The following is a 72,089-nucleotide window of genomic DNA, read 5'->3' on the forward strand; positions in this document are numbered from 1 at the left end:
ACCTGTGAAACAGGAGATTCAAATACGAGACAGGCTTTCTCTGTGTAGCCCTGGCTGTCCTGGAACTCACTCTGTAGACCAGGCTGGCCTCGAACTCAGAAATACACCTGTCTCTGCCTCCCAAGTGCTAGGATTAAAGGCGTGTGCCACCACTGCCTGCATGATTCAAATATTTTAATCCTGAATCCCAACCCATACCCACCCAGCCAACCCAGAAAGTTTCATCCCAGGCATTCATAAGCCTCATGGTGAATTACCACTCTGATATTCGAGCTTAGGCATTTATATTCCATCTTTTGATAGCTACAGGTGCCCAACAGGTCCAAAACTCGGTAAAAATTTAGTATTCAGGATACATCAGAAATCATTGTTGTAACAGTGATGCTGAAGGCCAAGACCCTGGGTAAAACTGCCTAGAAAGTGTGTGCAGCAGGAAGAAACTATTCTTTGTCACTGTGACTATGACTTAAAAAGTGAGAATGGTAGCTCACAGTAGCTTCCTGTCAAATACAATGATCTACTTGCAAACATGTTCAATTTACTTTTTTTTTTTTACATTATCCTAGGTTGTTGGTCTATGAGAAAGCTCCCGTGTAGTGAAAATGGGATTCCCCCTCTCTCCCCTACTTTCAGCCCGTTAGGAAGCGCAGGACTTGACATTCTCAAGAGCGCATCCTTGGTCACTAAATGTAACTCCAATGGTTCCATTGGTTTCCAGTCAAATCAACTAAAACTCATCACCTAGCTTAAATTTAAAATCGTGTTGGTCATACAACATGGACAATACCTGCCATCTTGGGGTTCTCTGACCTAACTTGTGACACTCAAACTTGAATTGCCATGCTACTGCTGAGTACTTAGTAAGCATACAGCACTAGCATTAAAGGCAGGAAAGGAAGTTATGAGACCATAAAAAGGGAAAGGTGCCCCTTATTCGAAGTTGAAACTCCTCATCAGGTTAAAATAAATAATCCCAGTACAACTAACATTTGCTATAAACTCATCAGGTTAAAATAAATAATCCAGTACAACTAACATTTGCTGTGAAGACTGCCGACACAAAGGCAACAAACATTCCTTCCTATAAAGGTATCTTAGGTTAAACTAGCAGTGGATCTTTGCCTAAGGTTCAAGCCTGTGCCCTTCGTCCTTTCCTAGACATTAGACTATTAACTTTGTTTCTAATTAAGTTATCTTAACTCTAGTAACCCCGGAATATGGGGCTTTACCGTATCAATCCTAATCTTGTTGGGTAGTCTTCAGGAACCACCCTATGATCTCCCTTAAACTCAACAATCCTTCAGAGACATATTAGTCCCTCAAAGACAATGTCTTCAAAGATCGCCAAAATGCTGTACATAAACATTAAGGACAATGAAGCGTGACTCTCCTTCCAGCTCTGAGGCATACAGGCTCCTCTTAAAAATCCGTCGTCTTGGTGTGTCCTCGGATTCTCAAAACAAACCCTCGGGGCTGTTGTGGACGACAGCCTCAAGAACGTGACAAAGTGAAGCCATCTGAACTGCCTTAGGAAGTGTGTAAAACGCCACTGGTGTCTCACCACGATGCTAACGTCCATTAGTGAGCGCTCACGCATCACGGTGCTACCCCTGATGGCGCGCGCTAACCGCTGCTCCCGAACCCCCTCGCCAGCTCGGGGTTCCGCTTAAAAAAGTAACGGGCTCACGGCTGAAACCCGACATGAAGATGCGCCCAAAGAGCACAAGCCAAACCCTAGGCCGCCTGACCGCAGGCCGCCCAGGACAGAGCAGGGGAAGGCACGACGCGGCTCAAAAGAAACAGGCAGAAAGCGACGGAGTTCATCTTTCCCGCTGGATCCCGCAGGACCAACCGGACGGCCTTCGGGCTCGCTCAGCGCCAGTTCCGATAGCGCACATTTACTACGTCACGGCGCCCGGTCTCGCGGTATCCTCCTGCCGCCGAGGCCCTTTCGCAAAAGTCTCGCGAAGCCTGCTCCTCGGGCCCACGGCTCCGCGCTCGTCCTCCTCCACGCCGCCCCTACCCCGGCTTCTCCCTCTCTCGCTCCCCGGGTCGGGAAATTCCCCGCTCGGGTCCCTCAGGCGCGCCTCCTCCCTCCCAGTTCCGAGTTCAAACCGGAACTGGAAGTGTAGTGGGCGGGGCCCGGCGACGGAAAGCGCTGAGGAGCGGAAGCCGGGACTCGGCGGTGGCCCGGGTCGGTCCCGCGCCACGGAGCGCCGGGCGGCGGGGCTGCGGGGCTCCGGGCTGAAGGGCGCTGCGCGGGCCGGAGGGCGGGCGCGGCCCCCCGGGCGCCGCGGGGGATCATGTCGACAGCCTCCGCCGCCTCGTCCTCCTCCTCGTCTTCTGCCAGTGAGATGATCGAAGCGCCGTCGCAGGTCCTGAACTTCGAAGAGATCGACTACAAGGAGATCGAGGTGGAAGAGGTGAGCGAGGCCGAGCCCTGCTGCCCCGCGCCGCCTGGGATCCCGGGTGGGAGGCGGCTTCCCGATGGGCTTCGTGGGTTGAGTCTGGATCTGTGATTCTCTACCTGATTCATATGTGGTCGGCAGTTCAATTATCCGTAAATAAATTGAGCAAAGTTTGGTGGCTGCGGGAATTCAGCTCGCTGGTAGTGGTGTTAGAGTCCAGGATATTTTGTGTGTGTGACTGTCTGTGTGTGTGTGTGTGTGTGTGTCTGTCTGTGTCTGTCTGTCTGTGTGACTTCTAGCGCGGTGTGTGACACGAAAGGATGCTCGGGACAGGCTGGTAAAGAGAACGTCGAACGCCTCACGGTGCTTCTCCTGGTCCCGGATTCTTCTTTCTCTGATACCGTAGGTAGTTCTGCCTTCTATTGCGCTAATGTAGATGAATTTCAATCTCTAGTAACGTTAAGTCTGTTATGAAAACATGTTTCAAGTAGCATAGTCTGAAAAGGCAAGTAGTGATTGTGGTGACAGTCAGAATATTACGCTACACCAGAAATCGCTGTTAGAAAAACCGAATAAATTCAATGTTCAGGTGGAAGGGTGTCTTCTTCATCGCCTATTTTTAGATTCACAGTGGGGCCAGTGACTTCTAAGAGTCTTAATATTTACTAAAGAGAAAAAAATCTGTACATATATTCAAAATGCCGTTTAGAACTCGTTGAAGCTTTGGTTAGAAACGCGTTCACGCAGTTTCTATGAGTTTAACCGCTTTTTAAGAGCACTGCATTTTCTGTACCTTGATGTGTGGGTTTTTGATAGCTAGACTGAATTGTCTTTTCATTTTTAAAGCATTGTAGTAAGGAGTTAAAAGATGCAAGCAAATTAACACTCAATAAATACATCTTTACCTTAGAGGACTACTAAGTCATATCTTTGTATCACAAAAACTAACCAGAGATGGGTGTGTTCATTGAGAGCATGATTGTCTTAGAAAAAGTGTGCTGGATAGGGGAAGGTTTGAGACAGAGGAAGACGCTTCAGAGATAGACAGAGCACTGTGGGACTTGGTTTCTTACTGCTTTCTGTGTGTTCATTTCCTTAACTGTAAGATGGGAGTGATTGCTACTTTATCAGTGTGACAAATCCAGTTAAGCAGTGTGTGCAGAAAATCCAATATAGTGCCTGACATATTGTTAGGAAGCAAAGTTCCAGACAGGAAGGGTGACCTGCTTTAAGGTCATATGCTAAAAGAAGGCCTGTTTTTTAAGAGGAAAACATTTTATATGCCCCCCCACCCCCATTGAAGCTAAGATAAATTCCTTTTTTCAGAAGCGGGTAGTTGGTCCAGCTTTCATGGATAACATTCTTTTTTAAGACTAAAACTTCAGTGAGTCAGTATACAAGAATCGCAGCTTTTAAATAAGCATTTACGTGTACTCTCATGAATTGCTGTCCTTGTAGACTACTAATTGTTATATAATAATAACTTGTACTTCATGGTCTACCACATGTTTCCGTGAGCTTACTTTGTTTGGTTTTGCAGCCTTAGTTTTTTGCACACAACTTTTTAAAGTTTTCACATTCTTGCCTCATTGGGGCCTTCCAGTTGCTAAGGGAGACAATAATCAATTTGAAGCCCTCAATCCAAAGCTGGTACATTTTTGAAATTTGTTTCGTCTTAGAACCTAGTTTATTTTTATAGTCCCGATTTAATTCAGGCCTTTCTGATGTCAAAACCATTACATAATTTCCATTATAGTCTTCATGTGAGCATATTAAACAGATTGTACAGTCAGCGATGCATCATGGGCACTCAAGCTATTTCAACTTACATTCCATCTCTAGTTTAAATCATAAATAGGAAAACAGAAAGATGACCCAACATGAAAACTATCTTACATGCCTTCAGTGTTTTATATGGACAAGTATATCACCCTATAAATTAAGAAAAGAATGGCTTGGTGTATAACTCAGTATTGAAGTTCTTGCCCTTTGTGCTTGAGGCTCTGGCTTCAATCCTAGCACCACAGAAAGCAAAACAGTAAGTTGAGAAAACCACATTTTTTATTTCTCAGCCCATAATATAATGGACTCAGTGCTACACAAAGATAATTAGAAGCTGTGGCGGGAAGACATCTAGCTCCAGGCAGATGGGGAATCATTTCGTAGATACACATTTCTAAGACAGTAGGTGTTTCTGTCATTGCAGTATCAGGGTACTGTGGCTCTTCACTTTCATGTCAGATTATATCAGTTTTCTGCCTAAGAAATCTACATGGGTACTTAACTTTTTATAAGTCACTCAGTTTTTAACCTTCAGGATTGGATGGTTTGGTGGAAAATGTACTCAGATTTAGAAAATTAGATGCTGTATTGTGTCAGAATATATGGAGGCAGGTCATTCAATTTGGAGACCTGTGATTTCTCTCTTAAATTGATAGATTAGACAAAATTATTAGAAATCTATTCCTGTTGTAAAAATAAATACCTCGTTTCCAACATGAACTATCTTGTTCTCCACAGTAAGTTTGGGCATTCTTAGACCGTAGTCATAATCTCCCAGGAAATGTAGTTGGGTAGACAGACAAATGATATCCCCATTTTATAGATACTGACAACTGGTCACGGAGTTTGGTTTGCCAAAAGCCTCTTGTCTCAGTCAGTGGTAGAGCTGGAATTTGAACTTCCTCTCTCATGAGTCTGCGTCCTGTAGGTATATGTGCAGTGTCACTGCAGTAGTCTACAGTGGAACCTAATTCTAGGAAGGAAGGCTCAGAACACTCCTTTCCTTCCTAGAGGTTGGGCCTACACATTTCACATTTCTTCTCTGTACAGTACAGCTCAATGCAAGAATCCGAAGATTGGTTACTTTCTCAGAGTCACAATGTTAAACCTGTAAGTAAGTAGAGACAGGATTGCAGCTACATACCAAATAAATTTATCTCATTGGCTCAAAATATCACTAGTGAATAATTGCCTTGCACGTGTTCTTCTGCCTTTGTGCTCTTCCTCCAAAATATCACGTGACTAGTTCCTTCTCACCATTCAAGTCCCTCCACAAATGTCCCTTCCTAAGAGAAGCTTTTCCCAAGGAACTTGGGGCATAGTATTTCTATTGTCCTCATGGCTCCTAACTGAATTGTGTACCCATCTCAGCCAGATGTAAAGTAACTTATTTACATTTCTAATCAAAGTGCATAGCACCTAAAAGTTCTCTAAATATTTGTTAAACCAGTAAATAAAATGATCACAGCATAATTATGAGAATTGGATGCACGTCTGATTTTCTAATATTTGGTAAGCCAGGGTTATTTTACATAATTTGACTAAGCCAGAATTTACACTGGAAATGAGATCTGGTTCTTCCCAGTCTTGATCCCTTCTATTCCATTATATTTAATAAATATTTGTGTCTAGCAGGAGTCACTTAAGTACATAGACTGTATCTATAGGGATTACTTTGTAAAAGAGTCCCAGAATGCCGACCACAGCTAAGCATATTGGCATGTACAGCTACTCTTTGTACATGTCTGTTTATGTTTTATTGAAGAGGCATGGAAAAGATTTTGTTTTTAAAGCTAAAATATACTAGGATGGGACTAGGTAGAAAGAAATTTAACAGTGACTATAAACTATTAAGTAGCTTATACTAGAAGAGGGCCTGAAGTTATAGGGCCTGAATAAATGAGTCTATGGGATTGTTAGTTATGAATATCCAAAAGTAACCAGTGAGTTCTTCTATGTGAAATTGGTGGCCACTGATCTCAGTAGACATCTGGAATGGTTGCAGTAAAGAGATGGCTACAGAGATTATTTATGTGTCATGAGCATGTAGGGTGACACATAATCCGACGTACATTTAAAGGAAAGGCTAGTTAAGTGAGTCAGGTGAGGTATTAGTTGTCTTTACCAATGATAAAATATGACCAAAAACAACTGACGGAGGAGTTGATGGTGCCTTACAGTTCTAGAGAGTTAGATGTCGGTGGCAAAGATGTTTTGTGGGAGGCTTTAAAAGCCTGTAGTAAAGCGAAACCCGGAGCTTTGCTTGTGTGTTATCAAGTCTGTCTTGTCAGCACTTCTACTCTGACAGTTTATTAATAGATATTGAAGCTCTGAATAGTTGGAGACGCCACATCCTAGCTAATGACTTTAGGGTCTATGCTTTTCTGTTATGTTCCAGATTTCTATGATGGCAGCATAGCTGGGGGTCCATTTACACAGTGCCTAGAGCAGAGCTATACTAAGTCGACAGCCATAGCCACTGAACTAAATAAAGTGAGTTGGAGACAATTAACATGAATCATTTAATAGTAAATTAAGAACACGCTCGGTACAGCTGTTTCCATATGTTAGTTGCTGTTTGTTTGTTTGTTTGTTTTTAATTTTATTCACATGAAGGGAAGGAGTAATATTTAGTCCTTAAGGAATTAGGCTGCCTGTGTGCATGTTAACCTCTGTGTAAGTGCACCTGTACACCCGTTTGTGGAATCCAGAAGTCAGATAACCCACTGTGTTCTTCCTTGAGTGCCAGCAGCTCTCTTGCTGGCTTGAAACATACACGTGGGCTAGCTAGCTTAACTGACCAGGGATCTGCCCATCTCTGCCTCCCTAGTGCTGGAATTATAAATGTGTTCCACTTCACCAAATGTTTGAACTTGAGTCCTCTTGTTTGTGGAGCAAACATATTACCAGCTTAAACTAGAAATGAGGTAGCAAATAAAGTATAACTTATTTCATTATTTTGTAATTGTCTCTGCCAGTTCGTAAATTCTTACAGTTGTGGAAATTACCTCCATCAGGAAAGTGTTGTTTTACATTCTGAGCCTGAGAGACAGAGACAAGGTGGGCCTTTTGTTATTACTTTTATACCATTTTAGGAGTATGAGTGTTTTGCCTGCATATATGTCTGTGTACTGTGTCTGTTGAGGGCATCAGTTCCTGGGACAAGAGTTATTAGATGGTTGTGAGCCTCTCTAGAGGTGCAAGGAACAAAGCCTAAGCTCTTTGAAAAAGCAGCCAGTACTGATCACTGCTGAGCCGCCTCTCCGTCCCTAGAAATAGACTTTCTTAACCAATGAGTCCTATAATGGCAATAGTCTACGTTGTTTGGTCATCTCGTTGGAGTGAAGTACAGCTCGTTCTGGTGTGTGTATACTGTGGTGTGTGGCCCATTAGAGAGCATGTGAAGATACGGTGTGCTATACAGCGAAAGATACAGTAACACCTGAACTGAACTTCCAGCTCTTTACTAGCATCTGAGGATGGCTCAAGTTGTAATAAATTCTCTCCAAATAAAGTTTCTCCAGAATGTGAGGGTTGGATAAATTAGAAAAATAACACAATTTGCAAATCTTAATAAGGTCAAAGGAAATGTGATCCTCTGAAAGTAAGGGGAATGGAGTCGGTGTTTAAATATTTATTTATTTATTTGCCCACAAGTGCACACATTTTCACCACAAACACCTGACAACTTTCAGGAATCAGTTCTTGCCTTCCATTTTATTTGCGACTGTCTCTATTTCTATCTCTGTTGCTATGTTGCATACTTCCAGGCAGTTATCTTCTTTCTGTTTCCCATCTCACTGGATGGGAAGTGCTAGATAGACATGCCACTGCATGTATAGACATGCCACTGCATCTTGCTTTTTGTAGGGGTTCCGGGATTGAACTTGGGCTGGCCAGAGAGACGGCTTATTGGGTAAAGCACTAGCCATGCAAGCTTCAAATTGGTATTTAACATTTATTAGTTGGTGAAGAAGACCAAGATGGAATTATTCTTAATTTGTCTTCTAATGATTAACACTGGTTTCTAATTCGTAGTTACTATAGACACACACTTCTTTTCATACCTGTCTGTTTCTTTGAATTCATTCCAGAAGTCCATGTAGTGATAGGTTATTTCTTCACTGAGGAAATGAGCCAACTCAAGCCAGATTAGATTATATATAGGCAGGCTTATTGGGAAGCTGCTCTCAGACAAGTTCACTGGCCCCAAGGAACTAGGCCAGGGAAGTCACCATGGGAAGAGAGAAGGATAGAGGGAAGAGCTCAAGGAGGAGGGCAGAGTATGCCAGGCAGGGACTGAGAGTTGCTGGGAGAACCTGGAGGCCAGGTCTGCTTTGATATGTAAAATAGGCACCTCAGTCCCTTGCCCCTGGGTGGAAACCAAACAAGTGCCTTGATACATATTACCATCACATGGAACAGAGGCATCCAAGGTTGCTTCTTCATGCCTGACAGAATAGTGTCTCTGTCTGCTTGGTCATCAGTTATACTCAGCAAATGCCCAATCATCCTCCATGAGGCCTTTCCGTAGCAAGTGGGCCTTTATCTCATGATGTTGGGTTCTAAGAGGAAGAAAATAGAAATTGCTAAAGCTTCTTGAGCCCTGATTTTGAAGTTCCAGGAAGTTCACTATACTACTGATAAAAGCAATTCTTGACCAACTTGACTCAAGGGGGAAAGCCATGAACTCCTCAGTAGAGTAATGGTAAAGACAGACAAGGATGGAAAAGATTGAGGGCAGCTGTCTTTGGAGACTCCCCCTCACCCCCTTTATGTGCAAGCTTCTATCATCCCACTCACTCCTGTTTCTGAAAGGGTGAAAACCTTTTATAAATCCCTTCTCCAACAGTTAACCTGTTGAATATGATGCTTTGAGAAATAGATGGTTGTGAGCCATAGCTTATTTTCTATTTCTGAGGCTCCTCCACTTTGGTACTGTCAGTTTAGCTAAAGAACATTCAGTCCCTCAGAAACAGCAGCTGGATGTACTAGGTACTCAAATATTTCAGGGTTAAAGAAATGCAGTTTGCAGTTCAGTTGTATCACTGAAGAAAGACCTTCTTCATGCTTCCTGACTTGGCTTTCCCTTTGGCTGTCATCAATCCTCAGAAAGTCACTTTAAGCACTTTGCATTAAGGTCTGTGTTTGAGCAGCTATGAATCCATTTCAGGTCTCAACCCTCCCCACAGTAGCCTCCTCCCTGTGGTCAGACTTTAATTTCACTTACTCCTTTTGCAAGATTTTTTCTGAATCATTGTCATGTTCAACTGGGTCCAAGGTAGCCTGGGGTAAAGCCTGCTGTGTGTTCTTTATCAGTGTTCTTATGCCTCTGTAGCTGCCCATGTTTATAGAGCACAGTCTGCCAGGCTGTCTGCCTCTGCTAATCAAAGGAAAAAGTGGGGGTGGGAGAAAGTTTGAACTGCTTTCTACCATTGAATCTCCAAGCCTGTTGGGGAAAGAGAGGCTGCTGAGGTCTTTAGTGTATTGTGAATGCTTGCCTTTGGCATTCTGAAGTGTTAAAAAAAAGTGTTAGAAAAAAAAAATCTAAGTAGTCTTGTTGTATAGCCTTGGATTTCTTCCCTGTCTCATTTTCATCTCACAAAAAGTCAGTTTTTGCTTTTTACTTCTAACAGCTAATATTTTACTCCTAATAATGCCATATGTAAAAAAAGAAGTCTTTATGATCTAAAGAAATATAATTCTTTAAGCACTGGCTCCATGCTATTAAACTGACTCCTGTAAAACTATGACGGTTATTTCTATCAGACATTTCAGCAACTTCGACAACTTGCCTTCTTGTGTTATCATTTAGGATCTGTTAACCTCAGTGTGTTTATGAAGTAACTTATGACTCAAATGAGAATGGAGATTTCTTGAGGCCATGGGTTCTCAGATAGGAATGTGACCATTTTTATTTCAGATTATTTTGTGAAATTGATTTCTCACAGCAAAAGAGAGTTTATCGTGTATTTATTTGCTCACATTTAGTTCCCCTGGTTTGAAGTTGAAAACTCAGGGTGAGTCGTCATTTCATCACTAGATGGCACCTGTGGATCACAGATGGTCATGCTTACTCGGCATAGTTATGACAAGTACAGAATCCACAAATACAAATAACACTCAGAGCAGACGTTCTTAATAATGCTAAGTACTGCTTGCCCTGATTAATCTGTGGGCACATGATTGAAGTGTATCGAATGTCTTAATACTTTATCATCATTCCTTCATAGTTAGTGATAATGTCTATAGGCAGACTGATCTGTGTGTATCGTCTAAGTTGATTATGACCATGAAGTTGAAATCTTGTAGGATCTGTTTGCTGCTAATTTCCTGTGAGAAAAATGAGTGCTCTGGCTCCTTGTATTAATTCAAACCCAACTCTGGGCGTTGTTTTATAATGTTTATGGAAGAGCCTGATTCTATAACCCCCTATTAGATACTCTTATCTCCATAGATATGAAGGGAAATAACTTAGGAACCCTATAGACACTCAGTAAGGAAAATAACTTAGGAACTTTATAGATACTCACTAAAGAAAATATAAACATCTATGCTTTACTGTCAAAAAAGAAAAGGAAAAAAAGCTCAGATGTTAATTTACCTAACAGTGAGCAGGACGCCTAACTGTAAGCTTGATTATAAAGACTGACATGTTCAAACCAAAGCCAATTCCTAAATCTTCTTAAAGTAACTGGATGCTGAGTGTAAATCACCAGTGCTGGGTTCTTTTTGAGGCTTGGAAAACAAGATGGTCTCTGAATGGCCAAGACCAGGAAATGGAAAAAGTCTCCAAAAGAGCCAGGCTTACTTGGGACTTTGCATATAAGCAGCCTTGTTACCTTTAAGCTGAGTATGAATTACCATAGCGCATGCTGGTAATTCTAAGCTGTAGGTTTCGGATCCTGCCTCAAAATACTTTCTTACTGTGTAATGTGTAATTGCATCCCTATGACTGCTTACCTTTAAAATGGAAATGGATTACTTGTGCTAATCTGGGGGGAAAACACCACCAAAATGTGCTCATCTTGTTGTGAGCACTGAATATGAGAAGTAGTTATACGGCTTTACACAGCCTATGAAGTAGAACTGGAACCTGACTAGCTAGTTCACGTGCCCCAGGTTACAGCTCCGGCCCTAGTGTATTCTCCTGCTCCCTTTGTGAAGGGATCGATCGATCCAGTGTAGATTTTGAAGAACAACTATTTGATCACTAGCTACGCCCAACTTTGATGTTGAGTTTTATATAAGTTGTCTTAAGTGGACTCACACCAAAGGAGCACATAACTGATCCTAATATATAAAGTGTGCCATACATGTTAGAGCCTCTGGTATTCTAGTGCTGGGCTGCCTACCATTAACTGACTGTCCTGTACTGCTTGTTACCTGTGTAGAGCTGAGTGAGTTGGCACGTTTAAAACCATGTGCTTTATGTGTAACATGAGGAGAACACTAGCACCTCCTTGTGAGGCTTTATAAAGAGGGATGTGGGCAGAGCACTCTCTCAATGCCCACTAGTTAACAGTCTATAAAGATGTATTGAGTGGGGTGAACCTTTCCTTGAGGAAAGGACCTTGCCATAGCATTTAGCTACATAGAAGGTACGAGATTGGAGATGAAGGTGCGAACCTAGTGCCCTTCACAGTAACAGTCTAACGGTTTTGATCTGACAGATACCACGCTAATTTTCATTTTTGTTTTTTAATACTTTTAAAAATACTTGGATTTTTCCAAGTATTTTTTTTAAATAGAGGAACTTGACAGAGCAGTGTGCCCATGTGATAGCCATTAGTTTTAGCAATAATGTGGCATGTGGTTGGTCTGTATTTTTATAACTTTTTAAAAGTAATAAGCTAATTACCTATCATAAGGCTTACCCATGTGAAGTGTGATTTATTGACTTTTGTGAATTTACCCAGTTGTCAGCCAGCACAGTCAACTTTCAAACACATCACCACCTTGGCAGGATACCGTTTACATTAATTCCATTTTGATCCTTATCTCAAGGCAATCACTGACCTGCTTGCTGTCCCTAGATTTCTCCTGGGCATTTTATAAATGGGCATTGTAATATGAGGTATTGGGGTGGGGGTCATTGTGTAGACAGTAACACATTTTGCGTGTCCTTCATAGTGGGCCTTTTATATATATCTTTAGCCCTTTTCCTTCCATTTCCTACCCCCAATTAGAGTTATTTGAAAGCTGATTTTATTTTCTTTAAATAGTATATGTTCTTTTTCATTTTTATTTTTCTGAACCACTTCTCAATCATCTTGACTTTAATTTTCTACTGTGATTAAAAATTGCCTTATGTCCTCCGTGTATTTTTTTGTTTCTGCTTTAGAATTAAGAGGTTCATTTCAAAGATTAAAACTGCATTTTATCTTCAGTTTAATGAAAAACTCATTCTTAGCAAATTTTGATAATGGTGGTTTCTAAACCTTTGATGAGACTTAAAAACTGACTCTATCATATTAAACTCTGCTTCTGATTTTTGGGGGTTTTCTGTTTGTTTGTTTGTTAACTCAGGTTGTCGGAAGAGGAGCTTTTGGAGTAGTTTGCAAAGCTAAGTGGAGAGCAAAAGATGTTGCTATTAAACAGATAGAAAGTGAATCTGAGAGGAAGGCTTTCATTGTGGAGGTAAGCTGAGCTGTTATTTGTATCCACTAATTCTTCACCAGAGATGCTCTGGTTTTAAGACTATATAAAACACAGTGTTTCTCACCTTTCTCTTCTCTGTGTGCATGGGCATTAGCAGTTGACTGCACTGAAGCAGTGCCTTCCTAGGAATGTCTTTCATTTTTTTGCTTTAAATTCTGGTTAAAAGTTACTAGGGGAGAGTATAGTTACGTGAGTCGCTCCAGGAATTCAAGCGCACTTACCCACGGGTCCAGATGTATCTCAGGGTTGCCTATCTTAACTTTAAAGTGGTATTATTCCTCCCAATACCTAAAGTTAAGAATTTCTTAGAATGTTGTAGAAATAATACACCTTTCTAGTGAGAAACTACTCCACATACTTAGATTAATAAGGAAAAGCTCTTTACTGAAAGTGTGGCCAGCTGTGGCTAGCACCCAAAGAGGGACCAACCTCAAATAAAAGAGTCTTAATTCACTTAAGACTTATGCATTCCACAGATTCTGTCATCCTTAAATCTCTTCTAGGTCCTGGCCCCGGGTTACACTTTAAAAAATGTAACAGTCAGGAGACTGTAAGTCTGGCCACTTACACAGATGAGAGATTTGCATAGCACCAGAATTATTATAATAACCAGGATTTTTCTTTTCAAATGGTTGTTATCTAGGGTCTTCTTGCCCATCTGGCAGACTTATGTTTTTCTCAAGAAGAAAACAGGGGGCTTTAAGGCAGCCCAGGACTTAACTTTAGTTGTGACCTTGAGCTGCCCCTTAAGCAGCCAGTTAGAGGCCTGTTCTTTGGGGGTGGCCAGTGAATCCTGGTGAGCAGACATTTACATGATAACAAAGTAGTTTTGCTCATCACTTTCTGTCTGGTTAGCATACTACTTAGCTTTGGGGTAGTTTGAAGGCAGCAATGCCTTAGTTAAAGTTTAGTCTGTGTGGTTGCTGTCTCCTAGGAAAATCTGTTAGTGAGCCCTTTATAACATCAGCTTTATAACTTTTGAGTTTCTTCTACATAATAGATTTTATGAAATTAATCATGTTGCTTCACTTGTTTTCATTGCTTGGTTCTAGGTCTGCTGGGTCAGTTATTACTCATCACTAGCTTGTCAACTTCCAAATGGTATACTATTACCTCCTTGCAGAGTCTCTTCATCCTTCTGAGTTTATACCTGACACACAACAACAAAAACCTCACCTATTTATGAGACTCAGAGAAAACAGAAATATGTGCTTGAATAATGTGCTATGTGAAGTTAATGATGAGTTTTGCCAAGATGGAATGTTGACAGATAATAAATACATAATAGTAAAAAGTTACATGAAATAACATTTTAAAAAAGAGTCAGCTAATTTTCTAAGGATGAAAAAAGTCCATGAATATCAACTGTAAAGAAAACTGTCCAGTGGCATATGATAAAAAAGAGGTTAAGTTATGGCACTGTGGAGAAAAGCAGGAGAGAGCAGGGGAAAGACAGGGGGGACAAGGGAGAGAGAAGGAGCAGCATGATGTTGTAGGAGAAAGACAGTGCAGAAACTTGAAACCTTACACTGGGGACCAGCCTCAGTGTAATTCCTGGCTTGGGGAAGGTTGAGACAGGAAGTTGGAGTGTCAGTCTTCTCTCCTACCCCTGAAGCTCCGCTCCACTTTTTTATACTGGGGATCGACTTGGGATATATGGTGGACTGGAGCTAAAGCCTAAGGCGTACTTGTCAAATGCTCTACAACTGAATGATCCCCCCACACATACACACCACACACACACCAAGCTCTTTGCAGTAACTACAAGACAGGAAATGGAATTAGAGGCAACTAACCATTCAGAAAGAGCATGTATTTCATGACAGGTAAACAGAAGTTCAAATCTGACTATAGACTCTTTAACAGCTGCTTTATCCTCTCTGGAACTTAACCTCAAGGTCTCATATTAAAATGGAAGTAATAGTTCCTATCTTTCAGAGTCTGGACGCATCAGGAATCGATACAGAATAAGTAAATTGATACCTGTAGGAAAGTACCACACTTGTGGTGTGGGTGGCTCAGTCAGTACCATAACTGAGATGGTGCCTTGACTTTTGGCAGCTGGTTTCCTCAGTTTACCCTGCCTTGTTCTTAACCCCATTACAGCACTTTGTGCATGGTTTAATGACCTCTCTGTCTTCATATATTTGATTATGTCTGTGACCCCACTTGAACTGTAGGATGGGGATTCTACAGGCACTGGGGATGGCCACTGCCTGTGGCCATCATGGGAACAGAGCATACCTGGTATGATTTAAACAAATGTTCTATATGACAGTAAGATTTGAACAGCATGGGTACATAAGCACCTGAAAACCTAGCACTTCTGAAGGATCCATAATTTGTTACAGCTCCGGCAGTTGTCACGTGTGAACCATCCTAATATTGTGAAGTTGTATGGAGCCTGCCTGAATCCAGTAAGTCTCCCTCTCCATCTCCCTATAGGAAACAGTGGCAAGTGTATCAGTTTATATGATTTATAAGGCTGTTTTCATCTGTTCCATTGTAGTTTTATTTCTGAAAATATTTTCTGCATTTCGTTTGCTTCAAGCCCTAACAAGACAGTATGTTGGTGTTGCCATCTCAGGTACCTATTAGCCTCGGCCACACCAATTTATAATGCTCCTTTATCTTGAGTAAACAATTATTCTCAAAATATTTTAAATTCCAGAAAAAATGTAATTTGTTCTTCTAAATTTTTACCTTCCCCACTGATGGACCGTGTAATTGTTGGCCAAGACAGATCACCTGACATTCCCATGTTCCCACTCATCTGTCTTCCTTAACTAACCTAACAGTGGTCAGTGAGGGGGCCAACAAAGGGGAACTTGTCAGTCCTTTCCTTTTCCTCTTTTCTGCCCTGTAACTGCCTACCTGTAAGCAGTCAGTGGGTTCTGCTTCTTCTACTATAGCCCATCTGAGTAAAACCTGTGCTGTCGTGGAGTAGTGCATACCCCTGCCTGTCCATTCTCCTCACTAACCGAGGTAAATCCATAACTCACCTCGTTATAAGACTTGATGTTCTAGAACATAGCTTTATTAGCACTGGTCCTCAAAAGGTCTTATAATTCTATTTTTTCCCCAAAATTTTGTGATCTATTTTATATATTAATATTCATTATAATATACTATATCATATATAACTATATATTATTACATTATAATATATATGAGTTTTATATAATTATAGTAATATATAACATTATTGTATTTTTATATTATAATAGATATTAATTTAGTGATAATATGTAATGTATAGTAATATTATGCTAATCTGAGCAGGCACCTTGAAGACAAGTTCTTTGATCACAGATACCTGTTCCTTCTGTTAGTGTCATTCACAGAGTAGGAGCCAAAAGAATAATTTTCAGGACAGTTAGGCGGTTGAACTAAGTTATCAGAGGGAGGGCCCAACAATGTTGCCACTCCAGTAAATTCTGGCATATATTTTCTTTAGGTATGTCTTGTGATGGAATATGCAGAGGGGGGCTCATTGTATAATGGTGAGTATTTGCTAACCCTGCTTTACCTAGGAGACTGAAGCAATTGGAAGGCTTTTAAGAACAACTCAATCACCTATTGTTGTCACAGTTTACCTTCAGAGCTCTCAGAGGAAGTCATTGTGCTTTCTGGGTTTGTTCATTTGTTTGTTTTTGGTTCTGTTTTCACTGCTAAGGACTTAGGGCGAGAAAGAGGTATGACATTTATATAAATTTTTAAGTTAACAATATACTATGTTCAAAGTTTGTGAAGTAACAGTTGTTTTTAAATACATGTGTGTAGACTTTTTCCCACTCTTCTGTTTTTTAGTTTGAAGCCTTCATTTTAGAACTCTTGGCTATATTTCATATTACCGTGCTTTATAACACTTCCTTTTCAAAACATAAAGTGGCGAGAACAAACGTCACAGAACATTTTAGATTTTTACTTTCCTATCGTGACCATGACCAAGGCAACTCAATAAGAGTTTAATCGGGTGTATGGTTTCAGAGGGTGGGGCTTTGTAGCAGCAAGCATGTGAGCTGCAGCAGTTGAGAGCTTACATCTCTATCCAAAAGCAGGAGGCAGTGAGCACACTGGGCATGGCTGAGTCTTGAAATCTCAAAGCCCACCTCCACTGACCTGCTTTCTCTAGCAAGGCCACACCGCCCAGTCCTTCCCAAACAGTTCCATCATATGGAGGCCAAGTTTCCACACCTGAGTCCATTGGGCCATTCTCATTCAAACTACCAGTGCTAACACACAAAAACCTTTTGTACTGCTGCTATTACCACTGTGGAACAAAGCTCTCACCTTAAAAATACCAACTTCACGTATGTGTGAGTTGTCCCTGAAAGCTTTATAAAACCAGTAGCATTTACTTTTAAGTTACCGTTATTTTACATACACGTTTAGCTATACCCACTGTCTTTGTTGTTGACTTGTGTCTACTGCTCTCATTTTATTTGCAAGAACTGCTACTTTCTTAGCTACAATACACAGGGTAGTTGTAAGCATCTTATATGGCCATCTTGTCTCACTATTGTTCTCCGACTCAACCTCATAATGAACAGGATTGCTTATAATTTATGTGATTATGTGAAAGGTAATATCAATTTTAAGAAGTGTGATAGTATTACTGATTTTATTTGAATGACCATATGGAGTTATTTACTAAAATTTCTTAAATATTATTGTTTTTTTTTTTTAATCTCAAAAAGGCTTAAAAGTGGGACTGGAGTATTTGTAAAAGAATACTTGTTTGGGTGTTTTGATGCATTTATATTGTTTCATATTAGAAGCAGTAAAGTTCTTTTTAGTTTGTCGTGCCTTTCTCTTACAGTGCTGCATGGTGCTGAGCCATTGCCTTACTACACTGCTGCTCACGCCATGAGCTGGTGTTTACAGTGTTCCCAAGGAGTGGCTTACCTGCACAGCATGCAGCCCAAAGCGCTGATTCACAGGGACCTCAAGCCTCCAAAGTAAGTTCTAGCAGGGTGGCACTGGCTTCTCGCCTTCTCTGCCTGGTTCAAGGTAACTGTTGCTCTTGCCTTTCCCTTTCTCTTCCCTTCTTGCTTACAGTATTATTTTTTACTTTTATCATCTAACTGTTTATCTAAACTTATTATTGTAGAATGTTGTCTATGGGAGATATTTTTAAAGCTTTTTTTTTTTTTGGTTTTTCGAGCCAGGGTTTCTCTGTGTAGCCCTGGCTGTCCTGGCACTCACTTTGTAGACCAGGCTGGCCTCGAACTCAGAAATCCGCTTGCCTCTGCCTCCCAAGTGCTGGGATTAAAGGCGTGCGCCACCACGCCCGGCTGGGAGATATTTTTATTAATGCCAACTTTACATTGTAATAATTAGAATCTGGTAGCCCATTTTGTACCTTCAGTATATAAAATTGTTCTTGCATAGTTTTCGAAGAGCAGAGACAAGTCTGAAGACTGTTCCTGCTTCATTCCTAATAGGAGCAGGGTCTGCACATGGTAAGCACAGTGCAGAGCTGTGCCAGTGGCCTTGCTGCATTCCTAAGAGGAACAGGGTCTACATATGGTAGACATGGTGGAGAACTGTACCAGTGGGGTGCTTGCTTTTCTTAGAGGGAATAAAAGCATTTCTGAATCTGAGTACAGGTGTAAACAGCCCAGATTTCTCCATAGTCGCTGAGAATCCTGACCCTTCAAAAGAACCTTTAAAATGGTTGAGTAACAGGAATGTGAACAGGAACAGTGAGATGATGGCAATCTTGTTGTTGATGTGCATACTTAGAAGAGTTGAAATACAACAGGAGTGTTTGGTAGTATAACATGATGAACAGGGGCTTATCTGCTCATTATAATTGCATTGAATTAAAGAATTAGTTCTCCAGTTAGAGTTTAAGTAGAACCTTACATACAATAAGTTAATAAGATATCTAATAGTGAGTTTTTATTTACTTCTTTTGACTGCGACTATGGTGTGGTTATGCACATTTTATAACCCATCTGCATTTCTGTTTATTGTCAAAAGTACAGCTTTGTGGTAAAAGGTTGCTAGTTAGTAATTGTAGTTGAGTCATAGCACCTAGTATGTTGAAGTCCTGAGACATTCCTAGCATCTAGAGACTGTCTTAACTATAGGAGATTCATACCCTCCCCCACATACACACACATTCGAAATTCAGAAACAGTTTTGAAATTAAACATTGAGACATATCTTCAAAATTAACACATAAAATAAGAAGCATTGGTCTGCAGCTATAACTGAGTGATAGAACATTTGTCTGGCATACACAAGACCCATGATTCAATCTCCTATACTGCAGAAACAGACCAGTGCTATTGCTTCCCATCTGTGTTGATGTATCTTACTTTATCTTCAGTTAGGTTATTTGTCCCATTGAGTAGTGTAAATGTTTGTGATCAGACTCTCACTTCAGCACCCCAGTGCTACACTGCAGAAACCTCAGAGCTCAGCCATAGGAACATTTGGTCAGGAACTGTCATGGAACTAGAGATGAAGACATCAAAATATGAATATGATGGTCTCCCTCAATTATGAGTAAAAGGTTGTGGCCTTTTAATTTTTGCTGATATTCCTACAGATATAAGTCTTGTATAGTGACCAAGTAATGTTTTATAAAGTTTAATAATTGTGTTTCTTTAACTTAGCTTTTTTCCAGTTCCATAATTATTTTTTGTTTTCTTGTAAAATCAAGTACTGACTGTGAATTTTGAACTTTTTATAATAGCTTGCTGCTGGTTGCAGGAGGGACAGTTCTAAAAATCTGCGATTTTGGTACAGCTTGTGACATCCAGACACACATGACCAATAACAAAGGGAGTGCTGCTTGGATGGCGCCCGAAGTGTTTGAAGGTACAGTCCGAGAAGCATGGAATGGTCGGTAATGTGCCCCAGAGCTTCTAAATCCAGGATGCACTCTAACACTGCACATCGTGTCGCTTCTGAAGAGTACAGAAAAAGGTCTCCCTGAGTATATAGTCTGAGAGCCCATTTTTTTTTTTTTTTTTTTTGGTTTTTCGAGACAGGGTTTCTCTGTGTAGCCCTGGCTGTCCCGGCACTCACTTTGTAGGCCAGGCTGGCCTCGAACTCAGAAATCCGCCTGCCTCTGCCTCCGGAGTGCTGGGATTAAAGGCGTGCGCCACCACGCCCGGCGAGAGCCCAAATTTTATGGCAGAATTTAAATTGACATTTTCTGTGCAGATTCTCAAACATGGATAGCCAATCCTCACTATTCACAGGTTGCATAATTGAGAACCTGTCTGCCTGATCACCTTTGCTTGAGATGCTTTCAAAACTGTTTAGAAAAAGGAGCTCATATGTACCGCAGTACACATTTTGTAAGGTAAACAACTTATCCAGAGCAGTGCTTTCCCTTTTCAGGGATGGTCATGGTGGCTTCGCTGCTTAAGTAGAGCTGCCTGAGTACAGGAAGGCTTTGAACATGTGAGAAGCGTGAAAGTACGTGTTAGAGTATTCTCTCAGCGTGCTCTAGAGTGCCGTGAGGGGGGACGAGTTAACCAGTCAAGTGTTAGGTGAAGAGTCCTTTAACCACACAGAGAACCAGGTGAGATACTGATTAGCTGACAAGTGTTCCTGAACAAAGGCACAGAGCAATAGCTCTGTATTCCCCCTAGGTCAGAGACTATGGAGACTTCTGTATACACCCAAAATAAGGAGAAAGCTGTGCCTTTGCTCTCATCTGCTATCAGTTAAAAAGAGAGCGAAGGCTTAAATCAGCATGCCTTAAAAAGACCACATGCCACTGAGTACAGATAAGGTACAGTAAAGGATATGCTAACAGTTGCTTTCTTTTACTACATGGTGGCTCACAACCATCTGTAATAGGATCCATAGCTCACTCAGAATTTATAAGATTAGTCTGTATATTTAAGTTTCTATATGAAATGTCAAATTATTTTTTAAGTAAGAGACACTGAGATAAAGAAATGGGCCTTGTGTGAATGTCCATTTGTGTGAATGTGCAAAGTGCATTCAAGAATCAGGCTTGGCTTGGCTTGCTTGCTTGCTTGCTTTCTTCCTTTTTTAATGTATGTGAGTACACTGTAGCTGTCTTTGGACACACCAGAAGAGGGCGTCAGATCCCATTACAGGTGGTTGTGAGCCACAGTGTGGTTGCTGGGAATTGAACTTGGGACCTCTGGAAGAGCAGTCAGTGCTGTTAACCAGCCTGGTTGTTGGTGAATTTTAAACATTTTTATTGTTTTGTGTTTCGCCATCCCAGAGAAAGAGGGAAATGCTATGCAACTTGTCACTTGACTTAAAGAATATTGTTCCCTCAAGTCTAATTACAAAGACTTGGCAGAGACAGGCAGATTTTTTTGAGTTTGAGGCCAGCCTCATCCACTACATCATAATAAGTTTTAGGACAGAAAGGGCTATGCAGAAAGAAAAAAAATACAAAAACAAAATGTCAGACTAAAGCTATTTTACATAAAATTAAATAATGTCTTCTCTTTCATCTGGATAATACAGGTGCCTATTCTAATAATTCAGTCACTTATTTAATGTCACTTTCTGTGCATTACAGTGGTGCACTATTGTTGTAGTAAATAATCAAAGAGGTTTGTTTGTTATAAAAAGTACTCAATCATTTCCAGACTATTAGGTTATATAAATTTCTAAATTTCTGAAAGGTATCAGCAGGCAGCAGCTGTAGCCAAAATTCGATTGCTATTGATACATTCTATATTATTATATACTATTTTGCTTAGGAATCTATCATAATAATTGGGATGTACATTTTTTATTGGTGGTAGTAGTTTTGGATATATATATTGTTGGTGTGTTCTTCATCTTACTAGTACAATTTTGTTCATAATCTGCTTAGTTTTTATTTGTTTCTCATAATTTTAATCACTTAAGTTTTCTTTGTAGTTTTTAAATTAAGAATTTTAACTATATATTAAACCACTAAATTAAAACAGTGCTTTATTCTGATAGCAAAGAATGCTGTTAGCCACAGAGCAGGAAACCTATTAAAGTAACAAATTACAGGAGCTGAGGATAGAGTTCAGTCATAGAACATATGCTTTGTATGAAAAAGTCCCTGAGTTCCATCCCCAAATGAGTGCTTCCAAAAGAAATTGAGCAGCAGGAGCAGTGGCTCAGAGGTAAAGAACACTTGCTGCTTTTACAGAGGATCCAGACTCAAACCCCAGCACCCACCTGGAGGCTCACAAAGGTCTGTAACTCCAGATTCCTGGTGCCCAATGACTTCTTCTGGCCTCCATGGCCATTGCTACATATGGTACAGAGACATACATAGGGAAAAACATCATTAATACACAAAAAATAAAAATAAAATACCTTCTTCTAAAAGACAAGTTGAAAAATTACAGAAAAAAATATATGGGTGTTCAAACTGTGCCTACATGTGTATGGATTAGTCTATACAGAGAAGCAGAAAGACCAGTGCATCTTGTTGAAAAAGTAGGCAATAACTGACTTTCTCACATAGATTTTGAGTATATTATTAATATTTATTTAACTCAGTAAAAATATTTGTTGACAGTATTAAAGAAAGTAATTGTTTAAGTAATTGTGGCAGTCTCTTCTCCAAAATTCCCATTCTTTTAAAATTTATAAAACTGGTTGTTCTGTAATTCCTGTGGATCAGGTCTCAAGATGACCCTGCCTTTTTTGTAGGTAGCAATTACAGTGAAAAGTGTGATGTCTTCAGCTGGGGTATTATCCTCTGGGAAGTGATAACACGCCGGAAACCCTTCGATGAGATCGGTGGCCCAGCTTTCAGAATCATGTGGGCTGTTCATAATGGTTTGTCAAAAGAAATTCTTCTTTAATAGACTTTGTATATTTCATCTTTGGAAAACTGTTCCTATCCTCTTCCTCAGAGACCATGTGTATCTGATACTGAAATACAGTTGTTACCAGACCACCTTCCTTTCTGTACCTTTGTCTCTGGTTCCTGTGGGGAGAACTTAGACTCCTCCACACAGGGCCAAGACTGGCAGCTGCTCTGGTTAGGGAAAGACACAGTAGTCCTTGGCCAATGCCACAGTCTATCTCAGAGATAGAGAAACACTGGGGGAAAGTACAGAAAGAAAGGCTCATATTGATTCCCACCTGTCTATAGTTGGGGAGCTTTCGTAGGAAACAAGTCTCTCTCTCATCAAGAGAGAAAGCAAAGCTACTGGTAAGAGTTGTGACTTAAGCCCCAAAAGGCACAGCATACAGTGTTTCACATGTGTGGTATTTATATTCTCAACCATACTTACATACACTAATATCACAAGGAGACAGTGATGGAGCTACCACCCAAATCCAGGCCCTCTGACTCAAGGAAGTGCTCTTTTCATCATAGTGACTTCATGGGCTCAGTTCTTATGTCTGGTCACATACTTCCAGTGATGCTTCTGTCTGTAAATGTGTGTTAGGATGTCTCCTTCACTAATAGACACTTCACAGTTTCTCGGGGAAAGTCTCAGTGAAGGAGCTGCAGTGCCATGTTACTTCATGTGCCTCTAATCACTCTGATGAGTACATGTTTGTATGCTCGTCCTCAGGTGATCGAAGAACAAGCACTAACTCTTCAGAGCACTTGTAGACTGGCCAAACCAAAACGTCATCAAAGTCATCTTAGCTGCTTTGTCAGTCTCCTCTACCAACTTTAATGTTACATCCTAGTGTTGGTATAGAAACTGTAAGAGCCTTGACCAAGACAGTGTGCTTCCTCTATCAGTTTTCAGTAAAGGATTGTCAGTGAAGCACAGAGTAAAAGAACTAGCTTGTTAATTGAATAAACTACAAAGATTGTAATATATATGAAGCTACCCTGGTGTGGGAGACTTAGTAAGACCACCACAGGCTTTAAAAACTGTAAGACAGTTGACAGTTTTCAGCTTGTGAAGTGGTAACTGCAACTGGTGCGTGTGACACCACAGCTGGGGAAGTCAGTGAGTGTGATACCACAGATGGGGAAGTAAGTGAGTGTGACACCACAGCTGAGGGGAGTCAGTGAGTGTGACACCACAGCTGAGGGAAGTCAGTGAGTGTGACACCACAGCTGAGGGGAGTCAGTGAGTGTGACACCACAGCTGGGGAAGTCAGTGAGTGTGACACCACAGCAGAGGGGAGTCAGTGAGTGTGACACCACAGCAGAGGGGAGTCAGTGAGTGTGACACCACAGCAGAGGGGAGTCAGTGAGTGTGACACCACAGATGGGGAAGTCAGTGAGTGTGACACCACAGCTGAGGAAGTCAGTGACTGTGACACCACAGCTAAGGAAGTCAGTGACTGTGACACCACAGCTGAGGGGAGTCAGTGAGTGTGACACCACAGCAGAGGAAGTCAGTGACTGTGACACCACAGCTGAGGAAGTCAGTGACTGTGACACCACAGATGGGGAAGTCAGTGAGTGTGACAATACAGCTGAGGAAGTCAGTGAGTGTGACACCACAGATGGGGAAGTCAGTGAATGTGACACCACAGCTGAGGGGAGTCAGTGAGTGCAACAACATGATTGAGGGAAGAGAAGGAGTGTGACACCACAGCTAAGGGTAGTCAGTGAATGTGACACTGGTTGGCCACTTTGTATAAATGGAAGATTTTTTTTTCAAACACATTTGAATTTTTTGTAGTCTAAAAATTCATCTTTCCTCAAGTCAGCTACTGTTTTTCTCAATGCATAGCCTTTGCTGCTTGTTGAAAGAATATTTGAGACAGTCTCACTGGCAGTCCTGGCTGAACGAGACCTATGGCTTCACCAGCCTCTGCCTCATAAGTTCTAGGGTTAAAGGTGTGCAATTAGCCCAAGTAAAACAGTCTTAGTTCTTACTGTTATTATCACCATGTGCTACAGACTGCAGTGTAAGTTATCCTGTAGTTTGCCCTTTGTGGAAAAAAAATAGGCACAACAAATAAAGAGAGAAAGATGCATGCATACAAACAAACAGCAAATGGTAAACTAAAAGATGAAAATGCTAATTCCAATATTGTTAGAAGTAAACTTTAAAAATCTTGTACTGCCCTTTAGGTAGCTAATTCTTTTCTTTCTCTAATTTTCAATTATAGGCACTCGACCACCACTGATCAAAAATTTACCTAAGCCCATTGAGAGCTTGATGACACGCTGTTGGTCTAAGGACCCTTCTCAGCGCCCTTCAATGGAGGAAATTGTGAAAATAATGACTCACTTGATGCGGGTATAATCCTTCTTTTGAGGGGCTTTGGGTAGGGGGACTTTAATATATGCCAGCTTTTAGTGGGCGTTTAAAGTGAAGGAATGGCAACAGTTTCCTGTATTCTACTTTCCAGTGCTACTCAAGTTAGAGTAGGCGTTTATTACTCACATAGTTAGAAGAGAAAGCATTATTGTCAGACAATATCTAGCTCTCTCTAATGGCAAGAGAGTTAGACTAGGTGTCGGACTTGCTGTCCTATACTAATGTTTGTGCCAGGGACAGAGCCTATGAGAGAGGATGGGAGAGGGTGTCTAAAGCTTTGCAGTGCCTACAAATATATGTAATTGATAACATGCTGAACTAAACTCAGCTTGTCAGATTTTCATCAAAACACATTCACTTATACAGTGTACTGTATCTTAAGAGACATGTAACTGAGGAATGTTAATTTTTGCTGTTTGGACTTTATATTGTGTGTTTTCAGATGCCAATAAAAACTATACTTTTTTTTCTAGGCCTTATAGAATCCTAATTTAGGAAACCTTTTAGATAACCAAATTCCCTACTCTACAAATCTAAACACTTTAGAGTCATTTCAAATATTTTAGATTTTTTTTCTTTTATTGAAAATAGATTTTTTTTTTCCAACAAGAACTGTAAGTGGTAACTGTGACTTAAGTTCATACACCTAAACTTTAAGATGTATAAGTAAAATGATAACTGTTCCATCGTGTCTAATTTGGAAAAAAAACTTCATTGTTCAGTAAATATTTTAATATTATGTCCCCAGTTCTTAAGAGGGCTTCCATAAGGTATGTTCTTAATGTTTAAAATGTGAGTTCTAAAGCTGGCTCAGAAGTGTTCATTCCCAGTTGTCAGACTAATAGTCTTTGCAACAGTTTGTCAATATATGTCACTCTTGCAAGTCTGGTACGCTATGAACAGTGACCCTGCTATTCCCCTCGAGAGCTTCTCTTTGCTGTTATCTCAGTGCTTGTGTGGGCACATGACATTGTCTGCTGCTAAATTTTCCAAAAGGAGCACATATCATCATCTTTGATCAGAAAACAGATGCTGCTCCACAGTCAGTACACGCCTGAGGGGAAACTGAGCTACATCCACCTCGGGTGCACCCTAAACTACAACAGTGACGCAGATGCTCTTGAACTCATGTCATGTAACAGGCTCTACTCTGTACTAAAGGCATTTTAAATTGTGACTTGCTTTTATACAGTACTTCCCAGGAGCGGATGAGCCTTTACAGTATCCTTGTCAGTACTCTGATGAAGGGCAGAGCAACTCAGCCACCAGCACAGGTAAGCAGATGGAGTCAGAGCAGCCGCAGGATTCCCTCCATCCCATGACATTTGTCATGAAGAAAGGAATGATGTCTGTGCTTGCATTTTAGTTCCTCATTTCTCAGGACTCACTCACTGCAGTTTAAGTTTCCAGGGGCCTTGCTCTATGAAGGCCCTGAGGTTAAGCTTCTGTGGCTGCTGTTACTGTTTAGCTAAGTCTAAAAGATGAATATTATATTGCTGTGAATGCTATTCTTACATTGTTTCTTAGTTTCATCTTTTTGTGATAAGGTCTCACTTTGTATTCAGGCTAGCCCAGAACTCACTGTATGATTCAAGATAGCATCCATCAAATTCATACATAGTCCTGCCTCAAAAACCTCAGGAGTTCTCTGACTAAGATGCATGCCCCACACCCAACTATTTCTCTGTGGGCACTGCTGGCCCAAACTACTGCAGATTATTGTGAATGTTGGATTCCTTTACTAGTTCTGTTCTGCTTTTTGGGGGTTTGGTTTGGTTTTTTTCTAAAGAGACTTACACAAGAAACTGGTCTGTTGGAGACCATCCTTAGCTTGTTCCTGACAGGGTCTTGGTTTTGTTTTGCTAGTTGTTCCTGAGCTCTAAGTACTGGAGTGCCAAGGGTTTGGCCATTAATCGCCATGTCCTTGGTTACCTCTTCAAATACCTCTTCGTTTGCTTTCATCTCTATCTTTTTAAACAGATCTTACCTCAAGTTTACTTACAAAAACTGTATAGGTCACTGGTCATCTGCAAACAGTGTGTAAGTAGGTGTGTCCCAGCAGTCCATCTGACTTCATGTTGGCAGGAGCCTTTTCTCTGAGGCCTTCACTGGGACCAGGCACCTTTGGGAGCCTGAGCTGGAGCTGAAGCTGGGCCTTAGCTGGAGCTGGAGCCTCTGTCTTGGTTTGATCCTTGGGCTTTGATTGGCAGAGCCTATGGTCCTTGGTCGTGTAGCTTCAAATCTAGTTCCCAAGCTTGGGGTGAGCAGGGAAAGCCAGGCGGCTGAGGTTGTGGTGAGGCCTCTGGCACACCCGGCTTAACCATCTTAGGCTTCACACGGCCTTGATGGCCTCTGCTCATCCACTCGTTGTGTTTGCAATGTTGGCACCTTCCTCGGGCCTTGCTGTTGTGCTTCTTGGCAAAGTGCATGTTCCTCAGGAGCTTGGGGTCAACTCCTTAAGAGATTTGTGTGTTTGTAACTGTGCCATTTGGGGGGTTGGTTGTGAGTGGTGTGGTTCTTGGACTTGGCTGTGTCTGCACAGTAACCCACGCCTCCTGAGTGCCTGGGACTGGAAGAGAAAGAGCATCTGTTTTCATGTTATACCTGAATTCCATCCTCAGAGATCCAGAACCTGATGTCTGATAGGGACAGACACAATGCTTTCCAGACTGAGTTCTGGTTCTTCGTCAAACTCACTCATCGTCCGGGCTTGCCATCTCTGCAAATAACCCTCAGTTCTACTTCAGGGTTAACCCCTTGGGTTATTGTTATTTACGGCTATGTAGAAGACTGGTTGGCTTTTTATTGTGCTGTCTGTAACTTTGATTTAAAATGGGTTGTTAGTGTGTTTTCACTGGTGTGGAAGTCTTACTTTTACGTATGTCTTGTCCATTATTGAATAAGGCATTCATATTATTCCCAGCCTGTAGTCTGAAATGTGTCTGCTTTTCTAGGCTCATTCATGGACATTGCTTCTACAAATACCAGTAATAAAAGTGACACAAATATGGAACAGGTTCCTGCCACAAACGACACTATTAAACGCTTGGAGTCAAAACTGTTGAAAAACCAGGCAAAGCAACAGGTTTGTTATTAAAAGTAAAATTGTATGTTTTCTTTACTAATAGTCACAACATTATGCTAAAGTTATAGATTATTTGTAATCTTCTGATATGTAACAATCCTGAGTTTTCTTTCTGTACCAGACAAATAAGCTTATGGTAAGAGACATGAAATTTTGCTGTCATTTCTTACCAAACAAGTTGTTTTCCTTTCTCCTGTCTGTTGCTGTTGTCAGCCCTGCCCCTTCCTCCCGGTGACCCATCTCTAACTAAGGGTCCTACAAACAGTGTGAAATGTATTTAGGTTCTGTGGACCAGTTAGAAGTTCTCACAAGGCTGTCTTTTCATCCTGTTTGGTTGTATTACGGCTGTTGTTGGCAATAAGTGATTGCTTTGAGCCGTGTATATCTGAGCCTACTGTGCTTTACTAGGTCCCTCCTCCGTTCTAAGATTCCCTGCTTCAGAACAGCACCATCTGCATCCTGGGCTGCCCAGGATCTCTACAGGAAAAGATCCTCAGTAATTTGAGATTGACCTGTAATCCTAACAGAGTGAATCTGGACGCCTGAGCTTGGGAGCCTCTCGTGGGAGCAGTGTGGAGAGCTTGCCCCCCACTTCCGAGGGCAAGAGGATGAGTGCTGACATGTCTGAAATAGAAGCCAGGATCGTGGCAACTGCAGGTAAAGGGGCTGCAAGCCCAAAGAGAAAAATGCCTATGGCTTTACATGGTACTCACGGTTGTAGTCAATAGGGCCAATGGGTTGTGTCTTATATCTGCTTTCTAAAAACAGATGGTGGGTTCACGGTGTTTTCTAAGCTTTCAGCAGTAAAGGTTTTGGTTCAAATTTTAAATAGACAAGTATGGCTTAAAATATATTTGGATTATAAAATACACCTTCCTAGTTACAGACTTTCAAATATAACAAATATATCAAATATATTTTCTCCTCAAACTAGCTTCAGAAATCAAACTTTCCATACCAGAGTATTTTCTATGGCTGAGTAATTCCAGTGTTTTTATGCTGAGCCCAAGAAATGAAACATGATTGGCCGGAAATTGTGCTCCAGGAGCTGTTGTCCTGCTCTTCCTGCCAGCGGCCAGAGTCGCCCAGCTAGCTGTTTGCTTACCTGATGATAGAATAGATAGTAGTAGTTTTATCAGACATTGGTTTTGATAGTGTTTAAATTTCATTTTGTCAGCTCTTAAAATGTACAATAGACAATGTAGCCAGAATTAAAAAGATTGGCACCTTTTCTAAACCGGGTTTCACTTTAGTGGTGCCAATTTAATTTGCGTCTTATTTTGTTATTTCTGATCTTTCAAGGTTAGACAAGAGTGAATTGTAAAAATGAACATTGTATTGGAGCATGTAAAAGTGTAAAACAAATAACAGTAAAAACTTACAAATCCTCCTCTTCGGAGGATAGTTTCCATGTATCTACATATCTTTTAATTATATATACAGACTTTTAAAAAACTGTAAACGGAGTTGTTTTCTAAGTAAACTGTTCTGATTCTGTGTGTTCTCTTTGTAGAAAGTGGCATCCAGATGAACTGTTCTGTACTTGTCTAAACTAATCACAGTCACTGATTTATCAGCCTGCACTAAAAGCCTTTAGATAGGAAGGACTATCTGAAGAGACAGTGTTTAAACACATAAGCTATTGAGCCCACAGAGACAAGTCTAGATTCGCCTTGTGGTCTTTAGGCACTGGTTTTCTGTCTCTGTGTCACAATCTCTGTTGTTTAACTTCTGTCCTCAAGGTTACCTTGTGGTCCAAAATGGTTGTGACAGCTCAAGCCGTCACTTCACTGCTCAGGTAGCAGGAAAGAAAAGGAAACAGAAGTGGGGAAGCTTTTGAAACCGATTTCTGCAGCTTCCACACTCATTCCACAAGGGGTCTGAGCCATAGCTGAAATTGCTGCATTAGTAAAATCAGAGCCCATGCTAAGGAAAAGAAAAGACTAGAAATGAGTGGGGAAATAGCTGTCTCTACCTCAGGTAAATCCTCAGAAAATGTCAGGTTCAGTAGAGGTCAGTCCCCATCATTGGTCTGCTGGTCTCCATGAAGCACAGATGTCTGTAGACAGAGACATACTGCCAGCATTGTTGGGGGTCCACTTCAGTTCACAGTTATCATTCAGAATACACACATAATGTTGATTCTGCCCCAAAAGGGGAAGTAATGTTATCATATTAGTTTATGATTTTGCTAAGCCTGTTTTTCTAATCAGATACAGATTTGTAATTACATATTATAGGAATGACATTTTTCCAGTTTAAGGATAATCATACATAAAATTACTTTGTCCTCTCTACCTAAATGTAAGACAGTACATCCTTTGAATTTTAAATAATTTGAATTTTTAATGAATTATCTTACTTTGAAAGGTTCATATTCCAGCTTTGACAGCCTTCCTGTTTAACAGTTATATACTCTAAATGTTTAAAATTGTAATAAATATTCAGTTTATTAGAAACACTGTAGATAAACTTAGGGAAATATGTTTTAATGCTTTGCTATGACAACTGTTGATAATCACGGAATTTGATTTATAGCACACTCCAGGAAGCACCTAACTTAGGATCTTCCTGCTCCTGTTTGTGCCGTAAGCACAAACATGGCAGCTTGTCTCACTAACTCCTGCACCTCCTGTCCTGACCTCCCTACCTTCACCTCATACCAGTGATTTTACTTAGGTACACTATTTCTAAGAACACATTGGAAATTTAGCTTCTTCATTGTCCTGCAGCTTTGTCTCTCTTTATTTGTTGTTGGGTTGTTGTTTTTTTTTTTTTCCTGCTAATTAAAACCAGTGTGTAAAACTTCTGAAACTGTTTGCTCTTTAACATCACCTCCCTAAGCATGGACGAAGAGTTAGATAGTTCTGCATGCCCTTTTGCATGAGATGAATTCACACAACTATTTCAGAACTGTTCTGTTGTGCAGTCATTTCCTGTGTTACTGTGTGTGGTTGTTTGCATGTATACTGTACATGTGTGTTTTTTCAGCCTATTCCAAGCCTAAACGGGGCCACCGTAAAACCGCTTCATTTGGCAACATTCTGGATGTCCCTGAGATCGTCATATCAGGTACCATAGACCACCTGTGTTGGTGTAACGGCTGTGGAACTGGATTAATGATCCCGGTACTTTTAAATGCTTTTTGCTCCAATTTGCATAGGATATGATACCTCTCATGCTGTACCCAGGGAGATGGAGAGAAAACTGTAGATTGCCACACAAAAACCAATTTGCAAACATATCTTCACATCTCCAGCAATAAGAATCAGGTGAAAGGAAAATAACAGAAGGGAGGACAGACACTACCTGCACATTTCCCTGTTCTTCTGTTGGACGTGAGAGAGAAGCTACACTTGGGTGTGTTTTAGTAGAGGGTACCACTCTCTGAAACTTCCCTCCCTCCCTGTCCAGCCTGGCTACGGGGAGCCGTGGGCAGGCAGCTGCACAGTGTTACTAACTAACTGCAGAGCAGAAAGCTGAAGCCAGGCCAGCCTTGCCAATTTTTATTTTATTTATTTATTTTTTTAGTGCACCTTGCCAGAACCCAAACTACTCAGACAGCTAGTTAGCTCTGCTGCTAGTTTATGAAGAGGAAGGTCTACAAGCTATGTTTTATACCCGATTCAGTGTATCAGTTGGCAAATGCTTTTATATCTTATGGAGGTAAATTCATAGATGGATAAAAACCACCTTTTTTAATAAAAAACTTAAATGGCATAAGAGCCCTATATATATTTAAATAATCATTTAGGCCACTGAGATCCCTTCAGCCTGAGGACCTAAGGCTAATCCCTAGGGCCCTTATGTTGGAAAAAGAGAACAGACTCACAAAAGCTCTTCTCTGTTCTCCAGACACACCTCACACATACATATACACACACAGGTGGGCAACATAAATGAAATAAAGGTAGATCTTTTAAAAAAAATGATTATTTACCCTTATGTTAAAAAAATTAAAAATTTTTCCTTTTGTTGCCTGACTCCCAAGATTTTGATGGAGAACATATTTCTCACATGTGTGATTTGGGTGGATTCTTTGGCATTCTCTACTTTTGCCCATGATAATACTTATTTAACATTTCATTTAAATTGTAGTTGAGTGGTTTTGTTAATTATTAAAGAGATATTCTGTTTTATAACATTGTCACCACTTCAAATATTAGCTCATTTCTAATGCACTAGTTTTTATTTATTCAAATAAAGAATTTTTGAGAAATTAGCAAAATATTTGGAATTATTTTATTTCACTGATAGGTATAACATACAGGGATGATATACTGTCCCAAAAATGGCAGACTTTAAATTTACATAGAGCTCTAATAACCTTGAATACATTACAGAATCAGAAAAATATTTAGACAAATAGTAATTTAATCTTAAATTAGATTTATAATTCTAAAAGGCAGGCAAGAAAGAAGAAATAGTAATAGTTTAGAGGGGCAGGAGCTAGTGCTGCACAGTGACCAGAGGGCAGATGCACCTGACAAGCTATAATAGCCCTGGGCAGCCTGCTGGAGAGCTAACCTGAAAGACTTGTAGCGCTGAAGCTGGGAACTCCTGGGATGACAGGGTTGGTTGGTTGGTTGGTTGGTTTTTGCTAGAGTAGTCATCTTAATGGACTTTCTTATCATGCTTGTACCTAGATTGAAAGTGTAGCCGTATCATAGATGATGGATTAAAACCTGATGGTACATGATTCTCCTAGACAGGATCTTCTGACTCTCCAGTCACGCGTTTTTACTCTTTTGTTGAAGTCACAGGAGACAGAGCATTCCATGCCTCCCTAGTGCTTACATTGTGGGTAAGCTTCACTTAGGAGGACTAGGACATTGGGTCTTTTTAAGATACACGTACCTTAATTCTGCTATTTATTGCTAGGGCATCAGTGCTATTTGAGTGAATTAATCAGCAATAAATTGTTTTAAATATTCTTGTTAGGTCTTTCCAGATATCCAAACACTAAGCAAATTTGCCTTTAATTAAAAAGAATACAAGATCTGGAATTGAAACTGATAGGCTTTAAAGCCAAACACTATTGTATCTCTAAGTTATATCTTAAAATTAAATTTAGTAATAGAGCCTACTCTTTAGGAATATCTCATTTTCTGTAGCCATTTTATAAATAGCATTTATTTTCCCAAATTCGTTAACACTAACAGAATTTCTTTTCCATCAATTAGATTTCTCTCAAATGCTCTGTCTAGATATTTCTTGTTATGTCTGAACTCCTGTTTACCAGCACTGAAACCCAGCTGTTTTACGGTTACAGATAAATAGTCCCAGGAATCCTTCACTTTGGATGAGTGCAGTAGGTTGAGTCCATTGTACTGGTTGGCATGAACCCCCCTCTCAGTAACAGCTCTGCTTCAAGCTCACACAGACTTGATAGGAACACATTTGTCCTTTCATTGCTATTTCCATACGTGTAGAGAGTGGATTTTGTTCATTTTTACCCCATCCCCTGTCATCTCCCTCTTCTTGCTGAATCCCTCCTTCCAAACAAATCCCCTTCCTATTTTGGTTTGACATGCATGACTTCATCTTGATGAGGTAGTAGAATGGCTGGCACAGGTCCAGACAAACCGAGAAATCCCAGTCTTCCCCTACTCAGTCTATGCTTTTCAAAAACATATATATTTGCATCATCTACAACTCAGATTCACCTGCCTTTACATCCTGAGTGCTGGGATTAAAGGCGTTGCCACCACTGTTGGCTGCCAGTAACTTCTAATAGATTCTTTTGAGAAATAGAAATGAGAGAGGCATTATTAGATTGCTTTAAGTAAAACCTTGGGGCAGAACAAAGATATATCTTACTGATTTTATTAAAGTAGTGGAAGGAATATTTGTCTTAATTATAGTGCTTGATTCCATGTTAAGCCACTTGAATATCCTCGGATCCATTGTAGATATACAGGGCCTTAAAATACTGCCACTTGAGGGCAGGAACAGTGCAGCTCGACTGTACCTTTGTGGTTTCTGAGTTTGTGATAACATGGGCTGGTATGCAGAAGGATAGAATACCTTCACCAAAAATGACATTCCATCTTAGCTATTTTTCTTTATGTAATAATACTTTATAAGCCATTCTTAACTGACATAAAATATTTTGCCCAGTTCCCTAAACACCCTGAGTTTATCTGATGTTACTGTTTATAGTGTCATTTTTGAAGTTGGAAACAAACCTTAAATCTATTAAATTTAGGTCTGTTAACTGTATTTAAGGCCTCTTAGATGCCAATATGTGTGTGTGTGTGTGTGTGTGTGTGTGTATGTGTGTGTGTATGTATATGTATATGTGTGTGTATGTATGTTTGTATGTATGTATTTCCACAGTTTTATAAGATATTGGCTATGTTGTGTATTTACTTTTATAGCAGAAGTGTGAGGAAGAGAGAGGTGGAAAGGGCAGATAAGCAACAGCATGGGGTTCCTTGCTGCCTTTTGTGTGTGGGCATTGATGATCATAGTAAGGGGGAAGGGTGACTTGGAGGCAGGGACAGTCTTGCGAGACCAAGACATTGTTTTGCCTTCTTCACTAGTTTGAGGATAAAACATAGACACTGATGTTTCTAATTACTTCTTCAAGTAGAATTATATAAATTATTAAACATTTCCCATGTGAAAAAAACAGTATAATGGGATTTGAGGTTTTCTACAGTAAAAAGGCCCCTACCTGGCGCAGATAATCTCATTAACAATCATAAGCCTTTAATGAGTAATGGGGAGGGGGCCTTGATAAGATACTCCTGTTCCCATCCAATAGAATTTTGTATCTGTGACTAACTAAATAGAGTTAATCTAACTGTATAGTAAATACCCAGGGGTTCTCTCCATCATATTTTAAGTTTTAAATTAGAAATAAACACGCCTCGGATAAGCCTCATTGGCTACTATACTGCCACTGCGCAAAGCTTCCGTCATGTTTTAAATGACCAGGGTTACATTTTATAATCTAGAAACTGAACTAGTATTGAGGTCTAGTTGCACTTGTCCTTAGTCCTAGCACTCAGGAGACAGAAACTTGTGAATCTCTCTGAGTTCAAAGCCAGACTTGGGAGTTGCAAGGTGAAACCCATGTCCAAAAGAAATGACTTTTTTTTTTTTTTTTAAGAAAAAAGAAAACAGGTTAAGCTTCAAATTCTAATCTAATAAAGCTTATAATTCCAAAGCAGAAATCATCAATCTCTAGTAATTGCTTTGAAAACACTTATCTGGTGTCCTTCCAAGGAAATGGGCATAATTTGTAGAAACTAGTAACAGATTCTTGGCAACCTAATGAGCACACATTTTTAAACTACGCCATCAGTTTACCACTAAGCAGTAATTGAATGCTTACATATATAATGTTATACAATGTTTCAATCCTACTCTATGGGTGAGTAGTTTTTATTATTTAGAACTTAAAAACCGCACATTTTCCAATAAGTTGGGCAAGAGGGGTCTCCAGGATAATAGTTTGCTTTCAAGTGAAGACAAGAGTCTGTGTGAGCTTTGAAATTGTAATGAATCAGTAGTGAAATCTGTGGACTGATGTAGACCATGAGAGAGCGAAGGGGTGGACTGTGTGAGACCTCAGGAGTCATGTCTGACCGAGTTCTGCAGCGACGACGGGCACACTTGCTTAGGAACTCACCCGTAGCTAACAGAGCAGCTTTTAAAGAGTTGGATTGTGTCTGTGACAGCCTTGAAGGAGCACTGAGCTGGGGCAGCACTCTCTGGTGGTACTGCCTGCCTTTTTACCATGATGCCTAGAGGGGGCTGCATAGCGTGAGCTGGCAATGAGAGCTTTAAAAAATGTTCTTAAAGTTGTGGTTTTTCTCTGACAAATCATAGATGTGTAGCACTGTTTTGTTGTTGTTCCTTTTTTGAGACAGGGTCTAGAGCCCTGGCTGTCCTGAAACTCCCTATATAGACCAGACTGACATGAACTCACAGATACACCCCTGCCTCTGCCTCCTAAGTGCTGGAATCAAATGTGTGCTCCACCAAGCCCAGCAGCAGTTGAGGATTGTTTACAGTGCAGTGTTCAGGGTGTCATTCACAGACTGCTGGTCACTGCTTATATCAATCTTGCTGCCTCAGGCTTTTCTGCCTTTCTGTTTACTAGAGCACACATAATGCAGGTGTGCATGTATCAGATAACTTTAAACAGGGCCACCGAGATGGCCCAGCAGGCACAGACAGGGACTTGGTGCCAGGCCTGACAGGGTGGAGGAAGAGGACTGCCTCTCACAAGTTGTCCTCTAACCTCCGCACCCATGCTGTAGTAGGCACACACACACACACACACACACATCAGACATATTTGCAGTATAAAATGAGTACATTTCTAAATTAGTATTCAGTGCAAACAATTGGGAATTCAGATTTTCTAAGGACACACGCAGTAATTTTCATCTGCAACACTAGGAGCTTGAGTTATTTCATATTCACATTTCTAAATTATGGCTTTTAAACTTAATATTGGAGCAACAAGTATTTGTTGATTGCAATCCTCTTTTGCTTTTGTCTGAGCTGTTTGCCAGGTGGTTTCTGACATGGTCATGCTCATTAAAATGTACTGCCTAATACTGCTTGCTTCCACTCATGCTATAGCATGAAAGCTCTCATCTTCTAGCATTTGTTACCTGTCAGCCCTTCTTTATCCTATCTCCTTACAGTTTCCCTTCCCCTCTCCCTGTCCCTCAGCTAGGCTTGACCTCATGTTTGGGGAAACTGATGGCGGTGTCATGGCATATAGACACATGCTGGGTCGTTCCTCAGATTCACAGATGTTGCTGATCTGAAAAGAGAGTTCCAGACACTTTTATAGTCTGTCCCATCTGTGCTAATTTTAGAATGAGGGTGTTAAATGAAATGTGCCTAAAATTGCTCATTAGTCATAGTAGTATCCTTTTTGTTTGGGGGAAACAGAAATAGTTAAAGTATTCGTGAAACTGTCTGATTCAGTAAATGCAGTTTGTTGTTTTACTTTGTGATGAAAATTTGGAACATTACAGAATAAATTGAAATTTGAAATAAATTTGAATTCAGAGTATGCAAAGAATTTTAAGGCCGTCTAAAATGGGCAGTTACGAGCTATACTTTCAAGAGTGACTGAATTTGAGTTTTATATTTTACTACATGAATTATTTCATAAAACATTCTTAATTCTATTTGAAGTTCATTTAGTTTATATGTAAAACAATAACAAGGGCGCCTGAATTAAGATATTAAACGAGCTAATTGGTTTAAGATACAATTTTTTTATATCCAAGATGATGAAGTATGAAAAAATATAAATGATTTATTGCTCATCTGAATATAACTGCTAGGGTGTGAGTTCTGAGTGCTGCCTGCTAATTGCAGAATTACATGGTGCCACTGTCGGGGTCAAAGGAGATGTGACTAGTGTACCAGCTGTTTCTCAGAGTGTTTCCTTTGTAACAGCTGAACTCTCGTTGTAAAGCTACTTTGAAAGCAAACCTGCTCCCAAGGAGAGGTGCTGCGGGAACCTGTTGTTTAGGTCATTCTGTTCTGCTGAAGACTTGCTTAGAGAATTTCTTTTTATTGAGTTAAAAACTGTTGCTAACATAGTTGTTCATAATAGCCCATCTCAGCAAGCTATATATATTTGAGCATAGAGTAAACCTTGTCTCCAAGGGGAAACTGAGCTGTTACTGATGGTGAATTACTGCATTCTGACATTCTAATGAATGTCAGAATCCGACAATTCTAATGGGATTAATGTGACTCAGTACAATAATTTAAACCTGAGCATCCTCTTAGACACTGCTGCCAGCTAAAGTCAGCTGTGTCCTATAACCTGCTAGCTGTCTTGCTGTGAAACTGTAACGTAAGGCCCTTGAAATAGATGCCGTCATCAGCCCCAGCCTTCAGGCAGCCATCTATTTAAACACATGACAGAAGATGGTGGAAGCTGACAGTTGAGCTGCTCTTCATTCGGTAGGAGTGTCACTGTATGGGACATACTCTGTTGTGGGCCAGCAGCTTTTGAGTTAATGCACTAGAGTTCTCTCTGTCTCTTTCTTTCTCAGTTTTTGGGTTGGTGGGTTTTCACATGAAATTTACTCATTCTTTTTCCTGCAGCGAACTGCATAGATCCCAGGAGCAGCAGATTGCACTTCCTTTGCAGCAGTTGCACCTTCTTGCTTGTTTGGCTAGGTTGAAGTTTTACTTTTGTTGTTTTGTTTGAAGGTAACGGGCAACCAAGGCGTAGATCCATCCAAGACTTGACTGTTACTGGGACAGAACCTGGCCAGGTAAGATGTAACATTCAAATTGTCTGTCTGTGAAGAACTAGGATAGACAGAGATCAAGAACGAACCGTAATCTCCTCTGCAAAAGTAGTTAGCCTGAAAAGTGGCGGAGAGTTCATTGCTACTGAGAACATCAGTCCGTAAGGAAGACGGAAAACACTCATGCTCCTAATTCAGTTTGATCTGCACGAGAAAGCATGTTGTTGAGCAGTGCGTCATGTGTACAGCATGCTCTAAGAAAACAACTTAATAAAGCATTGTTATCATTGTCCTCTAAAGTGAATAATCAGTATTAATACCTTTTACTAATGAGAAAATACCTCCCTAATAAGATGCTCTCCTGAGGCCACCTGGAGAATATTAACATCTTTTAATATGATATATCCCATTGGAGTTATATTTTTCTTAAATATCCTTTGAAAATATTTACTAAGCTGATAGCTAAATGTAAGAAAACTTCTGGTTATTATAGATTTTTCAATGCCCTTGTAAATTCCCCTGTCTCTGGTTTATTATAGCATCTTTGAAAATAGTCTAGATAATGCTATAATATAAACCATAGAACTCTTCTGTAGAGTTCTAATCAGTCAGATGTAAAAGTAGCTGAGTCATTAAGGGGGTTTTTCTGTTAATTAGTTAAAATTCATGCATGTGACATACATTTTTATCATGTTTTCTAACATGAATGAGGACTAAGTATAAAGTATTTTGTTCTTTTGTTTTCATGTGAGTACAGTATTCATATGTAATAAAGTTATGGTATAATGTATGGTTCATGTATACATGTAAAATATCAGTGTAATTTACTTTGAGAAAATATACATTTTAATCATAGAAAGTTTCATTATTTCATCTTTATAAGAATTTATGAAATTCTTTGTAGTTTCTAATAAAATAATGTTTTATACTTCCCTATAATATATAAACATAAAAAGTATCTTGATAGGCTGGGCACAATGTTGCACACCTTTAATCCCAGCACCTGAGAGGCAGAGAGATGTCTGTGAGTTTGAGGCCAGCCTGATCTGCATAGCAAATTCCAGGACAGTTAGTATTATTACATGCCTTATGTGAATAAAAGAAGAAAAATAATGCCTTGACTTTATTTAAATCTGGTAATATTTTATGACAGTTCATACGATATATATCCATACTGTATATACATATAATCCTGACATATAGAAATATAGATACATGCATTACTATATATTTTAGAGTCATCAATAAATGTAAACCTTGTCAGACTTACTCAATGATGGTTTTTTCCAGTGTATTGTATACCCCAGAACTTTCTATTTGACAAGTTTCCCCCTTTTTCCTCACTGATATTTAAAGGCTTTTAGTCAGCCCTTTTAATTAACATCTGGTATTTGCTTTGAGTCTGTGGTCTTGATGAACACAAGCTTTTAAGCTCTGTTTGCTATTGCCATCAATATTTCCAGTTATTTGAGCTCTAGCCCAGTGTTCTCTGACAGTGAGCCTTTCCTCTAAGACACAGTAGCAGCTAGTTTAAGAGCTTCTGTCTGAATACTCATATACCAAGCCTTGCTTATTTCCCCACTGCACATACTCAGCTTAGATGTGGCTATTAACCCTTTAATGTACAATACTTCAAAGTAGGAAAACTTGGGGATTGAAGCAGACTGTGGCTATGGGACAATCATTGGTATGAACTGTCTGCCATACAGCATTCCAGAAGATAAGGGGGGAAAGAGAAGGTTTGATTTGGCAGTAACACTGCTCTAAAATAGTTGGCATAACTAGTGTTTAAATTGCATCCTCTTTCAAGTTTATTGACGTATTATAACCTCAGTGTGCCACTTTAGGATAAGGGTGACAGAGAATAATCATAGTATACTCTGAAAGCATTTCACCAGGAATGTGCCTGGGTGACCATTGGGTTGGAGCCCTCCTCATGAGGCTAGCAGTCAGTCTGTGGGAGGAGCATGCCCACAGCCTGGGTTTCCATAGCTGTACAGTGCACAGCTCTCCAGAATTGCTCAGGGGCAGTTCTTCTGGTTATAATTTTATTTTGAGTCTCCCCCCTCAATGCCTCCAGCATTGAAATTGGGAAAGAGCCTGACCAAAAAATCGAACCCAGGCAGTACAGTTGTCCTGAAAAGGAAGAGTTTATTAATGAAGCTTAGCATTACATCTCAAAAGAAAAAAAAGAAAATGAACCGACCATTTGTGTATACTTGGGCTTGTGACTTGAAAAATAATCTCAATAAAATTACTTTTACCTATAAATTAAAATGTAGGGCTTTTTTGGTACTTCCCTTTCTATTGAAAGAAGAGCAAACTTAATTACACATAACAATGTAAATATGTAAAAGACTTTCTTCACCACTTAAAGTTTACATGGTTTATAGTTAATGTGGGACACTTAGGAAGTACTCAAAATTTACCTGGCCTTTTAGAATATTTGAGGGGAAAAAAACAACCCTATTTACTAGCTATATCAAAAATGATTGTGCTCAGACCCTGGAAAAATAAGACAAAGCAAGTCCCCTTAATGTACAAGGGTCATTGCCACCCCAAACATAAAAACACATTGCCCTTCCCTACAGATGAGAAAGGCAAGAGATGCTTTCCCACATACAGCGCTCTCCTGTCCATCTGCCTCTCTGTAGAACTGCCCCTGCTGGGCAGCAGGCAATCAAGAGTGGACCTCTCCTCCCCCAAATCAAACATCAAAGTCTGAATTTCCTTCTAAAGCACTCTTACAGAAATGCTCTGTAGAGCCCAATAGAGAACCTTCAGCACCCCAGTAGGAAACCCAACTTTCTTGTACCAGTGTGTTGCTAGCAGTCATTGGCTGAGACTGACTGCACCCAGACTTCATGCAAGGTCTAATATAGCTCTAGCCGGCCTCAAACTATGTAGCAAAAGATAACCTTGACCTCTTGATTCTCCAGCCCCTACCCCCCAGGAGCTTATAGGTGTCCACCACCACATCCTGTCTATATGTAGCATTGATATCAGACCGAGGACTTTCTTTGTGCTAGGCAAGCACCACCCCCAACCCGGTACCAAGTCCTTTTTAATCAGACCATACTTACTTGATAATTTTTCTTACAGTTGGAGAACACTACTGATAATACTGCTGTTTGTTATGCACTGAATTTGGTACTAGGCAGGCCCTTAATAGACACTACCTGTGTCTACCCTAGACACTGAATCCTTTTTTGGCAGATGGGTCACCCAAGAATTAGAGAATAACCCGAACCTTAGTCTCTGTCTCTTCCATGTTTTCAGTTCCTCTTAAGGGATTTTGAATGCAAGTCAGATTCAGTGGCACACTGTAAACTTTATTGTTCTGTCTTACATTACAGGAGTGGGGATTAGCTTAGATTAGGTAGAGTGCTTGCCTGGGCTTTATTCTCAGCACACAGAGAAATAGCTGTGGGGATGACCCAGTGCTTGGGAGGCGGAGGTAGCAGCAGGGTTATATATCCAAGCTCATCTTTTGTTTGTCTGCAAGATGAATTTGAGACCAGCATCTCAAAAAACAAACAGAATAATCAAAAAGCTACATGTAATTTGTACTGAAGTGATCAAAGTGAATGCTAAGTGCTATGGTTTCTAATTGTCTGTAATTTTCCAGTAATGATTAACTATTGTGTCACTGAGCCAAGTTAACCCATACTAAATATCATAATAGTGAATCTAGACAGGTGACTAGATACATTTACTTGTTAAACATATAGGTGAGCCTTCCTGTTTCACTGAAATGATGTAATGTAGGCCTCATACCCCTTTTGGGATTCTATCCAGTATGCAACTACCATTCCACAGCAACACAGTTACCATTATCTAGAGAATCAGACACACAGTGTGAACCCAACCTGCTCCTTAGTTATCCTGAGCTTCAACAGTCTATGCAGCTAGGCACTGTAACACCTGTTAGGGAGTTTGTACTGAATATGAGAGTACAGACGTACAGTAGGAGCTGATGTGTTATAGGCCTTCTACCATGCAGGTGAGGATGTGCCTGCCAGTGCTCTTGGTAATACTTCATTGTCTTCGTGATAGTATTCTTGCTGTCCAGATATGAAATGAAGATAGCACTGGGGAAGAAGTTAAATCTTACATTCTGTTCTTTCTGTCGGGGGAGGGAGGGGCGAGCTCGGGGGATAAGAGCTCCTGATGCCCTTGTGAGTTCAAGGCTAGTACTATATAGTGAGGTCTTGACTCACAAAGTAAAAAGCTATAATGGAGCAAATCTCAGACTGGGATTGGATGTATTTGGACTTAAGAGCTTTCAGGAGTACCTGGGACTGCCATAGAGAAGTACCCATTTAAATCTGCTACATCTGTGCTTTAAAGTTTATAAGATAAACAACAGCCCTAGTCCATTTTGTGCTTCTGTGACTTCAGTAATTCTAAAAGGTACGAAAGGCTTTCAGATGTGTGTGATAGAACTGAGTATGAAAGTTCTTGATTTAATAAGAATTATTTTCTGGTCTTCTAGATGAGCCATTAAAACATAAACTTTTCTTTTTGTCTGTAAAGTCACTTTCCATCCCTGTTCATAAATACAGAGGTAAGATTCCAGCCAAAGGCCAGTTGCAGTCTGTGTCTCCTGCCGGCAGCTCACGCCAGGAGTTTATATTTGACTTACATTCTTTTGCTGCCCCAAGTTGCCATGTGGCATTTCTGTCAGTTGTTGCTCTGCATCTTTGAACTCTAGTTTATGTAAGAAGAGGGTAAACTGGGAATGTCTTCCGGAAGAAGCAGCTCGAAAAGCTGTAATAGTTGGGGAGCATTTAGGGCCATCAGAATTCTACCAGCAAAATTTGAAGAACAGATCCTAAAAGCAGTGGTTTCCATGATTGTTTGGGAGCTATAATGTAAGTGAGCCACAAGCTAATTTTTAATGTCAAATGTCACTTAATTTTCTTACTTATGCCTTATATTTTTTCAGATACTTTTAAGGAGCACAGTTAATGTTGTTTTTGAGAACTTTAGATTTTCATACTAGTTTTTCTCTGTCTTTGAGAAGTTAATTTGTAAAGGAATCTTTGATAATAATACAAAGCATATCAGGCCCAAGTTTATGTAGGAACTGAGTATAAATAACCAAAATGTCAAGGAATTTTTCCTTGGAAAACATCCTTGTGGTGCCTTATAGACCTGGTTTTGAACTAGGGAGGGACCAGTTAGTGCTGTGCACCACTGCATGATCTCAACTGTGTTTACTCAGCTGTGTCACTCAGCTTCTAGCCACAGCTTAAAGAGCATTGTTCTTTGGTCAAGGCCTTTAATGTGCCCTCGTTTGATTGTTGTGTCTTGGAACTTACTTAAAGCTGTGGGACTAATAAATGGTGGGGCAGAAGCTGAGACTGAGTGGGCAGAGACACGGCTCTCACTGCTGCCTTCAGCAGCCTGAAGAATTACTTCCTCTAGACTTTAGGGACATCAGCATGGGCCAAACCAGGAATTAGAGTTTTGATGCTGGAAAACTTGTAGTGCTAGCTCTCAGGAATAAAAAACCCACGAGCTTCTCAGAGTGCTGCCGAGTAAGCTCCTCAGGTGTACCTGGGGCTTCTCCAGGGACAGTTTCAGTTGTCTTAGCATTAGCCCTATGGACCATTTGGTTACTCTCAAGTTAACAGCTCAGGGTTGGAAGGAATCCTTTCTGTTTCTTTGTTTCTCTTTGGATAAGCAAGATTATACAGTAGAATTAGAGGTGCCTTAGATGAACCCCAAGCTCCTGGTGTGTAGAAGGAAATTGGTATACATCTTTTTCTGTAAGTGAAGTTTCAGGCAAAATGCCTAGGAAACTTAGGGCAGGGAAGGGAGAAGGGCCTTCCATTGCTGACTGTTTGAATGCTTGCTTCTTTGCTGGTGAGCGGCTCCTGCTGGATTTCAGGGTTAGGGCTCCTCACCCTTTTACATCCCCAAGATTTTCCATGTCGTAGAACACCTCACATCAGTGCTTCTTAGTTTGGTTTTAAAATATATTTTCTAACATTAATATTCTATTAACATAACCTAGAGTGCTTTTTTACATGGTTTATCTTTTCTATTTAACTTCATTTTTTTCTAATGGTTCACATTTTTGTTGTTGTTTTAATGGGAGGTGTGGATGTGCAGGAGCGTGCAGGCACCAGAGGAGGCTGGGTGTGTCAGATCTCCGGAGCTGGAGTTTCAGGCACATGAGAGTCATCTGATGTAGGTGCTGAGAACCTGGCCTGGGCTCTGTAGGAGAGCAGGGATGCTCCTAACAACCCTCATCTCTCCAGCCTCTGTTTTAACTTCTGTAAATTAGATTCATCTCTTAGGATCACATTTAATTCATCCTGACTGTTGGATTGGGACTTTAATTTTTTTTTCACTTATGTTATGTGTTTGTCTCTGTGTATGTGCACATATGCATGCTACATTTGTGTGGTCCCCAAAAAAGGCCAGAATAGAACATCAGATTTCCTGGTGCTAGAGCTGTGAACCTCCTCAGCCCTCTGGAAAGTCAGTCCTGTAGAAACAGGAAGCACTTTTAACCACCAAGCCATCTCTACCCCAGGGTTGGGGATTTTGCTTTGTTTCATTTTGTGCTTTAATGTTTTAGTTTGTATTTGTTCCTTTTCCTGGTAAGCTGGTCCATCTTTATTTTAGACTCTTCTTTATCCTCTTACCATCTTTGAGGTGGAATAGGTACCTTTCTCATTTCTCATCCCCTTTGCCTTTCTAGGTTAAGAGTTAGACTGTGCCACTTTTAGTAAATACCCTTGCGATTTTAACATTTGTACCAAGCCTGCTTTTCCTGAATAACCCAGGAATTTTAAAAGCAATGTTCTTGCTTATCCTGGTTTTATGATGCTGTAGATCATATTTCTGTGTTGTTTGGTAGTTTTGTAAGTTCATTACTGTTTTCTTACCTACGGTTTTCAGCATGGAGAAGACTAGTACCCATTCTTATCAGGATTTTCTTCAAGGTAATTGAATTTTAGCCTTTGGTCCAGGAAAAAAAAATTCTTGTTAAGTAAAGTTCCTGCTTAGACATTCCTGTTGTAGGAGTTTGTGTGGTAGGTAAGGTGGGGGTTATCATTTCAGATGCTGTTCTAAGCACATTCTTCACTGTTCCAGGCTGCGGGCAGTCTTGTGCCAGCATTCTCTAGCTTCCGTGGTGGCTGTAGCTCATGGTTTGTGAGTGTGTGTTGAATATTTCTTCTGAAAAGCATGAAATGGGTTGTGTTTCTGACTTTGAGGGGTTTTCTTCCAGATTTTGAAATATACGCATGTATGTGATGGGACACCTGGCTCATAAGACCCAGGCCTGAACTTGCATTGCATTTGCTTTCTCTGCACAATATGCATCGCCTGCAGGTCACTTAAATGATGGCTTCAGTGTACTTGTGTCACATGAGGTGTTTGTTAGGTACACAGTTTCTACTTGTGGCATCTTGTGAGCACTGGAAGTTTCAGGTTTCAAAGCATTTCTAATTTCAGATCTGTTGACTTAGGGACACTTCACCTGTAGCTGCCATTTCCCTCGGGAGGCCACTTCTATTTTTTGCTTGTCTGTTTTCTGGAATTTGACCATATCTGACCATGTGAAACACGGGACATGCGTCTGTCTCATTTCTCATACTTGTCGTGTACGAATGCTCAGTTCTGTCTTCCTTCATGTGGTGTCCCTGTACAAGGGACTTTCATGTTCCTCCTGCTTCTGCCTCCAAGTGCTGATCACAGCTGTCTGCCACCATGCTGGGCTTGCCAACTGCTTTTATTGGAAGGTTTTTCATTTTTTGCTAGTTTTCTCTTTCCCACAGAACAAAGCATTCCTGAGCCTTGGCTTGAAGCGGGGATTAAGCAGGCCTTCTCATCCTACAGAGAATTGGTGGCTCTATTACTAGTTCCTCTCAACATAACAGACGATCCAGGGTTATAAAGTCTTAGCATTGGCAGCTTTTGTTTTGTGGGCTTTATTTCTCTATAAGTTTGGACGAGATGCTATGTATGAATGCATAGTGAATTTGATTTACATTGACTATATACTTAGAATGCTGCTTTCAAGAGTCTTAGGCATCTACTAGTAAAGATGGAAAGTTTTTGCCTCTTACTGGACATGAAGATGTATCTTGTAATTCTTTGTTTAAAAAAGAAAGAAGTGACAGCTTTTCCTCCTGCCGTTTCTTCACAGGTGAGCAGTCGGTCATCCAGCCCTAGTGTCAGAATGATCACTACCTCAGGACCAACCTCAGAGAAGCCAGCTCGCAGTCACCCGTGGACCCCTGATGATTCCACAGGTGACCAGTCTCGTTCCTTGTAATACAAAATGGAGTGACTTGAGGCATTAATCTTTACAAAGACAAGCATGATGTCATTATTTAGATCTTCATGTTTATAAAATCAACCACTTGGCAGTAGCTTTAGAAATGCCCTTGGAGTGTTATGGCAGAGACTAACTGCTTTACCCTGTGTGTGTTTTTCCCTCCCACATACTAAACACGTATATTAAAAATAGTCAGATTTTTCCAGTTCGGAAACGTGTTCTTGTACTTCACTATGTGATATTTGTATCATGATTGTTCTTGTTGGACCTTTTCAGTAATTACAATTCCCATATTGCTAACAGTGACCACCAGCATCTTTACTTGACTTTCTACTTTTTATTATTAATGTTTTATACATGAATACAGTATATTTAGACCATATCGAACCCTACTCCAACTCCTCCCAAATACGGCTCAGTTCTGCGTGTAGTCTCCATTGTGTGTATTCTCCATTGTGTGTATTCCTGATACATGATACATGACTAATGACATCATTAGTCTGCATACTGATTTTCTTCAGGGTTTTTTTTTTTTTTGCTCTTTGTTCTTTTATTTTTATTATAAATATACATACACAGCCATGAAAGATTTCCCCCCCACACACACACACTCTATAGACTGTATTTAACTTGTTAGTAGTTGGTTGCTTGGTTTGTAGGAGGAGCAGGATCTCACAGCGTGTATATTACTGCTGGTCTCAAAACTTACTATGGTAGACCCTGTGGGCTTCAAAGTCACAGATAATTGCCTGTCTCTGCCTTACAAGTGCTGGGATTAAAGGCCACCACGACCAGCTTAGATGTTTCTTTTGCTGCGAAGAAGCTTTGGAAGTTCATGAGATCCCTTTTGTTAACTGTTGTGTTATTTCCTGAGTGTCAGCCTCTGGTTTTTAAAAACACAGAATATGTGTCCAAGTGAGAAATCTATTTGGCAACTTTTCATAGCTCATGAGAGACTTTATTTCAAATGCATAGACATTTGAAAGCCTTTTAGTTTATTAAAACTCCAGTGTAAATAGCTCAGTTTGTCATAATGGCGGATTAAAAATACCTGTGCAAAGGGAGAGATAGAGTTTCCTCATGAGTGCACAGTACTGTGATGTCTTCACACACGTAAGCACTGTATCTAAGGAAGATCTTGTTCTGTGTTTTAGTACAACAGAAGGGAAGGAAGGTGGTCTTATAAACCTTGGAAAATGAAGTTGTTTGAAATTAAGCAGGTTGTTGTACCACACACCTTTAATCCCAGCACTCAGGAGGCAGAGGCAGGCAGATCTCTGTGACATCAAGGCCAGACTGGTCTACAAAGAGAGTTCCAGGGTAGTCAAGGCTACACAAAGAAACCCCTGTCAAAAACAAAAAGAAAAAAAAAAGTACCAATAAAACTGAAATTTTGAAGTTAGTTTACTGTCTTCACAAACTGTGCTTTCAGTATTTATAGATACCTGGTGTGTCCTAGTCAAGTTTATAGTTTCATTTTAAAAATTAAATGAGCAGCTTTTCCCTGTGTCATATGATTTAGAACTAGGTTTAGCGAGGGGTGTGTCCTGTCTACTTTGGGTGAGTTAAACACTAACAGTAGCAAAACCTCACCCAGATTCCTGTCCGGTGGTGCATAGTGAAGTGTTCCAGCCATCGGGGTGACAGCAGCTGCTGCTGCTGTTGTTGGGCTGTTGTTATTGAGCTGTTGTTGTTGAACTGTTGTTGTTGATGATGATGATGATGACAACCCCCCTAAACTAAGGGACTATTCTCCCTAGCATTGCCTTAGAGGGTTTCCTAATTTCAGCCTAGATTCGTACATGGGAATCAACAGTGTGGCACAGGAGAAAATCAGAGCTCTTTAGATGTCTGCTATCCGCTGTTTTCTACGCATGTAAACCCAGGTATCCTTCTCCTCGACCCGAGTGGTACAGGTTATGCTGCAGCCTCTCAATCACTAAATGTTTTACCTGGGCCCAGGCTGCAGTGCCCGCTAAATTTTGTCTTTGCATTGAAATAATTGCAGCTGTGTCACTACATAGGATAGGTTATACAGAACAGATGAGGAAAGCCTTCCTCTTCCTCCTCCTCCTCCTCCTCCTTCTACTACTACTTCTTCTTCTTCTTCTTCTTCTTCTTCTTCTTCTTCTTCTTCTTCTTCTTCTTCTTCTTCTTCTTTTTCTTCTTCTTTTTCTTCTTCTTCTTCTTCTTCTTCTTCTTCTTCTTCTTCTTCTTCTTGACCCAGGAAATAACCGGAAGTGTAAACATAAGATCAAATAGCATAACTATTAAATTGTTCTGTATTCTTCCAGAGAAAATCTAAAGAATATAATTTAAAATCTTAGCAGATAAATACTCTCCTGTTTCAGTTTACACTGTTATGGTTGTAAAGTGAGACACATACTCCCCCAGGGCCTAGAAACAGCAATATCTAGACACAACTTAGGAATTTACAGAGACACAGACCCACTTTCTTCTATGCTTAGAACCTAGCAAAGATAAGTATGAGACTTAGCCCATTCGTGGTGACCATGCCTAGAGTTGTGATACACGGTAAACAGTGAACTTGCCACATGGCATGGTAAGCTGCTGACTTTATAGTTAAGCTAAATGTTTTAGTAATTAGGACACAGATTAGTTAAGTAAAACCCAGTGATCTCCATGGCTGTTCATACTTTCAGTCACATATCAGAGAGAAAAGAAAACATCCACAAGTGTGTCATAGTTACTTTCCTATTGCTGTGATAAAGAATAGGAAATCCTTGCATAGCCAAGGCATCTTATTGGGGGTTTACAGTTTCAGAGTATTAGAGTCCATCACCATCGTGGCAGAGAACATGGTGGCAGGCAGGCAGCCAACCATATGCTAAAGCAGCAGTTGACAGCTCATATTCTGAGCCACAAATAGGAGCCAGAGAGAGACAGACCCTGGAAATGGCACAAGTCTTGAAACCTCAGAGGCCACCCCCAGTGACATGCCTCCTCCACCAGACTACATCTCCTAGTTCTCCCCAAACAGTCCAGTGTATAGTTCAAGTGTCTGAGCCATGGGGGCCGTTCTCATTCAAACCACCACTAAGGGAATGCACCTGTAAAGAAATGATGGTGCTAACATTTGTTGTGTTTGAAAGAACAGAAATTTTGCCTAACTCAAATTAACCAAAACAAGTGTGAGTTTTAGTATTTCATGAAAAGAGGTCATGTTTAATTAGTAAATATAAAAATAAATTTTCATGCTGTAACTATGCTATCTTGTGACCAGGTGTTTATATTAGGAACTAGAAGCTGTAATCCAACTCAGGCAGAAAAGAGAAAGTGAAATGCCATGCGTGCTACTTGTTGGTTTTAGAGAACAAAGATGAAATCCAATAAAGGACCTTAACTAATTGTCCCTTCATGAACCAACAGAGTGCTTCTGAAATCTCGGCAAGTTCTCCTTCCTTCTCAAGTACCCCTGAGAGAACGTGCTGGAGCAGTGTGGGGAGAGTAGCCGTGGTTTAGGGGAAGAGCGTGGGAGACAGCTCATTGTCCTCTTAGTTAGGGTCTATCACTTCTTCTCATTTTTGTCTCATGGAAAGCAGGGTTCGAGTGGGTCAGCGCCTTTCCTTAGCTTTCTTCATTGGACTCTGTGTGGGTTCCCCATTGTCATCACATGTGACTTGCACCCCAGTGGGAGGGCAGTTGTCCTTTGAATGCTTTGATAAGATTGGCTGGCGGCTTGAATTCACTAGTGTAACTGTTTGGAACGTGGTGATAATTCAGAGTTCTGAATGCCTTTTGTCCTCTGTTGTTTGTGTCGTATATTCTCCCCAGTAGTGTCTGATGAGGGACAGGCAGGAGGTGTCACATCCCCATCTGCATCAACTGAAAAGAACCTCTGGAGAGTCTAGAACACTTGCTCTTCCCTTCCTTGTGTACACTGGTGCTGACAGTTGACCCAGCCCCCTGGTGAACAGAACACGAGGAAAGGAATGTTGGCCTGTGTGGCTAGGATCAGCCAGGCCTCCCAACTTAATTGTAGACCATGCTTGTGTTTTAATATACGAGATCATGTGTTCCCCTTCTTTCCTTCAGAATTCAGAAGCATACCCTGTCCATCACCCATAACAGTAACTTTTATTTAATAATATTCAGGGAGAGGGATGACATCTCATGCTTTTTCCTACTTAGTATCATTCAGTAAGTGAATAATTATGAATTAGTAAATGAACTGTATGCTTTCCTTCCAGATACCAATGGCTCAGATAACTCCATCCCAATGGCGTATCTTACACTGGATCACCAGCTACAGGTAAAGAAGCACTCTCTCTCCTCCCTCCGCCAGGGCTTCATGACATTCGCAGTGGTTTCCTGTCTACGTAGTTCTGCTTTCAGTTGCCCACCTTCAGCTTTAAAGTCTTTGCCAGACATGGTGCTCGCATCTCTAATCCTACCTAGTACTTGGGAAGCAGAAGCAAGAGAGCCCGGGTTTCAAGGTCAGCTTCAGCTACAAAACAAGGTTGAGGTCAGTCATCCTGAGCCACAAGAGAGCCTATCTGAAAACCTATCTTTCTTTTTCCTTATTTTAAAGTTAACTGGTTTAGGGCAGATATAACTCTACGTTCGTATCCTAACAGTCCTCTTAAAATCCCTCCCTCTCTGTTGTCGGGCTGCCACATATAGAATTTGCACTCCTGGATTTTAAGTGTACTATGATATAAAGCTCATGAGCTCCTCCCTGTTTAAGACATTGTGTGCTGCATCCTTAGGGTCATGATGACTGAAAGTATGTGTAACGTGTCTTCACGCTTTTCTATGAGTAGAGAATTGTAAGCATCTTGAGAGCCAGGCCACATGGAAGGACAGAAAATTGCAGATCTGCCTGGACAACACAGCCCAGTCCCTTAACAGAAGGGGCTTCAGTGTGTTCCAGCTCTGTAGCAGGGCATGCCATGCTCTCCTCAGCCGTTCTGAGCTGCTGATAAGGAGCACAGAGGTCACCAGGATACAGCAGAACACTTAGAAAACAACTTCCAGTGAATTTGTTCTTGGGCAGTTTGTGAATGGCTGAAGTGCATCCTGATCACCCTAACCCACTCACCTCTGGTCACTCCGACCTCTTCACCCTGCTACCGCTCCCCCATCAGTCCCTTTCTGACACCCATATGTTTTGTTTCATTTTGTTCACAAGGTCTGCCCTAGCTCATTGTGTAGCCGAGGGGTTGGCACTGTCCGCTGGCCCCGGGGGGGGGGGGGGGGCCAGGGCTCGTCTGCTCACTTACTGTCACTTACATTACTGACATTCTTAGAGCTCTAAGAATGTCAGTAACCGCCTCTGCCTTGGCCGTCCTCTTAGGTAGACACCAAGGTTTAACCTTAATAGTTCTGCTTTCTTTCCAGCCTCTAGCGCCGTGCCCAAACTCCAAAGAATCCATGGCAGTGTTCGAACAACATTGTAAAATGGCACAGGAGTATATGAAAGTTCAAACTGAAATCGCATTGTTACTACAGAGAAAGTAAGTGTCCCTCCCCCTCTTTTTTTTTTACAAATAAACCCTAAAATACTTTTTAAAAAATAAGTTAAAATAAAATACTGGTATTTTGGATTTAAAATGTATTGAAATAGGAGCATTATTTTAAAAGACTTTAAGAAATTTTTATCTTAAAAGTCCTAGAATTAGTCATTAAACATAATTCTAGGGGCTAAAAGATGTCTCAGCAAACTAAGAGCACATATGTTGCTCTTACAGAGGAGCACGCCTATCTTGGACAGCTCAGTCATCTGGAACTACTGCACCAGGGTATTCATCCGATGCCTCCTTCCAGCCTCTAGGGCACCGAACTCATTGTGCATATAGCCACACACGCATAGACATATACAAAATGCAAAATAAATCTTTAGGCTGCTGTGGTGACACATGTCTTTAGTTTTAACACATGGGAGGTAGAGGCTGGCAGAGCTTTGTAAATTCGAGGCAATCCTAAGCTACACAGTGAGACTCTTCTCAAAAAATAATTAAGTTAATGAATAAATCCAAACCTTTAAAAGTATTTCCATGTAGGTGTGTGTTAAACTGTAAGCACCCTTTAACTGATTTCATCCAGAACTCAGCCTTTTGATAGCAGCATCATATAGTGGTAAGGAAAAGAAGCTGGCTGCATACCCACATCTGGATTGTCAGAGGCTAGAGTTAGCACTACAATAGCAATAGGTTCTCCCTCCACTAAAGGTAAGGTAACATGTTTTCCTAGCACTCAGTTGAATTTGATCTTTGAGGCGTTTTGTCTGCACGGTCTTGTGTGTTGAATAAAGCAAGGTTACTTGTGACAGGGCTACTGTTTTGTATCTATGACTGTTTTGGAGGTAATGTTATAGTTACCTGTATCTCTGTTTTTCAGAGAGCCGTAGAAACTGCCTGCCTTCTGCTTTTAAAATCTCCTGGCTTATTTTTAAATAGGTGGTTTGGTTTGGTTTATGTAAGAGGTTAGCATTCACTTTTCATAAGCATGACCCTTGTAAAATTTTAGACTTGTGAAGAATGCCAACTAAAATGTTGTAGGGAAAAATACGATAAATAAATGTATATATGGAAGTAGGATTCTTAACAGTAACTGGCACTGAAGTAAAATGTCTTGTGTTTCACAGTAACTTGTGCTGTGCTTCAGAAAGGGAGACTAGGTCAGTGAGGTGGCTGTGGGTAGAGGCACTTGTGACCAAACTGACATCTCCAGAGCCCACTGATGAGAGAAGAGGCCCATCTCCCCAGTTTGTCCTCTCACCTCCACACACCATGCGTGCACGAGCATGCATGTGCAATAAATAATATAAACATAATAATAAAAGAATAACTTTGGAAAAGAGGAAAATAGTATAGTAATGTAAATGATTGTATCTTAAAGTTACCATAAGTAGGAAGTTGAATATTATGGTCTGAAAGCTGGAGAAGTAGCTGTGGACCTCCTGGCACTTTTTATTTGGAGAGGAGGCCTGCTATAATATTTCCGTATTTAATCTGCCTTGTCGTATAAGTGTGTGAAGGAAGAGTTCTCTGCTAAAAAAATAGAAATGTTGGATATAGGTGGATGTAACACTTGTTTGTTCTAAGTACTTGCTTTGACTTTTTTTAAGTAGTTGTTTATTATGTGTGCTGTGTTATTATGTGCGCTGTGGATGTAGACATGGCATGGCATGCATGTGTGTGCCTGTCACAGACAGCTGCTGGCGGGAGTCTTCTCTCCGTCCACTGTGTGAGCTCATGAGACCGAGATCAGCATCAGGCATGGTGGCAAGGCCTTGCCACTCACCAGTCACCCGCCTCAGTACTTACTTTAAATGGTAACTACTGAGAAGTTCCTTTTGATAAGATGTTATTATTTATCTACACCCAGTACTCTCACTCTAGGGCTAATATTTAATGTTCTCAAAGTAAAGGGACTTGAAGCTTACCTGCCTGTAAGGATGAGGACCTCCCCTTTGCAAATGCTATTCTTGCTGTTCCATTAGAGCTGCAGTTAAGTAGCCCTGTGACTGCAGAGTAAGGATCAGAGGACCCTGGTGTATAGCCGTGAAGTAGGAACTGTGACACAATGCTGTCTCTGGAACTGAGCCCCCTTTTCTTCCTTCCTACCAAGAGAGGAGGGCACCAGATGAAATCCCCTCAAACTTAGTGCAGTGTTTCTCTGATTTACTGACTGCTTGAGTACTTAGTGAAGGGCTGTATCTTGTGGGTCTACAATAGATGAGTGGGAGGTGGTCTCTATTCTGTCCTAGGATCATATTGGAGTAATATACTTAAGCTGCAGAATGATAGGGAGAAAGGTTCTAATTAGCTGAATTTCCTTCATCAGCTTCCAGTGTGCATCTTCCCGTCGGGTGTAATGTCTGTTGTGTAATTTGTTTATAGGCAAGAACTAGTTGCAGAATTGGACCAGGATGAAAAGGACCAGCAAAATACATCTCGTCTGGTACAGGAACATAAAAAGCTTTTAGATGAAAACAAAAGCCTTTCTACTTATTACCAGCAATGCAAAAAACAACTAGAGGTCATCAGAAGCCAACAGCAGAAACGACAAGGCACTTCATGATTCTCTGGGACCGTTACGTTTTAAAATATGCAAAGACCTTTTTTTAAGAGAAGACAAACCATTATAACAGTTCATGAGTGTTAGCTTTTTGGCGTGTTCTGAATGCCAAATGCCTCTCCTTGCTGCATTTGTTATGTCAGTTACTTTTCTTCTTCTGGTGGATATAAAATCCACTGTCCTGTTGCATCAGATGATGGCACCTGTGGCTTGGGAAGGCGAGCGTTCTCTGCTTCAGAGCGCATAAAGTGAACCTGGCTGTATGTGCATGCTCCTGGAGTGAGCTACCTAACAGGAGGGGGTAGCACACTGGCTACTGCTTGCAGGCATCATCCTTTCTCTGTAGTAAAAGGTGGGACCTCAAGAATTTTCTTCAAAGTGCTCATCTCAAAAATCTGATTTTTTTTTCCCCAGTAGATGGTATGCTCCAATGTAAAGACAGGGTATTAATAACTGCTGGTACATTACAGAGGGACAGAATGTTGAGGCTGAGTTCAAAGACAGGGTTTTGTGCCAACACATCCTGGATCAATACTAACTGTAGTCCCACCTGTTAATATTAAAGGTGAGTGGTGGCAGCTGTGCTTAAGGAGAGCCACTTTACTGACTTTCGTGAGGTTGAGCATCGTCAGTGAGGTATGAGTGACATGCTCTTTTTACACCCTATGGATTTTCAATTCTGTGTGAAAACAGAAGCCTTTCTGACTTTTAATATTAGTAGCAGATGAAATTGAAAGATGATGATGTAGCTTAAATGATCCTTCTTGTAACCATTACTGAGTTGTTTTATGATATATTTGAAGAAAATTGAAAAATAATAGAGACACAAATCATTGGCCCAGCTAAAGGAGGCTTGAGCTGAGCTATCGGTCTGTTATACCAAATAAGGAATACAGCAGGCAAATCAGGAGGCCCGAGTAAGGAAGGCAAAGGAGGAAAATTAAACCCACTTTCGTAGCTACTCAGAGGACTTGATTCCTCTGAAGTCCTTTCCTGAGTCTGTTGCCTTCCCATGCTTTTAAGAGAATTTGAACACTTACAAAGAGAATATTTATATTGCTAACAATAAGTTTACTACCAACCTTCAAAGTAACTTAAAGGTAATAATAAAATGCCATTAAAAAAATAAATCCCTAAGATCTATTTTTTCAGTCCATGTTAACACATTTTGATACCAGTGCATGAATGTCTTTTAAATTAGATGCCATCAGCTTCGCTTTTATAGTGTTCATGTTTATAAAGAGAACATTTGGAACAGAAAGATGATCGCCGTGGTACTTAGATGTACATCTAGCATGCTCCTGCTCTGTTCCAGATGAGCACGAGAAGCTAGCGAAGGTGTTCTTTAAGGCTAAGACAGATAACCTTTTTCCTGTTATTTTTTCCTCTCCGAGTTTTATAATGAATCCCTTCTGTATACAGTGAAGGTAAGGGAGAGTTTATAGCAAGATGTGCCTTCCTCAAAACCTGTTAGTAGAAAGCTCCTGGGAGCTAAGTTTCTTCTTTCACTTAAATAAAAAAGATTATAGCCGAAAACTCTGTTAGGTGACGTGAATGCCGAGCTCAGCGTTAGTAGTGAAATAAAACTGACACAGAAGATAGCTGTAGACTGAGTCCAAGACCAAACACCGCCTGCCACTGCTGCCTGTGCAGACATCTGGCACTCCACAGGAGGGCCATGGTCTCTGCTGTGCAGCATGCGGAAAGCATCTTGACTTCCTGGGAGATTCCACATTACATGGATGCAAGCTCATTTCTAGCCAGTTGTTTTGCAAGGTCTGCATCCTACAACTAAAAGGAAATTTTATTGTCCTGGTCACTTGAAAGTATTCAAACAAGCAAATGGAAGAAAACACTGGATTTGCTCATGGTACCAGTGTTGAAAGATTGTTACGCAGTTGGTTGCTTGTGTATGCCCAGCTCCTTGGGGTTTCCGACACTGTGGTCCTGGGCAGCCTTAAGTAGGTGCACTGGCACACTCACATGCATTTTTAAAGCTCCACTATCGCTGAACGTGAGCACACCATCTTTACTTGAAATCCATACCAGTTTGCTCAATGTCTCAACTTGTAAAACCTTCAAATAACAACATACCAAGGAGCCAGATGGTCAGTAATCCCTGTTCTACAACTTATTCAAGCCTCACTTCTTGGGTGAAGTAGAAAACAGGCAGACAGGTTTATACATTGATGTCCAAGAACCAGACGGTCCTGCACAGACACTAGTGGCATTTTGTTTCCGTTTCCAGGAAAGGAAGCAAGGTTGTGTAATGTGGAGTGAGGTCCTCCTCAGCAGTAAAGCCATGCTCTAGGTTGAGTAAGTCAGTTAAGAGCGCCATACTGCCATACTGAAAACATCTGCTTAGAGTTATTTACAAGTGGTTGGCTATTTTTTGTTGAAGTATTTTTTTGAGTAGCGAATATCTTTTTCCTTCAAATTTCTGTCATGCTCCTAAGGCCCCCTCCTCCTGCAGCCAGAGATTACAGGTGGTTTTGTTTCTCCCTCCTTCCCTGTGTGTGTGTGTGTGTGTGTGTGTGTGTGTGTGTGTGTGTGTGTAGTCAACTCCTCTCTTCACAAGCTAGTAAAGCTATCTATCTACTTTTATTCCTGTCCAAGTATTTCTTGTAAGATGATATAATGCAGAAATTCTTGTGCATACTCTGTAACTGAAGGAAGCTTTTTTGATTTATTTTTGTTTTTAATAAAATTCAGATTGTTATTTCAGGCTGGTATGTAGGAATGGTAGCTGGCTTCTCTACGCGACTGAGCTGTGGGTTTGCCCAGTGGTGTTTACCTCATGCAGACCAATAGCTGAATCACCAGTTTCCTAGCATACTCAGTACGATGTACCATAGTCATGCTAGAGACTGAATCATCGGACTGAGAGTCGGCTTAGCAGTTAAGAGCACTCATTGTGGAGGACTAGGGTTCTGTTCCCAGCACCTGCATGGAGACTCCCTACTCTCTGCAACTCCAGTTCCGGGTGGTCTGACTCCTTATGTTCATGATGGTTCTTGTAAGCACATGGTGCATATATACTCAGGCACGCACACACACACACAAGTGAGAAAAAAAATCCTCTTTATTTTTTCATGGGCCTTCATTTTTATGGAGTACAGCATAAAAGTGACTGACTTCTCATTGCAAACTTCTTAGTGTTTTTTCTAAGCTACGGTAAGCATTTTGCTTTTATATCAAGTAACCCTCCCGCTTATAGATAACCACATATTTTTAATATCTATCCATTAGTTTCCTCGTTGCCTCAGTATTGATAAGCTAAGCTACTGTTACTAATGACAAGTTCATGTCAGCCCCACCGTAGAAGCAGCCCCTCTAAGATGCTGAAGGCTGGGTTCCTAAGGTGAGCGTTGGTCCCTGGATCTGCTCTTCTACCAGCTCCATCTGTGTAGGTGGAGTCAGTTGTGTGAGAGCTGCGCACTCATCAGCAGAGGAAACATTTCTACACGTCCTCAACCCAGATATCTGCTGTGGATGACTGCAGTGTTGTGACCCTGTGACCCTGGAGGGTGCTTCAGTGTTGGCACTCACTCACTTGCAATTCCTTCTTCCGTCTGAGAGACAAAATGCCCAAAATGAAGTACAAGTACTGGGCCAACTGACAGAAGATCCACCCAGCACACAGGAAGTGAGCTCTGGTCTGAACTTCTGTCATCTTTGTGGTGGTGGTATTTTTGTTTCTGTCCACTAGGAAGTCATATTTAATTAAGGCGTAACTTATGTACAATAAACTGCTTCATTTCAAAGTGTACAGTTTACTGAGTTTTGACAGATACCACTTCAGCAGTCAGCATCCTGAATATGTCTACCATATAATCTCCCAGTTGTCCCCTTCAAGACCCCATCTATAGACAGCCCCTGGTCTCTGCTAGCTGTGGAGAGGACTACAGTGCCTGTAGTCTTAAATGAAGTTCTACCCTGTGCATTTCCTCTTTTAAGCTCTCTCCCTTGATCTAAATGGCTTCTTTTTAATTCCTTTGAGAGGCTTTTCTAATTAATTTCTGGTAGTACTTGAAACTCAGTGTTAGATTTTGAAAGAAACTTTAGTTTTCAGGAATGTGTGTTTGGTGTATCCTGTTTCGCTGTACAGGGTCATAGTGTGGAGACACTTTAGGTGATTATTATGGTTTTTATAGAATCTCAATCCCTTGCTTGCAGAATTCCCCTACATCTGTATAAAGTGTGTATTTGTAACTGTATACAGTCATAGGAAATAACATGCTGGTAGGTCCGTGTTACTTTTTAGTATATACTCTTAACAGTTGGTATAACTTTTAAGAATGTTTTTGTTGAATTATAAATACCTCCTGCTCGCTAAAAATCCTAAGAGGGCCCACTAAAAATCCTGAGAGATAGCTCAGCAGTTAAGAGCACTTGTTGCTTTTACAGAGAGGACCCAGGTTCAATTCCCAGCACCCACTTGATGGCTCACAACCCCATAATTCGATTTTCAAGGGGTTATGACACCCTCTCCTGACCTCCATGGGCACCAACCATGCACATGATACACATATATACACTCAGACAAGCATTCATACAAAAAAAGTATAGTAAAAAAAAAACCTTTACCTAGGAAAGACTACATCACAAAACAATGTTTAGAACTGTCCAGTGGCTATACAAAGAGCCTGAGGGTACTTGACATATCTCACACAAGTGTTATCTGTGATTCATGACATGGTACACTAAAGTACAGTTTGCTTTCTTAGCCCATGGGCTGGCCCCAGCCTGCCTTCATGCCTAGCCTCTGCTGTTTCTGCCATGAGCCGGCCATGCAGCCCTGGCAGCATCAAGTTTCTGTTTAAAGCACCTGGCCTTTTCATATCAGTTATTTCGGGCAGCCTTTGAAATCAGTAGCTTTCATGGTATAACCTGAGTCTTGTAAGATTCCAAAGGCTACTTTCCAGGAAGCTTTTTCTAAGAATGAGTAAATGTTTCCTGGTGATTTTAAATTTCCAAGTGTGGAACTTAATTCTTTTGTCCTTATTCAGTGACTAGTGATAACCTCCATATGCCAGAACATAGCCACACTGTTGCACTCAAAACACCAGAAATTACTGAGGGAATGAATGCTAACTGTTTATCTTCTGGGAAGCAAAGGAATTGTCAGAATGTGTTCGTCTTTAGAATTGTACGTATACGACTTATCTTCAAACATGGTTCTTCATAGGAACTGAAAAAGAATCGACTTCATATGGAAAGACAAAAAACTCAGCATAGCTAAAGCAATCTTGAATAATAACTGATTTCAAGTTGTAGTGCAAAGCTGTTTATTGGAAAAAAAAAAACCCAAAAAACAAACAAAACAAAACAAAACACACTGTAGAACTGACAGCAACTTTGATGTTTCTGCTCAGCCTGGATGGCATGGCTGCGTGTAGAAGATTGCAGAATCCATCCATATCTATCATGCTGCTCAAAACTCAATTCCAGATTGATTAAGGACCTTAGCATAAGACCATACACCCTGAATGTGATAGAAAATAGGTGATGGGCTTGAACTTATCAGCACCAGAAAGGAGTTTCTGAAGAGGACGCATAGCCCAGGTACTAAGACCAACAATAAACGGGACCTGATGAAGCTAGAGTTTCTGTACAGCAAAAGACACTATGTGAGTGAATGTTTTTCATGATGTTGTGTTGGGATCTCGGCACCTGTCATTTGAAATGTTCCTTGGTGGTGTTACCTGGCCTTGGCCTTGTTGGGTAAGTGTTCCTTCTTTGGTTGCTACTGCACACTCTGGGTCTTAGGCAAATGTGATCCCTGGTAGAAAGTGGGTGGGCAGGTGTCACAACGGAATTGAGATGGGCTTTAAGGAAAAGCTTAAAAGGGTAATAGTGGGAAAGAGCTAAGGGGAGCCTAGTTCTGCGCCAAGCCATTCCCTTGGGGATAGAGGTGCACTGAGAAGAGGGGCTCCTGCAGACACACTGCAACAGGACTAAAGGTGAATCTGGAGGCGCCAGAATGGACAGCTCTGCCTTTCTGTATGGGTCCAGTGTGACCAGTTGCCTCCAACTCCTGCCACTGTAAATTCGCTGCCATGATGAACTGCCACCTGGAACGTGAAACCAAAAGAAACGCTTCCTTACGTTGCGTTGCTTTCATCAGGGCATTTTGGCACAGCAACAGAAAGAAACGTAATAGTGCTAAGTGTAGACATGTGCCAATAGTCTGAGCACTCTAGAACTAAGGCAGGACAACTACTGTGAGTTTGGGGAGGAGGTATCTTAAGCTAGATAGTGAGGCCTTGCCTCAAGCCAATCGATCAATAAACGATTTGGGAGGTATATAGCAGTCCTTGGCTTATACTCGAAGGTTGCAGTTTCTTACCACAGAGATGATTGCTCAGCTGGCTCCCTTGCCTCTCTATTCACAAAGCTAGGAAATGGAAACATTGTACATGCTAATGAAATACACATACACACAATGCAGTGGTATCCGACTGTAACAGAATGAGATGATAAGGTTTGCAGGTAAATAAGTGAATGGGACTGAGTGAGGCAACCCAGAGACACAAATGTGAGGTGTTCTTTCTTACTTGTAGATCCAAGCTCCAGCCCTGGAGAAGGGAGTAAGTATATAACCAAAAGTAACCTCAAGAGCCAGGAAAGGAAAAAGGAACCATGTGAGAAAGGAGCTCAAGAGGGCAGGGTAGGACTGGTGCTATGAAGGAGGAAACTGGAAAACGGGGAGAGGTTAGAAGCAGGAGGAAGGAAAGATAATACTAAAGATGTTTGAAAAAGCTATAGGGAAACGAGCTTGAAGTATATACACGTGTGTGTGTGTGTGTGTGTGTGTGTGTGTGTGTGTGTGTGTGTGTGTGTGTGTGTGTGATTTAAATGAAAGCTATGCCACATGAGATGGTAATGCTTCCTCCAGGAACTATAGGGTTCTATCTTTCTCACCCCCTGGCACCTCCCCATCAGGACATGTCACCAAAGAACAACCTGCTGGACCAGATCACACATTTATAGCATATATCTGCCTTCACATAGACCTATGTTTTCTCTAGACTTCAAGTCACCTTATAAGCATATAAGTATGTCTAAGTGCTCAGAAAATTCACAAGTTTTCCCAAAGTAGTTGTTCAATTTCATAATCTCGCAGAAGGTGATAATCCCAGTTGGTTGCTCCATCACCTTGTCATCATACCGTGTGATCCTTCATTTTATGTGTATTGGACACATTCCTGGTGTCCACAGAGGCCAAAAGACGGTATGGGATCCCCTGGAATTGGAATTGCAGGCCTTTTTGAGACACTGTGTGGGTGCTGGGAATTGACCCTACATCCTCTGATAAAGCAACCAGTACTCTTAGTCATCTCTCCAGACCCCGTCCTTTTAACCATAGCTATTCAAATGGGTATGTCAGTGTGTCTTTTTGTGGCTTGGGGTATATTTTGCCTTTTGAGAATTTCATACAATATATCTTGATCAAATATCTTCCCAACTCCTCCCAGATCCCTAACTCATTTACTGTGGTCTTTAGCTTGCATTTCTAAAAGGCTAGAAGAAGCTTTAGTGTGTGAGTATAAACTTAATATTTTAAAAGACAGTTAGATACTGTCTTAGGGTTTTACTGCTATGAAGAGACACCATGACCAAGGCAACTCTTGTAATGACATTTAATTGGAGCTGGCTTACAGGTTCAGAGGTTCAGTCCATTATCAAGGTGGGAGTATGGCAGCATCCAGGCAGGCAGAATGCAAGAGAAGCTGAGAGTTCTACATCTTCATCTGAAGGCTGCTAGCAGAATGTTGCTTTCAGGGAGCTAGGATGAGGGTCTTAAAACACACAGCCACAGTGACATACCTACTCCAACAGGGCATACCTTCTGATAGTGCCACTCCCTGGGCCAAGCTTATACAAACCATCACAGATGCTGTATCAATTTGGTTAAACAGCATTCGTAGTTCCACATGTGGGTCTGGACTTCCAGGTACTGATGGTTAGCCAAGCTTACAATGCCAGGTATGTGCTCTCTCCCAATGGAGGCCTCAAGTCCAATCAAAGGGCAGCTGCCCCACACACAGACAGACACAGAGACACACAATAGTTGTTATACTATAGCATGGGTGGGAGCATACTGTTCAGTCCGTTTGTTCTCTTGGTTCCTAGGGTCCACAGCTGAGTAATATCATTGATGCCCTTTCTGCCCAGCAGAGAGCGTATATAACTTCCAGCACTTTGAAGGCTAGCCAACATGGAGGAATTTTATCACTCAGTACCAGTTTGGTTTCTCTATATTTTGCAACAAGGTGTGTGTGTTAGGGGTTATTCTCTGGTTCTCTTGTCAACCCAAAGGACTGGCAAGAACCCATATTGTTGGAGGAGGGGAAGATCCTCTGGGGCCTCCTTGACCAACTTCTGCAGAGGTGCGCCACACCTGGGACCAGAGGCATAGTCTTTTACTTGGGCCAGACCAAGGGACCCAATGGGGGGAGGGGGTACTGTGGCAATGCACAGGTCTGTGAATGAAAAGGGTGGGACCAGTTTATCCACTTTTAAATGTATATGCTTTGTATGTGCTGCGTAGAGATGGAGAGATGGCGCACCTGTTTAAGTGCTAAATGATTTGCCTAACGCAAGATAGCGAAGAGTCCCCTACTCTCTTTCCTTAGAAGTTATCTGGTTTGGCTTTTAAATTTAGGGGTACTCTGGGTTACTGTCATATTTGTGATGAAGCAAGAATCAATGATTTTTCGGTTTTGATTTTTGGATTTTTCACTCAACAGCTGTGGAGTTGTGTTCCAGCAATGCTATAGATGACCATATACATGACTCCCTTTGCATGAGTGACGCCAGCTTCGAATCTAATCCATCCTCCCGTCGTGTTCCCAGTCTTTTGACACGAGCCCCTGGCCACCCTCTCATAAGCTACTTGAGTGAGCAGTGAGCAAAGCTGAAGGCAGAGAAAGGTGAGCATGAAGGAGGCTCCTTTGGGGCATCTGGTTCTGGTGTTCCATTTCATGCAGAGGTGCTTTTGGTTGCTCGTGTGTGAGTCGTCTACAATGGATTCGATGTTTCCCCTTAAACTGGACTGGGTGGATTTTATGGTTTTAGGGGGAAATATCAAATCTGTTGTAGACTCACACATGGGCAAGGGACTTCTGCAAAGATTGAGTTATAAACTCTCTGTCTCCTCAGAAGTTTTGATCATTGGAGGCATTCAAGGAAAATCTTCAGGAACTGTATTGTCTTCTGAGGAAGTAAGTGGAGGGACAGTCATGAGTCTCTGAGGGACGAATCCTAGTTTCTTCTTCCCTTGAGACACTAAAACTTATAAATGTGTGCACAGACCCAGCAACATAATACTTTCACACACTAGCAAGTCTTGTAGCCAAAAGCACCTCTGCATGAAGTGGAACACCAGAACCAGATGCCCCAAAGGAGCCTCCTTCACGCTCACCTTTCTCTGCCTTCAGCTTTGCTCACTGCTCACTCAAGTAGCTTATGAGAGGGTGGCCAGGGGCTCGTGTCAAAAGACTGGGAACACGACGGGAGGATGGATTAGATTCGAAGCTGGCGTCACTCATTCCACAATATCCACAATAATAGGATATCAGGTGACTTTCCTTTCTCCCTGACTAGCCTGGTCGGCTTGCAGTACAAACTGTGTGCTGCCTTTGTGACTTCAGACCAATAAATCAGAAGCTCTTCGGGGAGGCCTATAAAGCAAGGCACACATTTCTTTTTCTTGCCTAAGCAAACCAACACCTGAGCCATCGCGGCTGCCTGCAACGTATTGTTGCTGCCATTGTTCCTTAGAGCTTCATTTAGCCACTGAGCAGTGTGCCACTCTCTATAAATAACAACCTGTCACAGTGACAAGTACGGAGGAAGCTTGTCCGAAATGCAAAGAATTCAGGCAGGCTGTATTTTACTGACTTCGTGTGTGAGCAAGAGGCGGATTCATCAAAACGAAGCTGCCACAGCTTAGACACAACACTTTGCTTACTTGCAGGCATGAGGGATGTCTTATTTTAATATTTTAAAAGCCTAATGGAATCTAGAAAGATTTGTTACTTCAAAGATTTCTTTTATCACCTTTGTTCCGAATTGTCTTATTTTTCTGGTAGTTAGAAACGTCAGCCATTTGAAAGATCCAGACAGAATGTAAAAGGACACAGAAGCCCTGAAATTGGCAAGATAGATGTCAGTGTTAGCAGAACTAGCTTCACTGATTTAGAAAAATAGAGGTGCACAATGCTCTGGCCACTCCTTGAACCTGTGTGTCTGCCAATGTTTTGACCGTTCCTTGAACCTGTGTGTGCCCACTGATGAAGCCCATTGCCAAGTGTTTGTGATATTGGTTGCTGAGAAAGAGTCAGAAAATCTCCCCAGCAACCACAGCCCGGCCAATCCTGAGTTGCTACACCCGCACCAGACTCTTTCCTTGTACCCCTCCTATACCCATTTCTTGAGAATAGACATTGTTTAGATGTGGAAATTCCCTACTCCCCCCTTTCTCCTTTCTCCCCTGAGGGCCTATAAAAACTGAGACCTCTTTCCCCTCGAGGTCGACTCCTCTACCCTGAGTGGGATATGAGTTGTCCCCAGAGCTCTGGCTTTCCCCGAATAAAGCCTCATGTGGTTTGCAACAAGCTCGGTCTATCGTGAGTTCTTGGGTGTCCGCTATTGTCCTGAGGCCTGAGCGAGGGGCTCCTCGTGGAGTCTTTCAATTGAAGCGTGGCATCTCTCCTCTCAAGGCTGTCCTGCTTGAGCAGGCTTTGCAAGCACAGAGGTGGTTGTTGTTGTTGTTGTTGTTCCTTACTAAATAATAATTGTCTGTCTTGTTAGTGATTTGTGAGAATGTGTTCAGAAAAAGAGTGAAAAGGGAAAGAAGCAGAGCCGTGAGGTCACAGGTCACGATGTCACAGCCTCAGGGTTCACAGTTGGTATCCAGAAAGGTTTGCCACAGCCCCACTGTTCCACCTTACATCAGCGGTCATGAAATCGCTCCCGGGTCTCAGATGAAGCTTGCTTTGAAGTCAAAACGGTAGCAGCTGACTAAGAAGAATGAACAGGTAGAAGCAGATTTGCCCCGGTCCTACAGTCCCCTCTGTCTGACCTTGTCATAAGCCCAGCTCACTTTCCTCCTCAGAAACTAAGTTCAGAGGGTTGGTGACATCTAGGGAGTAGGGATGGAACCCAGTAGGTAGAGTGCATGGCTAGACTTTGAGTCCCTGGACCAGACATTCTGGTGCTATGGCTCTAATCCCAGCATTCAGAGGGAAGGAGCCTGGAGAACCCTAAGTTCAGCGCCTTCTCATCTACAGAACGAGTTCAGGGACAGCCTGGGTTGTATGAGACCTAAAAAAAAAAAAAACCTCACCAATTATGACGTGTTTAGTCCCATGATAGTGTTTGTATTAGCTTCATTCTCTGCTGTCAAGTCTTGGTGGTAAAACTCACGGAATGGGGGAGTAGACTCAGAGTGAATTTGTTTTGGAACAAGCTAAAGCCTCCCACAGACACACAGTCACAATTATGTCGGTGTAAATGTTGCCTGGTCCTTGAGAAACCCTATCTTGACTAAGAACCTCTCATGAAACCGAAACTCAAGCCTCCATAAGCTAGCACTGAAGAGCCTCATTACTGCTTCTCCGAGCCAGGATGACCAGCACAATGGGAAAGCACAGGGCAGGACTCCCACCCAGATCCCATCAAAGCTGAGTGATGCTGCTCCCCAGCCTAGCGGGAGCTCAGCAGGATGCTCCCATCACCACGAATTTCAGTGGCTAACTGTGCAAAACCGTATCTCTACACTACATCTCAAAACGCCCTCTTCCTGAGTCCTCATCCCCAATGTTCACATTAACACATTAATGTCATGCTGCACAAGGTCCTTCTGTGAGCCCGTTTCGTATTTGCATATGGTAATTTTACATTTGCATAGGGTAATCTCTCCTTGGCTGCCTAGTAGGGCTGATCACCACCCTGTAAGCATTCACTAGCTTTGATATTTGGGGTAAGATGGAGACACTACTGAATGGCCACAGAGTACCACTACCTTCCTGCTAGTGCTCATGACCGTCCATTCCAGCTAACTCATACTTAGTCTTTAGGTCTGAACTTAAATGTCACTTTCTCAGAGGAATCTTCCCTACTGTCTTATCTAAATTAGTCCTCCTTGCTGTGCTTTTTTTTTAACATAACAACTAAGTTGGAAATTAGCTATCTTAATATGCACCTTTGAGAAGCACTTCATGTCTTCATGGGCTCAGGCAACCACTAGCACTATCTAATTCCAAAACATTTTACACCCCAACAGAACACTCTCCCCCGATTAAACTCTCATCTCTCCTCTGCAGCCTGTGGAACACAAGACTCTTTCTGTGTCTATAGGTTACCTACTCAGGATATTTCTTATTAAAGGAATCTTCTTTTGTGTGTAGCTCTTTTTGTTGTGCCAGGACGCGTTCTCGAACTCCAAAAAAGCCCCAAGGAGCCATTTCTGATGTACTCACTCACATTAGGGTCTCTTGATTACAAACTGGAGCTTGGGCCTACTCACAGGACAGTTTTTTGGTGAGGCAGCCCTGAACTTTCAATGGGACAAGGTTTTATAGGCAGTGGAAGTAAGTGGCTGAGGGTCCAGCCTGGCAAGCATCTTAACTGAGCCACTATTGTAAGCTTACAGGTGGGTTCTGAAGCAAGACCTTATACAATCACAGTCTGAAGGTACATCTGAAACAGTCAGACTAATCTTTGATTGACTGTTGCTAGGAAGTAGCTAGGGAGTAACTCTGGCCCAGGACAAGCCGTGGTCCTTCCTGGTCCTTGTGTGTAGCTTGGGTTCAGCTGTGGGCCAAGTTCTCAGGCCTTTTTTTTTTTTAAGATGGAGGCTGAAAAAAAAAAAAGATAGAGGCTGGTTCCAAGATGGAGTAGGTTTGCCCTCTCACTTTCATTTAGCACAATGTTTTCAGACTGTCCATCTGCCAGCACATACTACTTCCTTACTCCCTCAGTGCCACCCTGTTGAAAGATGTAATGCATTTCTTTGCCTTTTCATTCACTACTGGGTTCCAGCCACATGACGGAGGGGTGAAGTGCACTCAGCTGCTTTTCTGCTTACTTGTCATTTGGTGTTGTGTCCGGCCAGCAGATCACAGCCTGGGTTCTAGCCTGGAAAGGCATTTTGGAAACCTGGAAGAGAAGAGGGGCTAGGCGGCAAGAGAAAGAAATGTAGCTAAGACAACATTCTGATCAAAGCTCAATTTTACTATTTCCAGACACTCAGTTATAAAGGAAGGGGGAGGGAACCCGATTTCCCGCCAAGTAACTCGGGGTCCAGTAGCAGGACGAACACGTTTGTACCTCCAAGCAGCAAAGCGGCAGGGTCCAGCAGTGGGCGTGGCAGAACGAATGAGCAGGAAGCTCCACCCTTGAGCAAGCAGGTCCAGGCTGGGAAAAGGGAGACCACAATTTGGTAATTGTGTCCTTAGTTTTTTGAGAAATTATTCAAAAGTTAAAGGAAACTTCTCCATAGTATCTGCATATTCTTCTCCCTCTGACCCTCTCCCTTTCCCTGTTTCTTCCTTATTTTTTAAACTATGCAGAAATTTTGTCTGACTTCTTCTGCACTTTATCCCCCAAAAGCGGATACTCACTCAAAACTAGTTATCCAACTGAGCACAGGAACACACACTTTTAACCCAGTACTCAGGAGGCAGAGATAGGTGAATCTCTGTCAGTTCAAGCTCTGGTCTACATAGAGAGTTCAAGACCATCCACAGCTTCATAGCAAGACCATGTCTCAAAATGAGGAAGAAGAAGAAGAAGGAGGAGGAGAAGGACGAGGACGAGGACGAGGACGAGGAGGAGGAGGAGGAGGAGAGGAAGGGGGAGGGAGGGAGGGAGGGAGGGAGGGAGAGAGGGAGGGACAAAGAAAAGAAGGAAAAGAGAAAAAAACAAAAGAAATAAATGAAAACAGTCAATGTTGAGTGACCATGGCTGGAGTTTACGTTTTGTACAGGACAGTCTAGATAGATTTACAAAATTGAGGATTAGATGGCACAGAGACCAGGAAGGCTGCATAAGCAGGCATGCAGATTATTGAAACTCCTGTATTATGGGAAAGGACAGGTACAGGGAGCAAGGGCTTATATAATCCATGCCTGTCAGGCAAAACAGAAACCCACCCAAATTACAAAGCTCCAAATGATAGTCACAGTCTATGATTTCCATTGCTCCCAATGTCTTGCTGTCAGTCTTGACTGTGTGTTTCTTGCTAATTTGTACCATTGCTTTGTTTTGAATTAAAAAATAAAAACTTGCTATTCTTGCAATTTTGGGGGAGTCTTCATTTCAATTCCTTGAATAAAAGACCAAGAACCTGGAAACACCCAACTCCATCAGACCCTGACCCTGATCCTGACCCTGACTGCCAGTGAGCTGCAGATTCTTTTGTACTTTCACACTGAAAATTCTGAGCGTGTAAAATGAATTGCATACTATGAAACTGACCTCCTTCAATATGTTTTTCTACTTTTAAAAAAGACTTGTTTATAATTATTTTATGTGTAAGGGTGTTTTGCCCGCACATCTGTGTGTGTGTCCTCAGTCCCGGAAGAAGCCTGAAGAAGCCATCGTATCCCTTGGAACTGGAGTTACAGATGCTTGTGAATTGCCATGTAGGTGCTGGGAATTAGGTCAGGTTCCTCTGGGCGAGCAGCTGGAGCTCTGAACCACTGCACCAACTCTCCTGCCCTTCACAGCATTTCAAAGTGCGTTGTTCCAGCGCATTACGGAAACTTACAGGCCTCCATCTCCAGAAATGTGTCAGCCACTCCATCTCAAGGCTGTTATTGAATATTGGTATTTTACCTAGGACTAGTATTGGAAAATCAAGGGAAGATGATGATTGGTGATTGATTACCCTTTACAAAGAAAGAGGAAAGCCAATAGGAAGTTTCGTTTACAATATGATCAGGTGATGTCGCTCTCAAGGGGGGCAGGGTAGTTGAATTCTCTGAACTTCTGAGAAACCCCCTATCATGTAAACTGGAATTGAAATGAGTTATTTGAAGATCTAGAGAATCTGAAATTTACATTGATTTCGTACATTCTTATCACATTGGCCCATCAAAGCTGCCCACAATCTCCCGCCCGGTGGCCAATAGTGGCAAAGCTTGAAAAGATGCTTCTAGAAAAATGTAAGTCCCCAGTGTGAGGCAGTTCTGTTATTTGCTTTATTTGCTCGTGTTTGGATCCAGTTGTTTTCACAGCCGGGATGAAATCCATCACCAATGGAGTCCCCACCCCCACCCCCGCCCCCGCCCCGGGAGCAGCCGATTTCTGTCCTCTCCAGTTGACCCCTTTCCTCTCTATCAATCCAGCTTTGATCACAGCTCCCAAGGTTGCACTGAAGGCACACCACAGGGCCCAGCCTGCATACTCACATATTGGCTTCACATAGTTTTATTTAATTTCCTACACTGGACAAAAGCAAGATTGCCAAATCCAAAAGCTTACTGGACAGCACAGCTGAGTGAAGCCAACAGCTGATATCAACCCCCATTTCAGAAGCAGCTGACTGCCTGGCTCATCCTTTAATAGAATTTCCTGGTTTACACTGAAGATGAAGGCCGGTTGCCATGGAGACGGTCTTTGAATGGGAGGCAGGTCCCTCCCTTAGTCTGAGTTCTTTCCAGAAGGGCAGAGGGTGATGCAGGCAAAGGAAGCCAAGCTCTGGGAACAATGATGTTTTCTCACCAACATTCAAACCTCACCAGAGAAATCTGTGCTCGCCTCAGACAGAGGTCACTTGAGGCTGTCTTCTTATAAAATGTCAAGGTAGCTATTTTGCCATACTTGAAAAAAGTGCTACTTTATTGAATTTTTTAAAATGTAATTAGTGACATGTGAGACTGCCTAGTATACTAACATAAAAGGTAAAACTGAATCTCATTTCCTGGTCTCTGACTTCCACACTCATGGGATGAGTTTGCAGATGGCCTCTTCTGTATTTCTACCTTGTTGGTCAAACAAACAAATAGACCTTACTGGGTGTGGTGGTGCATTCCTTTAATCCCAGCATGGTGAGATGGAGGCAGGAATGAGTTCAGAGTCGTCCTCTGACTCATAAGGAGTTCAAAGCCACCCCGGGCTACATTAGATCCTGTGGGAAAAGAAAAGGAGAGGCAGGCAAGAAACAAGAAAAGGAAAACCGCAAAGCAAATGAGAAAGTTTGATGAAATTCCTACAAATAGCTACAAAGTTTCTTAACTACAGCCAGAGTTGCTTCAAAGAGTGAAAGGTAATAGTTGTATAATTCAGAATTTTACTTCTGTATATATAGACGAGAGAATGGAAACAGACTCAAATAACAATTTGTATACCCAAATTCCTGCTAGCCAGAAGGTATCAATCAGCCCACTGGATGAAAGTAGATGGTCGGTGCACACCATGTCGTATTACCCAGTCTTTAAGAAGAATGATGCTCTGGCCCCTGCTGTAGCAGGTAAACCTGCAAAGCACTGAGAAGTCAGGGGCTGGAGGAAGGCACTATGTCTTAGTTAGGGTCTTATTGCTGTGAAGGGACACCATGACCAAGGCAACGTTTATAAAAACAAACTTTTAGTTGGGGTTGGCTTACAGTTTCAGAGGTCAGTCCACTATCATCATGGCAGGAAGCATGGCAGTGTGCAGGCAGACATGGTGCTGGAGAAGGAGCTTGAGAGTTCTGCATCTTGATCTGAAGGCAGCCAGTGGAGGGTCTCTTCAGCACTGGGCAGAGCTCGAGTACTAGGAGACCTTCCAGCCTGCCTACACAGTGAGACACACTTTCTCTAACAAGGCCACACCTATTCCAGCAAGGCCACATCTCCTAGTGGTGCCACTTCCCATGGACCAAGCATATTCAAACCACTACATATGGTAAGGAACTGGATTTGATGGGCTCCATGCTGCAGTTTGGAGAGGGAAAAGGTTCGGGAGATGTCTGCACAGCAGTGTGGACTTCCTTAATCTCTAGATGGATATTCTTAAAATGGTCGAGAAGTAAACTTAATGTATTTGTATTTGTTATTTAGGTAGTTTAGAGACAGGGTCTTGCCATATTGGCCAGGTTGGCCTCAAAATCACAGAGATCTGCCTATCTCTGTCTCCCTGGTGCTGGGTGAGGTGTGTATAACCACACTTGGTCAAACTCTATTTTAACACAAGGGCCACTGGATCTGGCTTTTTTTTGCTCCCTTGTTTTTACTAAAAGGAACTTCCAGTGGCCACAGACCCTGGTACAACAAATCACAAGCCTCTGTAACGGTGTACTCTGTAACGGTGTACTCTGTAACGGTGTACTCTGTAACCCTGTACTCTGTAACCGTGTACTCTGTAACCGTGTACTCTGTAACCTTGTAC

At 41.4% G+C, this 72,089-nt stretch overlaps 1 protein-coding gene and 1 pseudogene across 2 annotated transcripts; one reads left to right on the plus strand and one right to left on the minus strand.

The window, feature by feature from the left end:
• The first annotated feature begins 1,970 nt into the window (after positions 1–1,970).
• Map3k7 (mitogen-activated protein kinase kinase kinase 7) lies at positions 1,971–58,471 on the plus strand. Of its 2 annotated transcripts, XM_021159534.2 has the most exons (17): positions 1,972–2,423; positions 12,720–12,830; positions 15,203–15,268; positions 16,309–16,354; positions 17,674–17,812; positions 19,561–19,685; positions 22,500–22,628; positions 24,885–25,015; positions 26,229–26,310; positions 27,991–28,121; positions 28,649–28,778; positions 31,113–31,193; positions 38,325–38,389; positions 46,533–46,638; positions 50,876–50,937; positions 52,026–52,141; positions 54,530–58,471. In XM_021159534.2, exons 1-17 carry the CDS (start codon positions 2,304–2,306, stop codon positions 54,708–54,710), a joined length of 1,821 nt encoding a protein of 606 aa, XP_021015193.1. In that variant the 5' UTR covers positions 1,972–2,303; the 3' UTR covers positions 54,711–58,471. The 2 variants fall into 2 exon arrangements, with proteins under 2 accessions (XP_021015194.1, XP_021015193.1); XM_021159535.2 differs by lacking the exon at positions 31,113–31,193 and having other exon boundaries at positions 1,971–2,423.
• LOC115031062 lies at positions 34,910–35,040 on the minus strand (annotated as a pseudogene).
• Positions 58,472–72,089: the final 13,618 nt, after the last annotated feature.

Source organism: Mus caroli, chromosome 4, assembly GCF_900094665.2.
Source record: "Mus caroli chromosome 4, CAROLI_EIJ_v1.1, whole genome shotgun sequence".
NCBI classification, from domain to species: Eukaryota; Metazoa; Chordata; class Mammalia; order Rodentia; family Muridae; genus Mus; species Mus caroli.

Coding starts and splice junctions, on each gene's coding strand:
- Map3k7 (XM_021159534.2), top strand. CDS start 2,304: ATGTCGACAGCCTCCGCCGCCTCGTCCTCCTCCTCGTCTTCTGCCAGT. Junction 15,269..16,308: donor ATGGAGCCTGCCTGAATCCA/GTAAGTCTCCCT, acceptor TATTTTCTTTAG/GTATGTCTTGTGATGGAATA. Junction 31,194..38,324: donor CCCTGAGATCGTCATATCAG/GTACCATAGACC, acceptor TTTTGTTTGAAG/GTAACGGGCAACCAAGGCGT.